A 72,089-nucleotide genomic window follows, 5' to 3' on the forward strand; every position below is an offset into this window, starting at 1 on the left:
AATATATCATTACTGTCTAACTTGATTTAGTCACGATATGGCTGAAATATTGCCGATGTGACTATAAATATTCACTCACTCACTCACTCACTCACTCACTGAGTCGATTGTACGATTCCGACTATATCATGAGCATGTGTTTATGAATCACTATCAAATAGCGATGATGCCAGGTGTTCGCGATAAGGTCAGCGTATCCTGCCCCGCCGGTGGCACCAGTCGCAAACACGTGCAAAAACACACGTGAACATATGCAGCGGAATAAAGTAGCTGGAACGTACCTTATTTGAAGAATTGAACCGCATACCCAATGACGTCATCGTGAGGTTTACGTCATCGGTGAGATCAGGAAGGGCTTGGGTGCGGGGGTGGGGGTGGGATGGGGTTGGGAGGGTTGTAGAGGCTTCACACAAAATACTAAAGCCATTTCCGAGTGCTCTGGGAGCGTTCAGAAGCTTTGTTATCAGACTTTCATAATCTGGGGTTTTTTTTGTGAAAATTAACCCCAAATGTGTTTGATTGCTTTTTGTTAATTCATGTGAAATGCCGTGAAATTATCGTGTGGCCTTATCTTTAAATTATCTTGATTGAATTTCAAAACACGTTTCAAATAAAATACATCCATTGCCTCGTTTTCTTTAATGTAAACCTTTCGCTGTGCAGAGTTGCGTTCCTTTGGCACGCCAGAAACCTATGATTGTGGGTTCGAATCCCGGTTCGTTCTGATTATGTTTCTAGGTTTGTTAGCACCATACCCGTGCTCGTGGGTTTCACTGAAGAGGTAATCGTCTGAGACCTGCATCACTTCGGGCTTTCCTCCCATATTATGCTGACACGCCATAATATAACTAGAATACTGTTAAAAACTCAGTCACTCACTCACTCACTCACTCACTCACTCACTCACTCACTCACTAGTGTATACCTTTGTCAGCAGTAGCTTTGACGGTTATTGTTCTGGTGGTTATCGTCCGGGGGTTGGAATTATCTAGATGGTAATAATGCCAGTGGTTATTGTCCGGGTGGTAATTTTTCGTGTTATCCAGTTGAGGTTTATCGGGTAGTAATTGACCGGTGGTAAATGGATTGTTTCACCACGATAACAATTCGCGTTCAACATAGCAGTAAACATGACATGAAAACATCTTACGCCTTTCAATATGGTTATCATATTACAGTAACTATCCTGCTGTGGTAGAATCCTGCGTCCCTATTACTAATACCATGAGATCGTTTTAGAAACGTGATTTGTACTTGCACATTGTGAAAAAAATAATTTCCGTATAGGATTTATTCGAACAGTTCAAATGTATGGAGAAAAACGTCAATAGAAATCAACGGTCATGCCAGTCAATTATAAAAAATAGCAGATCGACGACGTGGTACCATGAGCAATTTGAAATGTTTCAACAGACCTGGAACCCCACTTCCGCCAGGGCTGAATTCGGCGGAAATCAGGTGTAATGCTGCTCCTGGTGTATTTAACTAAGTGCACAAAATCTGTGTCAGGCACCGTAAAAACTAGGCCGTGGGAAATAATAGTGTTAGAACTGTATGCGTGTCTATTCTTCTCCTAAATATTACAGTAAATTGAAGCCTGTAAAATGGGTTTACGGTTTTTCATATATATCAGAGGTGATCGGACCTAACAGTTGAGGCTGGTGTAAATTACGTACCCAAGGAGGGTAATGATGTGAGATAATACCAATTGTGGCTGTTTGTTTGTTTGTTGTTTAACGACACAGTCAACAATATTCCAGCTATAACACGGCGAGTGGTAGTAGTAGTAGTAGTAGTAGTAGTAGTAGTAGTTGTAGTAGTTTGTTTGTTTGTTGTTTAACGACACAGTCAACAATATTCCAGCTATATGACGGCGAGAGGTAGTAGTAGTAGTAGTAGTAGTAGTAGTAGTAGTAGTAGTAGTAGTAGTAGAAGTAGTAGTAGTAGTAGTAGTAGTTGTAGTAATAGTAGTAGTAGTTGTAGTAATTTGTTTGTTTGTTGTTTAACGACACAGTCAACAATATTCCAGCTATATGACGGCGAGTAGTAGTAGTAGTAGTAGTAGTAGTAGTAGTAGTAGTAGTAGTAGTAGTATGTTTGTTTGTTGTTTAACGCCTCACTCAGAAATAAACCAGCTATATGGCGGCGGTGTGTAAAAAATCAAGTCAAATTGGGAGGTACCAAACCTAAGGCACCGAGAACGATGGGGAGTCGGACAACTTGGTACTTGGGATGCATGGATGACCTTTCGAAGCGAGGTCAGCATATGTGCCATGTTATTCCTAAATCTTGTCAGGCACTTTAGTGTCAAAAGGGACAGAAATATAAATGATTTCATTGGATTTATCAAAAAGGACAAGATCAGGTTTGTTGGCCTGGATAGGTCCGAGGCTAAATACGGGCCTATTCCAAAGAATTTTGTTTTTCATTTTCATTTACATTAATCATTGTCTATCCATCAAGAAAAATGCCTCAAGGGTAAACTTCTCACATAATCTCAATACTGTGACACGAATGGCAGTCAAAATGAAGATTCAAGAATTCTGTGATCAGCGATCTGTGATCTGTGATGGAAGCACGATGTCACTATGTGCAATCCGAGAGATTGTAGCCACTACAGAGGTCCGACGTTCATGTTGGAGTCAATTTTAACCCTAATCTTGTCTTACTAGAAAGTCAACATTTCGTATTCTATTTTTATTTAGAAGCGAAACCTCATCCTTGCATTTCATTAAATATATAAGCGATATTAACCCTTTCCAGATTTACACATCAACCGCCACAGTACGAATGGTGTTATCCGAAACCCCTCTCACGAATGATAACATTGTGGATGGAATAAGGTAATAACTCTTCATATTTCTCAACCTAATCCCTTAATCCCTTAATCCCGACTTGTTGTTCTGGGCGATTGTCATGGAAACTTAAGGATCCGGCTTAACGAGTTCCTTAATGACACTTTAGTTTGATTGACAGCACTATCCCGCGGAAATTCCTCATTTTCCGCCAAGAAACAGTTTTTACACGCAACGTCCTGCTGTTGTTGACGACCCTGTCGCAGTAGACGACCACGTCGTGATGTATTCAACACAGGCACCACCCAGGACCAGCCTGGGGCCAACATAAATCAAGAAGCCGTCACTGCTTCCCCCTCCTCCCTCCCCCACGCGACATTAACACTCAGTCTTGTTCAACAATGGCGAGGAGTAGAGCACTTTCCTCACACACACCTGAACTGAACCTGTTAGGATTTATGTAACACAAGACGGATTTCTCAGCTGAAGAGGTAAGCCTACTATCCCTAATGTGGTGAGGTATTACCTGTTTTACTATATTAAGCTGATAATGTACACCATTCAATCTGTAACTGCACACTAACATTATCACTAACGTAACGGGGCAAGTTATCCAAACTAATTATGATTTCAACTGAATTTAAAGATACACCATCAATGTATATTCACAGATATTGTTTATTCTGTCTATACCAACATACATTTGTTGTATCTTTTGGGCTGTGACATTTTTAAACATATAATGTGTGGATGTTAATATAACATATACAGTATATCTACAATGCCAACGATTACGACCTGAGTGTAATAAATGTTCACATGGGTGTGGATGAGACGTGAGGCTTTTACAAAGGTGGATACTATGCTCGTGGGTTCCTATATAAAAGTAGAGATGTCATTTTTCTCCAGATGAAAGTAATGCCTTTTATACAAATTATTTACTTGACATGTACCATGAGATTGAATTAAAAATTTACGTTACGAATGACACATACGTGTACATTCTCACACAAGAAGCTTATAAATAGATAATTCATACAGAAAAGGATTTATGTGTGGTGTATCATCGACATGTGATAAGCTGCGTGGTTGTCGTCGGTACATACATCTCAATATATCAGACGCAGTCGTTTGAAGATTGAACCATCGTCAGAGTGATTATCATCATTGACATATAGCCTGTCACCCGTAGGCACTGAAAAACTAAATAAAACGTTTAATCATTCTGTTTCTGCTCTAGACCTACTTAGAGAGTGGGGAAATATGATTATAGATTATAAAACACGATCATGCCTAGCAACACGTCATTTTCCAATATCGATAAAATAGGGTAGTGTAGTTCCGGTTACTGGTAAAACTGGAACGGATTCTTCCAAAACGTTTGATCATATCTGCAAACGCATAATACATCTACGGGTTCTGTCTTCAGCAATCCGTGCTTGTCGTTAGAGGCGACTAAAGAGATTGAATGGTATTCTAAGTATCGCTGACTTGGTTGAAGCATTTCATCGTATTCCAATTGTGTGGATCGATGCTCATGATGTCAATCACTGGATTGTCTGGTCCAAACTGGATTATTTACAGACCGCCGTCATATAGCTGATATATTGCTAAACACCAAACAAACAAAAAGGTTTTGTTGAAAGTAAAAGACACAATTGTCAAAAAGCGAAGTAATCCTAACTGTCGTGTAAACAAGTAAAGCGATAAGGTAGTCGTGGATGCACCAAACTGTCAATAAGCTGTCAACTATAGAGTGGGAGATATATCCGTCAAGTTCATCCAGTCAGATGCGAGTAAACAACTTGTCAAGGAATAACCTGTGTGACCTTACTTGTGACATGAGTCGAGCGTTTGTGATTGGAGACAGACAGTCCATGTAAAATGGCCGGCATGATACAATAGAGCCTTAAATTAAATTCTATTCACCTTTCGAAATAAGTCCATGGGATTTCTTACAGTGTTATATATTTACACCTTGGGTCTCAGGTATGGTTGCAGTGTCATCATAAACATACAATATGTGTCAGGTCTTCTTGCAGTGTAATGAACATACAACGTGTCCCAGGTATTCTTGAACTATAATGAACATACAGTCGGTGTCAGGTATTCTTGCAGTGTAGTGAACATACACTGTGTCCCAGGTATTCTTGCAGTGTAGTGAACATACAATGTGTCCCAGGTATTCTTGCAGTGTAGTGAACATACAATGTGTCCCAGGTATTCTTGTAGTGTAGTGAACATACAATGTGTCCCAGGTCTTGTTGTAGCGTAGTGAACATACACTGTGTCCCAGGTATTCTTGCAGTGTAGTGAACATACAATGTGTCCCAGATATTCTTGCAGTGTAGTGAACATACAATGTGTCCCAGGTATTCTTGCAGTGTAGTGAACATACAACGTGTCCCAGGTAATCTTGAGCATGTGTTTATGAATCACTATCAAATAGCGATGATGCCAGGTGTTCGCGAAAAGGTGGGCATATCCTGCCCCGCCGGTGGCACCAGTCGCAAACACGTGCACAAAAACACGGGAACATAAGCAGCGGAATAAAGTAGCTGGAACGTAGGAGAGAGAGAGGCTTCACACAAGATACTGAAGCCATTTCCGAGTGCTCTGGGAGCGTTCAGAAGCTTTGTATTTCATCATCTGGGGTGTTTTTGTGTGTAAAATTAACCCCAGATCTGTTTGATTGCTTTTTATTAATTCATGTAAAATGCAGTGAAATTATCTTGATTGAATTTCAAAACACGTTTCAAATAAAATTGCCATTGCCTCGTTTTCTTTAATGTAAACCTTTCGCTGTCCAGAGTTGCGTCTCTTGGGCACGCCAGAAAGCTATGATTGTGGGTTCGAATCCCGGTTTGTTCTGATTATGTTTCTAGGTTTGTTAGCACCATACCCGTGCTCGTGGGTTTCACTGAAGAGGTAATCGTCTAAGACCTGCATCACTTCGGGCTTTCCTCCCACATTAAGCTGACACGCCATGATATAACTAGAATACTGTTAAAAACTCACTCACTCACCAATGTATACCTTTGTCAGCAGTAGCTTTGACGGTTATTGTTCTGGTTGTTATCGTCCGGGTTGGAATTATCTAGATGGTAATAATGCCAGTGGTTATTGTCCGGGTGGTAATTTTTCGTGTTATCCAGTTGAGATTTATCAGGTAGTAAATGACCGGTGGTAAATGGATTGTTTCACCACGATAACAATTCGCGTTCAACATAGCAGTAAACATGACATGAAAACATCTTACGCCTTTCAATATGGTTATCATATTACAGTAACTATCCTGCTGTGGTAGAATCCTGCGTCCCTATTACTAATACCATGAGATCGTTTTAGAAACGTGATTTGTACTTGCACATTGTGAAAAGAAAATTTTCCGTATAGGATTTATTCGAACAGTTCAAATGTATGGAGAAAAACGTCAATAGAAATCAACGGTCATGCCAGTCAATTATAAAAAATAGCAGATCGACGACGTGGTACCATGAGCAATTTGAAATGTTTGAACAGACCTGGAACCCCACTTCCGCCAGGGCTGAATTCGGCGGAAATCAGGTGTAATGCTGCTCCTGGTGTATTTAACTAAGTGCACAAAATCTGTGTCAGGCACCGTAAAAACTAGGCCGTGGGAAATAATAGTGTTAGAACTGTATGCGTGTCTATTCTTCTCCTAAATATTACAGTAAATTGAAGCCTGTAAAATGGGTTTACGGTTTTTCATATATATCAGAGGTGATCGGACCTAACAGTTGAGGCTGGTGTAAATTACGTACCCAAGGAGGGTAATGATGTGAGATAATACCAATTGTGGCTGTTTGTTTGTTTGTTGTTTAACGACACAGTCAACAATATTCCAGCTATATGACGGCGAGTGGTAGTAGTAGTAGTAGTAGTAGTAGTAGTAGTAGTAGTAGTAGTAGAAGTAGTGGTAGTAGTAGTAGTTGTAGTAGTAGTAGTAGTAGTAGTAGTTGTAGTAGTTTGTTTGTTTGTTGTTTAACTACACAGTCAACAATATTCCAGCTATAACACGGCGAGTGGTAGTAGTAGTAGTAGTTGTAGTAGTAGTAGTAGTAGTAGTAGTAGTAGTAGTAGTAGTTGTAGTAGTTGTAGTAGTAGTTGTAGTAGTAGTAGTAGTAGTAGTAGTTGTAGTAGTATGTTTGTTTGTTGTTTAACGCCTCACTCAGGAATAAACCAGCTATATGGCGGCGGTGTGTAAAATATCGAGTCAAATTGGGAGGTACCAAACCTAAGGCACCGAGAACGATGGGGAGTCGGACAACTTGGTACTTGGGATGCATGGATGACCTTTCGAAGCGAGGTCAGCATATGTGCCATGTTTTTCCTAAATATTGTCAGGCACATTAGTGTCAAAAGGGACAGAAATATAAATGATTTCATTGGATTTATCAAAAAGAACAAGATCAGCTTTGTTGGCCTGGATAGTTCCAAGGCTAAATACGGGCCTATTCCAAAGAATTTTGTTTTTCATTTTCATTTACATTAATCATTGTCTATCCATCAAGATGAATGCCTCATGAGTAAACTTCTCACATAATCTCAATACTGTGACACGAATGGCAGTCAAAATGAAGATTCAAGAATTCTGTGATCAGCGATCTGTGATCTGTGATAGAAGCACGATGTCACTATGTGCAATCCGAGAGATTGTAGCCACTAAGAGGACCGACGTTCATGTTGGAGTTAATTTTAACCCTAATCTTGTCTTACTAGAAAGTCAACATTTCGTATTCTTTTTTTATTTAGAAGCGAATCCTCATCCTTGCATTTCATTAAATATATAAGCGACATTAACCCTTTCCAGATTTACACATCAACCGCCACAGTACGAATGGTGTTATCCGAAACCCCTCTCACGAATGATAACATTGTGGATGGAATAAAATAATAACTCTTCATATTTCTCAACATAATCCCTTAATCCCTTAATCCCGACTTGTTGTTCTGGGCGATCGTCATGGAAAGTTAAGGATCCGGCTTAACGAGTTCCTTAATGACACTTTAGTTTGATTGACAGCACTATCCCGCGGAAATTCCTCATTTTCCGCCAAGAAACAGTTTTTACACGCAACGTCCTGCTGTTGTTGACGACCCTGTCGCAGTAGACGACCACGTCGCGATGTATTCAACACAGACACCACCCAGGACCAGCCTGGGGCCAACATAAATCAAGAAGCCGTCACTGCTTCCCCCTCCTCCCTCCCCCACGCGACATTAACACTCAGTCTTGTTCAACAATGGCGAGGAGTAGAGCACTTTCCTCACATACACCTGAACTGAACCTAATAGGACTTATGTAACACAAGACGGATTTCTCAGCTGAAGAGGTAAGCCTACTATCCCTAATGTGGTGAGGTATTACCTGTTTTACTATATTAAGCTGATAATGTACACCATTCAATCTGTAACTGCACACTAACATTATCACTAACGTAACGGGGCAAGTTATCCAAACTAATTATGATTTCAACTGAATTTAAAGATACACCATCAATGTATATTCACAGATATTGTTTATTCTGTCTATAACAACATACGTTTGTTGTATCTTTTGGGCTGTGACATTTTTAAACATATAATGTGTGGATGTTAATATAACATATACAGTATATCTACAATGCCAACGATTACGACCTGAGTGTAATACATGTTCACATGGGTGTGGATGAGACGTGAGGCTTTTACAAAGGTGGATACTATGCTCGTGGGTTCCTATATAAAAGTAGAGATGTCATTTTTCTCCAGATGAAAGTAATGCCTTTTATACAAATTACTAATTTGACATGTACCATGAGATTGAATTTACAATTTACGTTACGAATGACACATACGTGTACATTCTCACACAAGAAGCTTATAAATAGATAATTCATACAGAAAAGGATTTATGTGTGGTGTATCATCGACATGTGATAAGCTGCGTGGTTGTCGTCGGTACATACATCTCAATATATCAGACGCAGTCGTTTGAAGATTGAACCATCGTCAGAGTGATTATCATCGTTGACATATAGCCTGTCACCCGTAGGCACTGAAAAACTAAATAAAACGTTTAATCACTCTGTTTCTGCTCTAGACTTACTTAGAGAGTGGGGAAATATGATTATAGATTATAAAACACGATCATGCCTGGCAACACTGGAACACTAAAACTGGAACATGTTATAAAAGCATTGACTTTCACGGATTCTTCCAAAACGTTTGATCATATCTGCAAACGCATAATACATCTACAGGTTCTGTCTTCAGCAATCCGTGCTTGTCGTTAGAGGCGACTAAAGAGATTGAATGGTAAGTTTCGCTGACTTGGTTGAAGCATTTCATCGTATTCCAATTGCGTGGATCGATGCTCATGATGTCAATCACTGGATTGTCTGGTCCAAACTGGATTATTTACAGACCGCCGTCATATAGCTGGCATATTGCTAAACACCAAACAAACAAAAAGGTTCTGTTGAAAGTAAAAGACACAATTGTCAAAAAGCGAACTGTCGTGTAAACAAGTAAAGCGATAAGGTAGTCGTGGATGCACCAAACTGTCAATAAGCTGTCAACTATAGAGTGGGAGATATATCAGTCAAGTTCATCCAGTCAGATGCGAGTAAACAACTTGTCAAGGAATAACCTGTGTGACCTTACTTGTGACGTGAGTCGAGCGTTTGTGATTGGAGACAGACAGTCCATGTAAAATGGCCGGCATGATACAATACCGCCATGAATAAAATTCTAATCACCTTTCGAAATAAGTGCATGGGATTTCTTACAGTGTTATATAATTACACGTTGGGTCTCAGGTATGGTTGCAGTGTCATCATAAACATACAATATGTGTCAGGTCTTCTTGCAGTGTAATGAACATACAACGTGTCCCAGGTATTCTTGAACTATAATGAACATACAGTCGGTGTCAGGTATTCTTGCAGTGTAGTGAACATACACTGTGTCCCAGGTATTCTTGCAGTGTAGTGAACATACAATGTGTCCCAGGTATTCTTGCAGTGTAGTGAACATACAATGTGTCCCAGGTATTCTTGTAGTGTAGTGAACATACAATGTGTCCCAGGTCTTGTTGTAGCGTAGTGAACATACACTGTGTCCCAGGTATTCTTGCAGTGTAGTGAACATACAATGTGTCCCAGATATTCTTGCAGTGTAGTGAACATACAATGTGTCCCAGGTATTCTTGCAGTGTAGTGAACATACAACGTGTCCCAGGTAATCTTGAGCATGTGTTTATGAATCACTATCAAATAGCGATGATGCCAGGTGTTCGCGAAAAGGTGGGCGTATCCTGCCCCGCCGGTGGCACCAGTCGCAAACACGTGCACAAAAACACGGGAACATAAGCAGCGGAACAAAGTAGCTGGAACGTAGGAGAGAGAGAGGCTTCACACAAGATACTGAAGCCATTTCCGAGTGCTCTGGGAGCGTTCAGAAGCTTTGTATTTCATCATCTGGGGTGTTTTTGTGTGTAAAATTAACCCCAGATCTGTTTGATTGCTTTTTATTAATTCATGTAAAATGCAGTGAAATTATCTTGATTGAATTTCAAAACACGTTTCAAATAAAATTGCCATTGCCTCGTTTTCTTTAATGTAAACCTTTCGCTGTCCAGAGTTGCGTCTCTTGGGCACGCCAGAAAGCTATGATTGTGGGTTCGAATCCCGGTTTGTTCTGATTATGTTTCTAGGTTTGTTAGCACCATACCCGTGCTCGTGGGTTTCACTGAAGAGGTAATCGTCTAAGACCTGCATCACTTCGGGCTTTCCTCCCACATTAAGCTGACACGCCATGATATAACTAGAATACTGTTAAAAACTCACTCACTCACTAATGTATACCTTTGTCAGCAGTAGCTTTGACGGTTATTGTTCTGGTTGTTATCGTCCGGGTTGGAATTATCTAGATGGTAATAATGCCTGTGGTTATTGTCCGGGTGGTAATTTTTCGTGTTATCCAGTTGAGATTTATCAGGTAGTAAATGACCGGTGGTAAATGGATTGTTTCACCACGATAACAATTCGCGTTCAACATAGCAGTAAACATGACATGAAAACATCTTACGCCTTTCAATATGGTTATCATATTACAGTAACTATCCTGCTGTGGTAGAATCCTGCGTCCCTATTACTAATACCATGAGATCGTTTTAGAAACGTGATTTGTACTTGCACATTGTGAAAAGAAAATTTTCCGTATAGGATTTATTCGAACAGTTCAAATGTATGGAGAAAAACGTCAATAGAAATCAACGGTCATGCCAGTCAATTATAAAAAATAGCAGATCGACGACGTGGTACCATGAGCAATTTGAAATGTTTGAACAGACCTGGAACCCCACTTCCGCCAGGGCTGAATTCGGCGGAAATCAGGTGTAATGCTGCTCCTGGTGTATTTAACTAAGTGCACAAAATCTGTGTCAGGCACCGTAAAAACTAGGCCGTGGGAAATAATAGTGTTAGAACTGTATGCGTGTCTATTCTTCTCCTAAATATTACAGTAAATTGAAGCCTGTAAAATGGGTTTACGGTTTTTCATATATATCAGAGGTGATCGGACCTAACAGTTGAGGCTGGTGTAAATTACGTACCCAAGGAGGGTAATGATGTGAGATAATACCAATTGTGGCTGTTTGTTTGTTTGTTGTTTAACGACACAGTCAACAATATTCCAGCTATATGACGGCGAGTGGTAGTAGTAGTGGTAGTAGTAGTAGTAGTAGTAGTAGTAGTTTGTTTGTTGTTTAACGACACAGTCAACAATATTCCAGCTATATGACGGCGAGTGGTAGTAGTAGTAGTAGTAGTAGTAGTAGCAGTAGTAGTAGTAGTAGTAGTAGTAGTAGTAGTAGTAGTAGTAGTAGTAGTAGAAGTAGTAGTAGTAGTAGTAGTTGTAGTAGTAGTAGTAGTAGTAGTAGTAGTTGTAGTAATTTTTTTTTTGTATTTTAACTACACAGTCAACAATATTCCAGCTATAACACGGCGAGTGGTAGTAGTAGTAGTAGTAGTAGTAGTAGTAGTAGTAGTAGTAGTAGTTGTAGTAGTTTGTTTGTTTGTTGTTTAACGACACAGTCAACGCTATTCCAGCTATATGACGGCGAGTGGTAGTAGTAGTAGAAGTAGTAGTAGTAGTAGTTGTAGTAGTAGTAGTAGTAGTAGTAGTAGTAGTAGTAGTAGTAGTAGTTGTAGTAGTATGTTTGTTTGTTGTTTAACATCTCACTCAGGAATAAACCAGCTATATGGCGGCGGTGTGTAAAAAATCGAGTCAAATTGGGAGGTACCAAACCTAAGGCACCGAGAACGATGGGGAGTCGGACAACTTGGTACTTGGGATGCATGGATGACCTTTCGAAGCGAGGTCAGCATATGTGCCATGTTTTTCCTAAATCTTGTCAGGCACATTAGTGTCAAAAGGGACAGAAATATAAATGATTTCATTGGATTTATCAAAAAGGACATGATCAGGTTTGTTGGCCTGGTTAGGTCCGAGGCTAAATACGGGCCTATTCCAAAGAATTTTGTTTATCATTTTCATTTACATTAATCATTGTCTATCCATCAAGAAAAATGCCTCAAGTGTAAACTTCTCACATAATCTCAAAACTGTGACACGAATGGCAGTCAAAATGAAGATTCAAGAATTCTGTGATCAGCGATCTGTGATCTGTGATGGAAGCACGATGTCACTATGTGCAATCCGAGAGATTGTAGCCACTACAGAGGTCCGACGTTCATGTTGGAGTTAATTTTAACCCTAATCTTGTCTTACTAGCAAGTCAACATTTCGTATTCTATTTTTATTTAGAAGCGACACCTCATCCTTGCATTTCATTAAATATATAAGCGATATTAACCCTTTCCAGATTTACACATCAACCGCCACAGTACGAATGGTGTTATCCGAAACCCCTCTCACGAATGATAACATTGTGGATGGAATAAGGTAATAACTCTTCATATTTCTCAACCTAATCCCTTAATCCCTTAATCCCGACTTGTTGTTCTGGGCGATCGTCATGGAAACATAAGGATCCGGCTTAACGAGTTCCTTAATGACACTTTAGTTTGATTGACAGCACTATCCCGCGGAAATTCCTCATTTTCCGCCAAGAAACAGTTTTTACAAGCAACGTCCTGCTGTTGTTGACGACCCTGTCGCAGTAGACGACCACGTCGTGATGTATTCAACACAGACACCACCCAGGACCAGCCTGAGGCCAACATAAATCAAGAAGCCGTCACTGCTTCCCCCTCCTCCCTCCCCCACGCGACATTAACACTCAGTCTTGTTCAACAATGGCGAGGAGTAGAGCACTTTCCTCACACACACCTGAACTGAACCTAATAGGACTTATGTAACACAAGACGGATTTCTCAGCTGAAGAGGTAAGCCTACTATCCCTAATGTGGTGAGGTATTACCTATTTTACTATATTAAGCTGATAATGTACACCATTCAATCTGTAACTGCACACTAACATTATCACTAACGTAACGGGGCAAGTTATCCAAACTAATTATGATTTCAACTGAATTTAAAGATACACCATCAATGTATATTCACAGATATTGTTTATTCTGTCTTTAACAACAAACATTTGTTGTATCTTTTGGGCTGTGACATTTTTAAACATATAATGTGTGGATGTTAATATAACATATACAGTATATCTACAATGCCAACGATTACGACCTGAGTGTAATAAATGTTCGCATGGGTGTGGATGAGACGTGAGGCTTTTACAAAGGTGGATACTATGCTCGTGGGTTCCTATATAAAAGTAGAGATGTCATTTTTCTCCAGATGAAAGTAATGCCTTTTATACAAATTACTAACTTGACATGTACCATGAGATTGAATTAACAATTTACGTTACGAATGACACATACGTGTACATTCTCACACAAGAAGCTTATAAATGTAATTCATACAGAAAAGGATTTATGTGTGGTGTATCATCGACATGTGATAAGCTGCGTGGTTGTCGTCGGTACATACATCTCAATATAGCAGACGCAGTCGTTTGAAGATTGAACCATCGTCAGAGTGATTATCATCGTTGACATATAGCCTGTCACCCGTAGGCACTGAAAAACTAAATAAAACGTTTAATCACTCTGTTTCTGCTCTAGACTTACTTAGAGAGTGGGGAAATATGATTATAGATTATAAAACACGATCATGCCTGGCAACACTGGAACACTAAAACTGGAACATGTTATAAAAGCATTGACTTTCACGGATTCTACCAAAACGTTTGATCATATCTGCAAACGCATAATACATCTACAGGTTCTGTCTTCAGCAATCCGTGCTTGTCGTTAGAGGCGGCTAAAGAGATTGAATGGTAAGTTTCGCTGACTTGGTTGAAGTATTTCATCGTATTCCAATTGCGTGGATCGATGCTCATGATGTCAATCACTGGATTGTCTGGTCCAAACTAGATTATTTACAGACCGCCGTCATATAGCTGGAATATTGCTAAACACCAAACAAACAAAAATGTTCTGTTGAAAGTAAAAGACACAATTGTCAAAAAGCGAAGTAATCCTAACTGTCGTGTAAACAAGTAAAGCGATAAGGTAGTCGTGGATGCACCAAACTGTCAATAAGCTGTCAACTATAGAGTGGGAGATATATCCGTCAAGTTCATCCAGTCAGATGCGAGTAAACAACTTGTCAAGGAATAACCTGTGTGATCTTACTTGTGACGTGAGTCGAGCGTTTGTGATTGGAGACAGACAGTCCATGTAAAATGGCCGGCATGATACAATACCGCCATGAATAAAATTCTAATCACCTTTCGAAATAAGTGCATGGGATTTCTTACAGTGTTATATATTTACACGTTGGGTCTCAGGTATAGTTGCAGTGTCATCATAAACATACAATATGTGTCAGGTCTTCTTGAAGTGTAATGAACATACACTGTGTCCCAGGTATTCTTGAAGTATCATGAACATACACTGTGTCCCAGGTATTCTTGCAGTGTAGTGAACATACAACGTGTCCCAGGTATTCTTGAAGTATAATGAACATACAGTATGTGTCAGGTATTCTTGTAGTCTAGTGAACATACACTGTGTCCCGGGTATTCTTGTAGTGTAGTGAACATACAACGTGTCCCAGGTATTCTTGAAGTATAATGAACATACAGTATGTGTCAGGTATTCTTGTAGTGTAGTGAACATACACTGTGTCCCGGGTATTCTTGTAGTGTAGTGAACATACACTGTGTCCCAGGTATCCTTGCAGTGTAGTGAACATACAATGTGTCCCAGGTATTCTTGCAGTGTAGTGAACACACAACGTGTCCCAGATATTCTTGCAGTGTAGTGAACATACAGTGTGTCCCAGGTATTCTTGTAGTGTAGTGAACATACAACATGTCCCAGGTATTCTTGCAGTGTAGTGAACATACAACATGTCCCAGGTATTCTTGCAGTGTAGTGAACATACAACATGTCCCAGGTATTCTTGCAGTGTAGTGAACATACAACATGTCCCAGGTATTCTTGCAGTGTAGTGAACATACAACATGTCCCAGGTATTCTTGTAGTGCAGTGAACATACAACATGTCCTAGGTATTCTTGTAGTGTAGTGAACATACAACATGTCCCAGGTATTCTTGCAGTGTAGTGAACATACAACATGTCCCAGGTATTCTTGTAGTGCAGTGAACATACAACATGTCCCAGGTATTCTTGCAGTGTAGTGAACATACAACATGTCCCAGGTATTCTTGTAGTGCAGTGAACATACACTGTGTCCCGGGTAATCTTGCAGTGTAGTGAACATACAACATGTCCTAGGTATTCTTGTAATGTAGTGAACATACAACATGTCCCAGGTATTCTTGTAGTGTAGTGAACATACACTGTGTCCCGGGTAATCTTGCAGTGTAGTGAACATACAACATGTCCTAGGTATTCTTGTAGTGCAGTGAACATACAACATGTCCCAGGTATTCTTGTAGTGTAGTGAACATACAACATGCCCCAGGTATTCTTGTAGTGTAGTGAACATACAATGTGTCCCAGGTAATCTTGTAGTGCAGTGAACATACAACATGTCCCAGGTATTCTTGTAGTGTAGTGAACATACAACGTGTCCCAGGTATTCTTGCAGTGCAGTGAACATACAACATGTCCCAGGTATTCTTGTAGTGTAGTGAACATACACTGTGTCCCGGGTATTCTTGTAGTGCAGTGAACATACAACATGTCCCAGGTATTCTTGTAGTGTAGTGAACATACAACATGCCCCAGGTATTCTTGTAGTGTAGTGAACATACAATGTGTCCCAGGTAATCTTGTAGTGCAGTGAACATACAACATGTCCCAGGTATTCTTGTAGTGTAGTGAACATACAACGTGTCCCAGGTATTCTTGCAGTGTAGTGAACATACAACATGTCCCAGGTATTCTTGTAGTGTAGTGAACATACAACATGTCCCAGGTATTCTTGTAGTGTAGTGAACATACAACGTGTCCCAGGTATTCCTGCAGTGTAGTGAACATACAACATGTCCCAGGTATTCTTGTAATGTAGTGAACATACTCTGTGTCCCAGGTATTCTTGTAGTGTAGTGAACATACACTGTGTCCCAGGTATTATTGCAGTGTAACGAACATACAATGTGTGTCTCAGGTAATCTTGCAGTGCAGTCACAGGTATTCACGCAGAACACATTAACCTGTATAATTTCAGAAATGCCATATGCCTCAGGGAAACAGCCATGAATTACATCATACATAATGTTTCCCAGGTTTCCATGTAGTGTATTGTGCATGCCTTGTATTAACCCACGTATTCAAACAGTGTAATTGACACACATTGCTATGTCCAAGGTATATGTGTGCACACTCTTCTGCCCTACCCACCAACACAGACGTATTAGAGAGTTGTCTCTGTAATACATTGCTATTCCCTTGTGTGATCCCATTGTGCTTTTGTTGTCAACCTCATCAATGTGAAATCTATACCTCGAAGCTCTGATGCCACCTCCATAGAAGGTCGTGTCAGAAACCTGGGCGGATGCTAACATTCCGATTAAAGAAGCATGTGGTTTCTTGAGCCAGTCATATGTCAGCTTTCTTAAACGCTTCATTTCCTTCCCACCTCGATTCGTAAATTTTGATTTTTGCAAAAGAACATGCATATTTATCCTGCATATATAAAATACGCACACCAATAATACGGCGCGGTTTTATCTTTTGCAATCGGAACTTATCGATTGTGTTCGTTTTCGAGATACAAAAAATTAATGTGCTTATCTGTATGCTTCGTTAACGTGTACCAAGAATTTAGAAGCAACGATGGGCTGAGTAGAAGTCACCTACAAAGATGTCCTCAGGTATTCATACAGAGAGGTATCGAATTGCAGTAAATGGTCTGATTTTAATTAGATTGCTTTTGTTGTTAACCTAGAAATGATGAATCGAAAGAGAGACAGACAATGTTGGTGTAACGTTTAAGCAGGAACGTGTCATGTTGTCACAATTAAGATGGACTTGGTTTATACAACATGGAGAAGGAACGCGTAAAGAACCTTGAGATGTTGAAAGTTAGATTTGGACGGCAAGACAAGAAGTTAAAGATCGTCAGAGACACGGTTGAAAGATTAACGCGTCAATCGTGTTATTAACACAAATATTGCTCTCAGAAATAGACAATGAGGAATGTAATTACAACTTGACATTTGTCTCTGTGGAACGTTACAAAACATAGCTATAGTCGAGCGATTAAACGTGTCATTGTACATATATTCATATCAATACGCATGTAATTATATTACCGTGCTAGAACAGATTGTTCTGCCTAGCCTAACTACATTCTGAACGTTGTGATCTATTCTGCTCAAAACCAAACTTAATAGAATCACGTTGACATGATTCGATTTAAACCAGGTATAGTCGATGTTGGAAATGGTATTGGTAGTAGGTTGTCATTATACTGACATGCGGATTCAAGCATTTTGAGATATATTGATTAGTCTGTTAAAACGTCCGTGTTGACCTTTAAAGGTCCTCATTTATGCAAATACAGTTTCCTGTAGATGATTTGACAGTGAAACAGAAACACTCCTGTGGAATATATTATTATGAAAACTTGATAATATCCCGGTTCAGTGGCTCATAACGGGGTTCCGGGGGACTAATGTCTAGTGTACGTGTAGAAATATCTCCATCAATACCGACTGTTTCAGGAGACTTATGTCTAGTGTCCGTGTAGAAATAGCCTCCTTCAATACAGACTATTTCAGATTATTTATGTCTCGTGTACGTGTAGGGGAACGGGTGGCCCAGTCGTCTAAGGCGCCGCAATTCCTCCCTTGGGCACGCCAGAAACCTACGATTAAGATTTTAAATCTCAGATTCGTCCTCAGGATGTTTCTGGGTTTGTCAGCACCATACCCGTGCTCGTGGATTTCACCGAAGTGGTAAACATCTGCGATCTGCATCACTTCGGGCTTTCCTCCCACATTAAGCTGACACGCCGCGATATAACTGGTATACTGTTCAAAGTGGCGTTAAATCCAACCCACTCACTCTAAATTGTACGTTTTGGAATATCCTGCTTCAATACCGACTATTCCGAGTGACTTAATTCTAGTTTTAGTGTATGAATCCCATGCTTCAATACCAACTGTTCCGGGTGACTTAATTCTAGTTTTATTGTATGAATCCCATGCTTCAAATCCGACCATTCAAGGTGACTTAATTCTAGTTTTAGTGTAAACATACTATGCTTCAATACCGACTATTCCAGCTGACTTAATTCTAGTTTTAGTGTAAAAATACTATGCTTCAATACCGACTATTCCAGCTGACTTAATTCTAGTTTTAGTGTATAAATACTATGCTTCAATGCCGACTATTCCAGCTGACTTAATTCTAGTTTTAGTGTAAAAATACCATGCTTCAATACCGACTATTCCAAGTGACATTATTCTAGTTTCAGCGTGTGAATACCATGCTTCAATACCGACTATTCCAGATGACCTAGTTCTAGTTTTAGTGTATGAATACCATGCTTCAATACCGACTATTCATAGTGACTTAGTTTTAGTTTTAGTGTATAAATTCCATGCTTCAATACCGACTATTCATGGTGACTTAATTCTAGTTTTAGTGTATGAATACCATGCTTATATACCGACTATTCCAGGTGGCCTAATTCTAGTTTTAGTGTCTGAATACCATGCTTCAATACTGACTATTCCAGGTGACTTAATTCTAGTTTTAGTGTATGAATACCATGCTTCAATACCAACTATTCCAGGTGGCTTAATTCTAGTTTTAGTGTATGAATACCATGCTTCAATACCGACTATTCCGGGCGACTTAATTTTAGTTTTAGTGTATGAATACCATGCTTCGATATCGACTATTCATGGTGACCTAATTCTAGTTTCAGTATATGAATACCATGCTTCGATATCGACTATTCATGGTGACCTAATTCTAGGTTCAGTATATGAATACCATGCTTCAATACCGACTATTCCGGGCGACTTAATTTTAGTTTTAGTGTATGAATACCATGCTTCGATATCGACTATTCATGGTGACCTAATTCTAGTTTCAGTATATGAATAACATGCTTCAATACCGACTATTCCATGCGGCTTATGCCTAATGCCCAGGTAACAAGTGACTCGTGCCCCTGAAGATATGCTTCTTCCCAACGTCAGAACGTTCCTAAGTAACCTAGCTCTACATTGAAAACACAGTATGTTTACCTCCTTTCTACCATGACTAATTAAAACGAGAACTCTATTGAGTGAAGCGGCATGGGTTGAGTCCAGTGTTTTGAGTGGGTTGTGATGTGAATTACGTTTTCACCGACAACACCCTTAAAACAAAATATGGCGCTGTATATGCTCAAACAGTTTGTTTACACCGTAATACTTCACTCGAACATATGACAGGCATTGCAAGCATATAAGCATGGATTGGACCGCAACTTTGCATTTTGTGACCTATAATTGTAGATATAATTATATAAATATGCCTACCGACAAGACTGAAAAAAGTACTATTTTGTGAATATTAGCTTCCGCGGTGATGCGGCCGTCCAACAATCTATTTCAATCATAGTGGGTTTATTGTGATTTAATAGCCACTGATTGACCAATCAGAATCGAGTTATTTCCCAACTCATAAAAGAATACCGATTAAACCCACGGTGCCAATCATGCCGTAGATAGTAGAAGCACCATGGACTGTTAATAAACATTAAATTCAATCCTCAGTGTCTCTATGTCGGTATTAGGAAACAATTCACATGTTCTGTCTCTTTCTAGGTAAACAATTAACTTGCCTTTACATGTGTTTGTGACGGTTTCACTGGTGGGGCAAGATACGCACACCTTTTCGCGAATTCCTGGTATCATTACTATTTGATAGTGATTCATAAACTCATGTTCGTGATCGTACAATCGTACAATCGATTCTGCTTTTTGCAGAGGTTTCTATTGAATATGGAAAGGGTTTTGTGGCTTTATTTATTTCATTAGGCATTTGTGTAAAATGCGACAGGAATGTTCAAACTTTCTAGCGTTTAAGCGAGAATAAAAACATACTCTGGTTGAAGTACCGGGGAACCAATAATAGTATTTCACGCGCTTGGAACTTGGGTCATTATTTGTGTTGTTTTTTTTTTCCCATGTGTGATTGTTGGGATCGACAGTGCTAATCTAAATCTAAAGCTTTCAAGTTCCTCATTTTTACGATCGGAGGATCTGTAAACCGAGTGACACAATTTATGCTGCTGTGTGAACTTTTACGGAAGACCCCAGTGAACGAATGGCGCGTGTGTTCGTCATAAATGAGTGATAGGCTAGGATGGTAACATAATACCGCAGGGTGGTAAAGAGTGCATGGGGTTACAAATTAAAATGGTTTGGGGAAGTACGTTTTAGATTTTCATTACCTTCTCTGTAGTAATGTCTGACATACACATATGATCACACACACGCTCTTTGTAAAGAAAGAGTGTGAAAATTAGGATAATATATACAAAAGTCTTTAAATTGATAGTGCTAATTTTGCCACAAATAAAACCTTGCCTATAATTTCATTTTGTTCTTGACAGATGACGCGCCTATCCCTAGTGCACCTGCTGACCTTTGCGTTGATTCACGTGACCTCACCGAGGACTGTCCCATCATCCTTCACGGTAGACGAGGACGACCTACTTGGGAAACTTACACCAAGACGAGCGCCCGTTATCTACCCACCCCTTCCGTTTAACCCCAGACATATTCAGCCTGATGAAATGACGATTCAACCGACAGTTATCTCCCCTTCTCCGTCTTCACTCTTCATGTATACCTCTCAGCAGAGTCAGATATATTTCCCCAATACGGTGAGAACTATATTTATATATACATCATCGTCATCATCTATGATGTCTTCGTTACAACCATCATCATCAGCCACAGATGTAGGTCCCCTAGAAACACCATCAGTGTCGACATCAGTTTCAGCCACATCATCCAGCATCAATCACAACGTGATAAGATGTCCTACACCCATTGTGGCACAGCTGGAAACGTGGTCTAGCACCGCCACAACCTCTGAGACACGGTTAACAATAACTCCTACAAAGACAATACACCGCACAGTCAGGACAGCATCCCAGGTAGAACCTGAACCCCATCCTCACCCAACGTCAGCCACATCATCAGCTAGTCTTCCAGGACAATCGACCACCTCGTCCATCTCACAGTCCGCAACCACAATGATGGCTGACAGTCTCCCCCGAACACCACAACCGTCAAGGAGTGTCACAGAAACGTCCACAGGGTCACCACAGCCTGGTATACAAGGTTCCAAGACGATTCTTGCTTCAGCACCAATGCTATCACATCTTTCACAAAGCACCAGAATGAACACGAACGTTGTGTCCATATTTCCAACAGCAACACATACGATACAAGCGGGGACAACCAGTGAGGATTCAGAGTGTGGGTCGACCTATCTCCCAGGGGACACTCGTCGCACTTTTGAACCCTACTTCAGGCCATCGGTTTCTCTTTTTCCGAGTAACCTGCACACAGAGAGCTTTGACCTGGATGGGGAATACCTCTCTGTCAAGACTCTTAATTTTCAATCTGACTCACTTACAGCACCAACCGTCTTCAGTTCGACGTCCGGCACTCTGGATCAAAGCTCATTGCTCCCTACCCCTGACTACATAGTTGTGAGTAGGTCTTATGGACACCGGTTTGATTCAAGCAGAGCACCAGAAATGACACAAAGCTTTGATGTTGCAGCGGATCGGAACCATGGTTTGCACATCAGCAGGAAGACAGATGTAAGTCGCCTTCCTCAAGTTCCTGAACCACTGCTGGGCTTAAACGCCGCCTTGAATGAACTTTCAGGCGTCAGTCATAAAGCAGACGCAACGAGCTCAAGTAATAAGTCACTCTTGTCGATTCTTTCCAAAGCGCTGAGCTCCATGACAACCGAACCGTCACACCACACCAACAGCATACCCTTCCGAGCCAGTGACATGTTCGGTAGCTACCTAGCTCAGGGTGCTGGTGGAATTCATCCTCGTTCTCTGCCTGGTGATCTGAGTCAGACCCAGTTCACGGATATTACTAGCAACTCATTACCCCAATCTTCCAAACAGAATTTTCAACGGGATGAATTTTCTACTACAACGTCCAAACGAACGACCGAAGAAGGTCCTCTGAGACAACTGCTCGGTGGCATGGAAGCATTAGCCTCAGGGAGGACTGTAGCCACTGTGACATCAACAGAGACAACCCCATCGACAACAACAACCACTACAACTACGTCTACCACTACAACGACGACTACTACAAGCGCTAAGCCATTAATTCCTGATATCTGCCAGACGCTGTGTCGATTGTAAGTATGCCTCGACAGGTAACTCGATAACACATAGTAATAAAATGACAAGATTAGTTTTCAAACACACTTTCCAGAACATAACGTTCACACATTTGCTTGAGGGTTTGATTTTGTAGAAAAATATTTGTTCGAGTTCCTAACTAGCAGTGTTAACTTACGTGTATGTTTGAGGGGAGGTCGGGTAGCCTAGTGGTTAAAACGTTCGCTCGTCACGCCGAAGACCGGGTTCGATTCCAGACATGGGTACAATGTGTCAAGCCCATTCCTGGTGTTCCTCCCCGTGATATTGCTGGACTAGTGCTAAAAGCGGAGTAAAACCAAACTCACTCACACCTATGCTTGGAGTATGCGATCTCGGCAAGTTATGTTTGCCTTGAGAGACAACTAAACGATGTAGACGTTTATCGCTGTGAAGTTGTCGGACACGGATCATACTGAGTGAGTGAGTTGGGTTTAACGCCGCTTTCAACAGTATTCCAGTTATACCACGGCGTGTCAGCTTAATGTGGGAGGAAAGCCCCAAGTGATGCAGGTTTGGACGTTTACCACTTCGGTGAAACCCACGAGCACGGGTGTGGTGCTGAAAAACCTAGAAGCATAATCGGGGCGAACCGGGATTCGAACCCACAATCATAGGTTTCTGGCATGCCCAAGGGACGCAACTCTGCACAGCGAATCGCGGCGCCTTAGATGACTTGGCCATCCGTGCCCCTGACACGGATCATAAGCTGCGTGAATCGTGACTTTTCGGGGACACACCTCTGTGAAACGAGATGTTGCCAAAGGTGGAACTGAATTACATTAAGACCAGGTACCCCAATCGACATAATTATCCCACCCCAAGTGTAGTCCCGGGTGGATTACGGTCCCCAGCAACCCATGTGTATTATGAGAGCCAATTTAAAGGCGGGATCGTTGGTCAAACCTGTGATTTAGCTAATATGTGTGCCATCGTTCCCCCATGACGTTGCTCTTTGCTCATGCTTTTAATCATCGGTTTCTATCAAGTCGATACTCTAATATTTAAATATTGTGTCATTTAGTAAGACTGTGGCGTGAAACCATTCACTCAATCACCGAGTGTAGATTGTGGGTTAAACTCTTCATACAAAACGGGTAGTAAGGTGTCAGTGTAGCAGGGCGTGGAGTCATTCCACAGATGACATCCTTACCTTGTCAGCTTGCTGACGGGGTTTATCTCTTTGGTCATGTGGACAAGGCGTCCGACCTCGGATCAGAAGGTCCGTGGTTCGAATCCCATCACGGGACTCGGAAATGTTATGGCCGCTACATAAGTACCGCTTCAGTAATACAGGTAGTAAAGCACGACCACAATGCGTTGCATTAAAGTGCAGCTTGGGAGGCATGGGTGGCTCAGTCGTCTAAGACGCCCGTATTCGCTGTGCAGAGTTGCGTCCCCTGGGCACGCCAGAAACCTATGATTGTGGGGCCGAAGCCCGGTTCGCCCCATTATGTGTCTAAGTCTGTCTGCGCCATACCCGTGCTCGTGGGTTTCACCGAAGTGGTAAAAGTCTGAGACCTACATCTCTTCGGGCTTTCCTCCCAGATTAAGCTGACACGCCGTGATATAACAGGTTAACTGTTCAAAGCGGCGTTACAACTTCAGTCACCGACTACTCGTGAAGATCCCAGTAGGTCTTCAGCAACACATACTTGCCGTAAAAGGCGACGAACGGGATCGGAAGGTCAGGCTCGATGACTTGGTTGATGCATGTCATCGTATCCCAATTGCGTGGATCGTTGCTCATGACATCAATCACTGAATTGTCTTATCCGGACTCGATAATTTACAGACCGCGGTCATATAGCTGGAATATTGCTGAGTGCGTTGTTAAACAACAAACAAACACTGACAAAGTCACTTCTTCAGTCATACACTGTGAATAAAAACTACAACAGGTGTATATAAGTGCCGCTTCGGTAAGTACGCACGTTGCATACACAACCACAGCAGAGGTTACATAATAATTATGAATATTCAAAGCAAAACATCACTTCAAGACACTCCGTAACAAACCAGTTAGTTTTACTTTGTGGATATACATATTTTGCTCTCTCATAACCCCGTAGTCTCAGAAGATATTTTGTTTATATATACTATTCACACGATTCATTTGTAACGTGAAGTTCATGAAGCGTTCATAAAATAACTCGGACTTGGCCTCGTCAATCTGTCCATATTGATTCACACACACTGATGACCAGCTCAACTCTTTATCTCTGAAACTCTATAATTTTGATGGAAACAAACAACTACATTAAAATTGGAAAAGAGCCCCAGTGAGATGGGAAATTCAGAACCTAGGAAAAATCTAGACTTGCTTCATTTAGAGCTACATCATCACAGGATTGACGAAAGTGAAAATAATACGGTTAAGGGACTGAGAATCGGTGCAATGCATTCTTGCGGTGGTATAATACCATGACTAAATTAGAATAGAATGACTTGCTTTCCAAACATGAGTGAGTGAGTGAGTGAGTGAGTGAGTGAGTGAGTGAGTGAGTGAGTGAGTGAGTGAGCGAGTGAGTCAGTCAGTCAGTCAGTGAGTCAGTGAGTCAGTGAGTCAGTGAGTCAGTGAGTCAGTGAGTGAGCGAGCTTTACCGACAAGGCTACCCCACTGCCCCCGTATTGTAAGACGGGGTATACAATGTGTGCTGTGTGTGTGTGTGTGTGACTTTAGTATTGTACTTCTATAGGGTGTACAGTGCGTCCATTGTGTGTATGTGACTGTAATCTTGTAAGACTATGAGGTGTACAATCTGTGCACTGTGTGTGTGACAGTAGTGTTGTATGTCTTTAGGGTAAACAATGTGTGCACTGTGTATATGTGGCTATCATCTTGTAAGACTATGGGGTATACAATGTGTGCACTGTGTGTGTGACTGTAGTATTGTATGTCTTTAGGGTAAACAATGTGTGCACTGTGTATATGTAACTGCAGTATTGTCAGACTATGGGGTATACAATGTCTGCACTGTGTGTGTGTGTGACTATAATAACTGTGAGACTGTGGGGTATACAATGTGTGTACAGTGTGTCACTGTACTATTGTAAGACTATGGGCAATACAATGTGTGTACTGTGTGTATGTGACTGTAGTATTGTAAGACTATGAGGTGTACAATGTGTGGACTGTGTGTATGTGACTCTAGTGTTGTAAGACTATGGGGTATACAATGTGTGGACTGTGTGTATGTGACTGTAGTATTGTAAGAATATCGGGTATACAATGTGTGTACTGTGTGTATATGACTGTAGTATTGTAAAACTATGAGGTTTACAATGTGTGTACTGTGTATATGTGACTGTAGTATTGTAAGACTGTGGGGTATACAATCTGTGCACTGTGTGTATGTGATTGTAGTATTGTAACCCTGTGGGGTATTCAATCTGTCCACTGTGTGTATGTGATTGTAGTATTGTAAGACTATGAGATATACAATTTGTGTGTGTGTGTGTGTGTGTGTGTGTGTGTGTGTGTGTGTGTGTGTGTGTGTGTGTGTGTGTGTGTGTGTGTGTGTGTGTGTGTGTGTGTGTGTGTGTGTGTGTGTGTGTGTGTGTGTGTGTGTGTGTGTGTGTGTGTGTGTGTGTGTGTGTGTGACTGTAGTATTGTAAGACTGTGGGGTATACAATGTGTGCACTGTGTGTATGTGACTGTAGTATTCTACGACTATGGGGTATACAATGTGTGCACTGTGTGTATGTGACTGTGGCATTGTAAGACTATGGGGTAAACAATGTGTGCACTGTGTGTGTGTGACTGTAGTATTGTCAGACTATGGGGTATTCAGTGTGTGTACTGTGTGTGTGTGACTGTAGTATTGTAAGACCTTGGGGTATACAATGTGTGCACTGTGTGTATGTGACTGTAGTATTATAACACTATGAGGCCTACAATGTGTGTACAGTGTGTAACTGTACTATTGTAAGACTATGGGCAATACAATGTGTGTACTGTGTGTATATGACTGTAGTATTTTAAGAATATCGGGTATACAATGTGTGTACTGTGTGTATATGACTGTAGTATTTTAAGACTATGAGGTGTACAATGTGTGGACTGTGTGTATGTGACTGTAGTATTTTAAGAATATCGGGTATACAATGTGTGTACTGTGTGTATGTGACTGTAGTATTGTAAGACTATGAGGTGTACAATGTGTGGACTGTGTGTATGTGACTGTAGTGTTGTAAGACTATGGGGTATACAATGTGTGGACTGTGTGTATGTGACTGTAGTATTGTAAGACTATGGGATATACAATGTGTGTACTGTGTGTATGAGACTGTAGTATTGTAAGACTATGAGGTGTACAATGTGTGGACTGTGTGTATGTGACTGTAGTATTGTAAGACTATGGGGTATACAATGTGTGTACTGTGTGTATGAGACTGTAGTATTGTAAGAGTATGGGGTATACAATGTGTGCACTGTGTGTATGTGACTGTAGTATTGTAAGACTATGAGGTTTACAATGTGTGGACTGTGTGTATGTGACTGTAGTATTGTAAGACTATGGGGTATACAATGTGTGTGTGTGTGTGTGTGTGTGTGTGTGTGTGTGTGTGTGTGTGTGTGTGTGTGTGTGTGTGTGTGTGTGTGTGTGTGTACATGTGTGTGTGTGACTGTAGTATTGTACAACTATGGGGTATAGAATGTGTGCACTGTGTGTATGTAACTGTAGTGTTGTACGACTATGGGGTATACATTGTGTGCACTGTGTGTATGTGACTGTAGTATTGTAAGACTGTGGGGTATACATTTTGTGCACCGCATGTATGTGACTGTAGTATTGTAAGACTGTGGGATATCCATTGTGTGCACTGTGTGTATGTGACTGTAGTATTGTAAGACTGTGGGGTATACAATGTGTGCACTGTGTGTACGTGACTGTAGTATTGTAAGACTGGGGGGTATACAATGTGTGCACTGTGTGTATGTGACTGTAGTATTGTAAGACTGTGGGGTATACAATGTGTGCACTGTGTGTATGTGACTGTAGTATTGTAAGACTGGGGGGTATACAATGTGTGCACTGTGTGTATGTGACTGTAATAACTGTAAGACTGTGGGGTATACAATGTGCGTACAGTGTGTGACTGTAGTATTGTAAGACTATGGGGTATAAAATATGTGCACTGTTTGTATGTGACTGTAGTATTGTAAGACTATGAGGTATACAATTTGTGCACTGTGTGTATGTGACTGTAGTATTGTAAGACTATGAGATATACAATGTGTGCACTGTTTGTGTGTGACTGTAGTGTTGTAAGACTATGGGCAATACAATGTGTGTACTGTGTGTATGTGACTGAAGTTTTGTAAGACTATGAGGTGTACAATGTGTGGACTGTGTGTATGTGACTGTAGTATTGTAAGAATATCGGGTATACAATGTGTGTACTGTGTGTATGTAACTGTAGTATTGTAGGACTATGAGATATACAATGTGTGCACTGTGTATATGTGACTGTAGTATTGTCAGACTATGATGCCTACAACGCGTGCCCTGTATCTATGTGACTGTAATAACTGTAAGACTATGGGGTATACAATGTGTGCACTGTGTGTATGTGACTAGTATTATAAGACTATGAGGCCTACAATGTGTGTACTGTATATATGTGACTGTCGCATTGTAAGACTATGGGGTATACAACGTGTGTACTGTGTGTATGTGAAACAGGTTTACAATGGATGAGGGTTTTTGTCATAAAGTTGGGTTGATGTTTACAGAGCTCATATAGCGCTGAGAACACTTTGTGGATCTGGCCTAACCTAACCTAAACACTAGCTAGATGTCTCCAGGGCGAACTGAAAGTAAACAGCTATGACAAATTGAAATACAACAGTAACATTAATATGTGTTTCATTTCTAGACAAGAATGTACGTTGTTCGTTCACTCGTATCTTAGCCATCAGGACCTACGTGTATTGATCCAGTTGATTATAAAACAGAAAAAAAATCAGATTACATATATATAGAAAATTCTTGACATTGCCTTCTTTCATAAATTGTAACAAGTCACTTAACTCAAATTAATAGCCTCCCTGCTTTGTTTGTTATGTTCGTTTATGTATATCGTTGATTGATTTAGTTCTTTTATTTGTCACCCTTCCATGATAACAATACATCGTTAGGCAGTATAATCTGAACTAACAATCCAACGGTGGGAGACGCGTAGCATCGGTTTCATTAATCTAGCTGTCTTGTGAAGGTGGTTGTGTAACGCTGCATTGGGGATCAGGAGAAATTATCTTCGTTACACGTTCTGAGGATTCCAGTAATCCCATAGACAAAAGACATAGTTAGGCCTCGACATGGCGTCATTTACTGGGGTAATTGGATACAGTGTTACGTGCGTGTTTCATTTTGTTGTTAGCATTAATGTCACGTGAAAACATGATGTACATCAAACTGTCATCTTTAAATCAGTTTCCGTCTTTATCTTAAATTCCTTTTTGGATGCGATTGATAATCTGTGAAATCTGTTTTGGAAAATAGTAGGTTTAAGCCTAACTAGCGCAGCATGTACAGCCATCTGGTATATCGGGACAATTATAGTCTGGAAGTTAATTTAAGGTACCGACGTTTACTACAATATCTGAAAAACTATTGGACCTACACCGTATTCGTGCGTGCGTGATTCCCGTGCAACCTTTCGAGTTGAGTTGATTGGTTCAACCGTGTCATATGGCCCTGTGACGCAGGGGTAGCATTATGCAGATGGCTGTTACAATGAATGCTCGTTCCACCCGTGACGAACAGGTCTGGTTGTTGATGGAATATAGTGATAGCTAAATAGACAGATTTTTTATTCATGCACCGATTGTCTTTAAATGTAATATCCAGTTATGTATGACTGTTTAATAATCCCATACCAACTTTGACTGTAGTCCAATAATTTTTCAGATATTGTAGTAAATGTCGGTACCTTAAATTAACTTCCAGACTATATATACAAGTATATTAATACTTTTTCCTGTTGCTATGTTGTGCAGCTTTAGCTGATGCAAAGAATACACTTAACGAGAGAGTGAGTGAGTGAGTATGGGTTTACGCCGCTTTTAGCAATATTCCAGCAATATCACAGCAGGGGACATCAGAAATGGGTACACATTTGTTACCATGTGGGGAATCAAACCCTGGTCTTCGGCGTGACGAGACCCTTTATGAGCATATATTTGACACTAGAATCTAGAACAATACATGCAGATTGAAGACTACAAATGACCACATGAAAATCGTGCTAGGTAACACCAGGTGTTCGCGAAAAGGGTAATCATGCCCTGCTCTGCCGGGATCATCCGCCACAATTTGCATAAATCATCAGCATTTGTTGACATGCGACGGTGATATGTAAACAAACCAGACAAACATGATTCCAGACCATTCGCTGTTATTTTGACAGGATCTTTCTCTTCGATGTTATTTATCACGTACTTGTATTGATATTATTAATTTACAGATTAAAATAAATAAATGCAGCAAAGAGGGTTTGGGTGATCCTGGCACAGTCAGGCTGGTTAGGCTCATCATCAGCTCAGGGCCCTTGCCCCCTCTACACGCAGCCCAGACAGCGAATGGGATTACTCCCAGTAAGTGCTGCCTAGTCAAACCCGTCCAGAACTTTTCGGAGAATGTCAAGACTCCCCAACACTGCGGCCTTCTGCATTACCCAGATTGTCAGAAGGGCTGCATTCCTGGAAGCAAACCCGGGTACTCTCCCAATGCCAGTCAACAGATTGGGAGGTACCAAACCTAAGGCACCGAGAACAACGGGGAGTCAGACGTACTTGGGATGCAAGCGTGACATTTCGAAAGAGAGGTCTTGTCAATCGCATTAGTGTCAAAGGGTACAGAAAAATCGAGTTGAAAGGATGAATTTTCTTCATTTCGTTCTGTAACCCAGTGATAGCCAGCTTCGGGGGTTAGCCCTAACTGGGTGATATACGTTTGGTACAGGGGATTAAATCCTCCCTATCTAGGCCCACCATCATCAGGCCCTTGTTATTACACGACAACACGCCACACCACCACACCACCACACGGCACGACACACCACGCCACGCCACGCCACGCCACGCCACGCCACGCCACGCCACGCCACACCACACCACACCACACCACACCACACCACACCACACCACACCACCACACCACACCACAACATGCTACACCACCACACCACCACACGACACGCCACACCACGCCACGCCAGGCCACGCCACGCCACACACACCACATCACGCCACACACACACCACACCACACCACACCACACCACACCACAACACACCACAACACACCACATGTGTAAGTTAAAACATCTTGAACGCGACCACACCTTATACTACGCCATTGGGCCATTCGTGCACCTTAGAACTAAGAGCTACATTCGTCGACCACATTTGATTGTTGGGATGAGAAATAAGACCACCCACCACATATTGATTTGAGAGAATAAATTGCAACTGTCGTGTACAAAATGTTGACAAAGTAGTTTCAAACAACCATCTGTCAGGTGTTATTTGGCACAAAGGAAACAGCCACTCTTATGTCAGCCTAAGTACTGGAGACATGCAATTACACATCTCACACACAATCTTGCTGTTTGCAGGGGCCAGTGCCCGCCGTCGTGTGTCGGAAGGGTGTCAGGATGGAGTCGATGATGTTGCTGTCGCCGGTGGACGGTCCGACGTCGGTTGATGGGTCCCTGTCGCGTTACAACACAGGACAACAGTTGACCCACGAAGCAAGAAGAAAGGCAACACCAGCACATCAAACCCGTGGGCACTTGGCGTCATTGTCCTGCATGTCTTTAAATAGTGCCTTGATCAAAAGGTTCATAGTTGTTCGACTAGAGGCACGCAACGTTCAGCTAATCAGCAAATGCGTCAAGCACCTGTAGACTTATTGGATGCGTGAAACTCCGTGGCAAGTCCTGTCGAGAACTGTTCAACAGCCAACAGAGGGCCAACACTGGGTCATCACAGTGTGTCTGACGCGTTGCCATCACATTCCGTAGTCACAATCAATCAAATAACGTCATATGAAATTTTAATTCAATTACAACACTCCAACTTTGCCCATCCTCGTGGACCGGCAGTTATTTCATGATTGTTTAAACAGGAGTGGGTAATAAATTTACATTCATAACGCTCTAATTTCCATGCACGATGACCTGCTCGAAGCGCACACTGGAGGGTTTCGAGAGAAATAGACAGGACAGGTTTTGATTTGGTTGCCGCACTCAGCAATATTCTAGCTAAATGACGGCGGTCTGTTAATAATCGAGACTGGACCAGACATTCCAGTGATTGACATCATGAGCATCGATCTACGCAATTGGGATACGATGACATGCATCAACCAAGTCAGCGAGCCTGACCATCCGATCCGGTTAGTCACCTCTTACGACAAGCATAGTCGCCTCTAACGACAAGCATAGTCACCTTCTACGGCAAGCATAGGTTGCTGAAGACGTATTCTTCCAGGTTTTGAGTACAACAATATTCAGGAACTGTATGTTCAGCTGTGAGGAAACTGCGAGTCATCAACGCATGATGCACGTGAAATGTGTTCCTTTAGCACATGCAACTCGTTCTTTGTTAACTCGGGGTGTGAAATGCATCTCCCGGGGGATGTTTGTCAATCACCTACATATTACTTAAACATATCCATGGGACTATTATGAGCAAACGCAGCCTTGATCAAGAAAAGGGTATCTCTGTTTCTATCTGTTCTTTATATTACATAAATGTAACCCAATTACATGTATGGTCTTTATATTGTATAACATACCGAATAAAACACAAATATCACCATTCTTCATCTTCCCGAGGCAAGCGTGGCTTTCTTTTTCACCAGTATCCTGAATGAGCGTTTAACGAAATAATTCGATGCCATGCCACTCCAGCGCAGGTGGGAAACAATTCCAAACTACGAATAATAAATTCGTTATCCAGTCATTAATGCACATTTCGAACCTTTAAACAAAGATTTGCTTTATTGTGCGTGCATAGATTTTACAAAGGCATTTGACACTGTATGAATAGTAGGCCTGTGGTCGAAAATGCAAAACACTGGAATTGAGGGCCGATTAAACATTAGTTAAAATATGTACAGTTATACAAGCTCAATGGTGCAATCAAATAATGCAGAATAGGAATATTTCCCTTTTCAAACAGGGGTCAGACAGGGCGAAAAAATATCATTAATACTGTTTTCAATATTTTTAAATGATCTTGAACCTTATTTAGCAAATAAAGGATGTGAACACGGTTATAACGAACTAACGGATTATAACGAACTTACTTTTTTGGTCCCGACTATTTGCTGTACTTATGCTGTATATATGCTTATAACGAACTACGGTTATAACGAACTCAAATTAGTAGTCCCGTTGAGTTCGTTATAACCATACTTTACTGTATTTTAATTTGGGGGAAAGGTTATATATAATTATACATACCTAGGTATTGATCTTCACAGAAATAGAAAGTTTGTGTTTTGTATTAAATCAGAAACAGCAAACGCGACAATAGCAATGTACTGTTTAACAAAAAGAGCAAGAAACGTTAACCTACCATTAGATTGTCTATTGAAAGCTGTTGATGTGATAGTAATACCAATCCTTCGCTACTGTTCCGAAACAGTATCTACACTGTAGATATCGCTGCAATGAAATTGCATCACAATGCTTTGCAGACCATTGTGACGTCATTGGTTACATGACGTCACAATCAAATGACATCACTAATGGCTCTGCTACTGAAGCTGTTAGCAGTACTTTTTACACTAAAGACACTGCTTATTACTGTCTACAAACTGAAAAGGTTGGAAGAATGTTGCTGGATGATAAATAAGCCTCGGAGTTTTCCCACTTTTATCAACTCGTGTTGATATATTTGATATCAAAAGACACGAGGGCCAGATTCTCTATATAAAATTTTATATTTGTGAATGATACTAATTTATGGTGTAAATGAAACATCGTGTAAATGGAGAGAAACAGTCAAACACTTTCTAAATGATATCAAATTGTCAGAAATATGCATCAACCCATCTATTTGCTCAACGTTATGGCTGGTCTCAAAAGTTGAAAGAATTCTCAAAGATCGATTCATTCAAAAGGTTTTTATTACCAACACTTGAAAGAATTACCAAAAGTTGAAAAATTCTTATTACTTCCAAAACATATATATATTTATTTGATGTCAATCAATGGATTGTCTGGTCCATACGCGATTATTTACAGACGGACGTCATATAGCTGGTATATTGCCGAGTGCGGCGTTAATCAATAAACAAATAAACAGCGACGAGATCAATGCGGTTGTCGTCATTAATAGGCGTCACTTCCTGAATCCATTTGGGAAGATCGGAAAGTTTGCTTGCGTCGCTGTGGATTATTTATGTCACGTTTACAGTAGTCTTTTAATCGGTCCATATGTGGGAAGAACAATCGTTAATTATGAGCATTTTTGTTTATATTAATATCATTCATTGTTAATAATATGTTTCTGTACTTTTATTTTCTGTACATTGTTGCAACGTTTACATAAGTCTCGTTGGCTTGTTGCTCGAACCAGTCCGTTCTCGAGGAAACAAATATGTTTAAATCACATCTTCCTGTGGAGAAGAAGGGAGAGCGTTTCATTCCAAATGCAGTGTGTGAACGTCCACAGATGTTATAATAAAGCATTGTGACGTCATTGCAATAGGGTGATCCGTTTTTTTGTCCAGCTTTCTTCAAACCTCCCAATCAAATTCTTCAAAGGACGTTAATTGATGCGGTTATCACCCATATTCTCCCTTTCTTTCCCACATGTGAATAACCATATTTTAATGAGCTAGCTGAAGGTCGTTTTGCCTGTAACGCTCAATGGCCTTTTATTAATTTCTATCACAAGAAAAAACTCTCGAACGAGTAATCTGTCATGTGTCGATGTAAAAAGTCATATTCTGAAATTAGAGACTTCATCTGATATTGTTATTAGTTGGGAAATGATGAAAAATGGTGTCTCTTCATTATGCATTTGCTTTATTCTGCCCTGACAGCTTCAATGTGTGGGCTTTGTGGACCTCGCCTTGGGTCATATTTGCCATGAAGATTCAAATTAACGAGCTGTGAGCATGGTGGAATCGATTTGTATAGCCTAACATAAACCGATAACATTTTAGTTCTCCACTATATAAGGAGGAAGGTGATTTTATGTGTTACATATTACATATATTTGATCAAAACAGTAAATGTAATTAATATTGCATTTGACCCGTGAAGATCCGGGGTAGAATAGGTCTTCAGCAACCCATGCTTGCCGTAAAAGGTGACTATGCTTGTCGTAAGAGACGACTAACGGGATCGGATGGTCGGGCTCGCTGACTTGGTTAATGCATGTCATCGTATCCCAATTGCGTGGAACGATGCTCATAATGTCAATCACTGGATTGTCTTGTCCAGACTCGTTTATTTACAGACCGCCGTCATACAGCTGAAATATTGATGAGTGCGGCTTTAAACAACAAACAAACAAACAAACAAATATTGCATTCTTAATGTATATATTATTTAGATTGTTTTCTTCTTGAAATACGTGCCTTCCAGAGCATAATAGTAAATTTCAAATTCCTTTTGTTGAATTGTAATAACAGATATTGTAACACATGGCAATTGCCATATTTGGTCAGTGGTCTATAATAAAAACTCGTCACGATATGGCTGCAATATTGCCTCTGTGACGTTAAATATTAACTCACTCACTCACTATAATAAAAAACGATACCATTTCCATAATCATAAGAAAGCTCTGCTTAAAGCATGTGTTTATGAATCAAATAGTGATGACACCAGGTGTTCGCAAAAAGGTACCACAAGCGATGGGATACAAGTCTCACCCAGACCCTTATCATCCCCCGCCCCAACGAAGTTGGCGGGGGATGTTAAAATGGGTTCCGTCCGTCCGTCCGTCCGTCCGTGTATGAATGCATCCCGAAATCGTTTCCGGAGCATAACTCAGAAACCGTTCAATATTTCTCTACGAAACTTTGCATGTCTACCAGGCACATACTTAACTGGTGCCTTTTGCTTTTTAGGAATTTTTATTTTTCTTATTTTTACGTTTCCATGGCAACAAGTTGGACTTAGGTTCTATAAGGGTGGTGTTCATTTCCGGAGCGTAACTCAAAGCCAATTCAATACTTTCTAACAAAACTTTGCATGTTTACCAGACACATACTGAACTGGTGCCTTTTGCTATTTAGGAATTTTAGAATTTTTATTTTTAACGTTTCCATTGCAACCAGTTGGACTTAGGTTCTATAAGGGTGGTGTTCATTTCCGGAGCGTAACTCTTTAATACTTTTTTAACTTAGTGATAAGTGTCTTCAAGGGGTACAAGTTTTGTTTTTTTTAAACTACTGATGTTACATGGATGAAACTTTGCAAGCTTATCTAAGAGAATATTTAATAAGGCAAAATACGTTTGTAAGAATATCCTCAGTGTGGATATCGCTGACGTGGTACATAGAAATTTTCATCTGAATCATATTAACATAAGACCGATCCGCTAATACATAACCTTTATATCTAAGGATTGATAATAAACGCCTACAGACATATTACTAGAAGTGTTAACCTCCAATAATTAAATACTAGTAAGAATTAATACAGGGCGAGTTATGTCGATGCACACATATGGTATTTATATATGATTATTACCAGCACTCTACACGTAATAATGCGCGTTTTAACAGTACCATGACAAACTGGACACAATTTATGGATAACAACTTCAAAGGCGACGTTCGGTAAAGATCCTTATGCCGTTGAATAATGAACATGGTAGTGAGTGAGTTGGGTTTAACGCCGCTTTTAACAGTATTCAAGTTATATCGCGGCGTGTCAGCTTAATGTGGGAGGAAAGCCCGAAGTGATACAGGTCGCAGACGTTTACCACTTCGGCGAAACCCACGAGCACGGGTATGGTGCTGACAAACCTAGAAACATAATCGGGGCGAACCGGGATTCAAACCAACAACCATAGGTTTCTGAGGAGCCCGAGGGCGTGTTTTGTGTTTGTTGTTTAACGCCGCACTCAGCAATAGTCCAGCTATATGACGGCGGTCTGTAAAATAATCGAGTCTCGACCAAACAATCCAGTGATTGATATCACGAGCATCGATCCACGCAATTGGGATCGATAACCTGCATCAACCAAGTCAGCGAGCCTGACCACCCGATCCCGTTAGTCGCCTTTTACGACAAGCATAGTCGCCTTTTATGGCAAGCATGGGTTGCTGAAGACCTATTCTGCCCCGGATCTTCACGGGTCTCGAGCCCAAGGGACGCAACTCTGCACAGCGAATCGCGGCGCCTCCCGTGCCCCCTTGTGAACATGGTACATTTTAATGAACATGGTATAGTAGGTGAAGAATTAACAGTAACAATTGAATTCAAGAGCGACATTAACATGAGTAAGTTAAGTCTTGACATCAGTAGGACAACACTGTAACATGATGGGCAGAGAACCCATGATGGGAAAGCCAATAAGACCGGAAGCAACTTGAACAGGATTAAGTGTACATTGGTGGGGCGATTATTGCTCAATGAGTTCATAGTAGGCGGATGGGATGAAATAGCCTTGATCGCAGCTGATTGATGGCTTGTGGTGGCGAATGTGTACTGATTCTGTTAGTTTTCGTTTAGTGAAGTCATGGAGGTTGTTGGAGAGGATTTGACCGTTTTCCCAATTGCTGTTGGGATAGGGGCAGTTGCGGATATGGTCCGAGATGGCTGATTTACTGTCTGATTTGATGGTTGAAGTCTTGTGCTCTTTGAAGCTTGTGTTGATGGGACGGGATGTTTCACCTACGTCGGATTGTCAGTCAGTTTTATAAACTACACCTTTAGGTTCTTGGCGTGTGGTAGTGTTTCTGCCATAAGGTCTTCGTATGGTATTGAGTGAGGTTGAACTGGTAGTGAAGTAGGTGTCAATATTTAGCAGAACTGTGTAAACAAATGTACTGCTCAAAAAGCGATATTTAATTAAGAGGTCCGTCGAAACAATGAAACGACTTAAGGATGTTCCAATCTTACCTTCCATCAATAACCGATATATGCATGTATACAAAATATATATTACTTGAAAAAAACGGTGACAACCCTTCTTTTTTTTTTATGTATCCCGAACTTCTATGTCTATTCTGGAAATTCACCCGTATGGCTGCAACTGGACATCACCGAAACCTGTGAAATGTTGAGCAAGGTGAAATAGGGTTTAACGTCTTGTTGGCCTAAATCAGACACATCATACTGACTCCGAGCCGACCAGTCCTTGTCATGTCCCTTTAATGCCGAGCGCCAAGTACAATCTTGCAACATCTCTAGGTATGACGCGGACGGGGATTGAACCACCGACCTTCCTCTCTCCGGGCAGACGCTCTATCCACTGGACCACACAGGTGGTCGTTGGAACAAGAACAATCCATGTCACTCCAGATGACTGCATGTGCATATGATGCAAAGAAGCACAGGGAAAATTCAAAGGGTTTTCAAATCACTATTGACATTGAATAGTTGAAAAATATGTCTTTGGATAATCGATTTCGATGTTCGTATTTCAATATGAGTATTGGGGGCACGGATGGCCCAGTCGTCTAAGGCGCCGCGATTCGCTGTGCAGAGTTGCGTAACTTGGGCTCCTCAGAAACCTATGATTGTTGGTTCGAATCCCGGTTCGCCCCGATTATGTTTCTAGGTTTGTCAGCACCATACCCGTGCTCGTGGGTTTCACCGATGTGGTTAACGTCTGAGACCTGCATCACTTCGGGCTTTCCTGGCACGCCGCGATATAACTGGAATACTGTTAAAAGTGGCGTTAAACCAAACTCACTCACTCAATATGAGTATATTACTACTAAAATGAAAGAGTTTCGTCAGAAACTGTAACGTTACGGTCATGCCATAATAAGGTCCAATAGCGACGCTCCTCTATGGTTTTGATTACTGAGACCACAAACTAAAGAAACATCAGCGCATCCTTCATATTAGCAGCAGCATGTCATTACACCACTTTGAACAGTATTTAAGAATAATGAGATGTGAGGAAGCATCTCAATGTGAAAAAAGTGACGAGGACAATCTTGGATTCGAACCCAAAACCAGCGTATCACGACCAGCTATGTCGCGCATGGGACGGCGAGATGTGATGCTGGATTAACGGTGATATCAACGCTAACTCAATGTTCACTATCAGCAATGCCACAATTGTATTACAGCTGGGTTACTTGAGGTGAGGTGAATTGGGGTTTAACGTCGCGTCCAAGATTATTGCACTTATATAGCGACGTGCATGTACGTGTGTGTGTTTGTGTGGCTGCTTGTACTAGTCCGGACTGATGACGAGCTAATTGAGATACCATGCCACAGTTTAACATAAATACCCTACTCAGATACAGGATACTCCGGACCGAGCAGTCCTTCTTTTAGCCCTTTTAGCCGAGCGCCAGACAGGGTACCATCTTTAAACGTCTTTTGGTATGACGCGGCCGGGGATCGAACCTCAGACCTTCCGCTCTCCGGGCGGACGCTCTACCGCTAGGCCACGGAGGCGGTCCTGCGTTACATGAGATGGCCCGTACATTAGTAGTAATACAGACAAACAATTTGACAAGAACGTATAAGCATCGTCAAATGACGCGAATACAATCCTTGACGAGCTGGATGCGACAAGTGACCATGTGTAAGATACAGTATCAGAACACACTGCCAATAACACGGAGTGGACACATTTACTTCACCAAGCCTCTGTATAAACAGAGGAAATTACCTCCGTCCCCTGTGTTCACGCCACAGCTGTAGACAGTCTCAGAATAACACTCGCAAACACCACTGTCGTCAACCAATGACAGATACTCCCTCGTCAGCTTATACGATGCTACAGGGGAAATCAGCTATCTGTAATCACTCTTCTTGAACACCGGGCCCACGCCTTTTTCGCTGTCGTCTAACATCTGGGTGCAAACATCCCTCACCTGGGTAATAAAGTCATCAATACGATTCATTAAGCATCAGTAAGTCTCGGATAATGGAGTGATACCAAGCTCTGAATGACAGTCTTAACACAAGTTACCCCTCCAGATTGTAAAGAGTCGTACCTTTTTCTGTAAAGCAATCGGTTATACATGACACATCTAAATTTACTCTGTTCTTTGTCTAGGGAACCTATTCCTTACAATGGGGAAACACACGTACAATTAACATGTCACAGTAATGAGGCTGCAGTCCATTTAGCGTTTTCTCAAACAGGTTAAGACGTCGATACGTCCCTGGAAATGTGATCTCCCTGGATTTGATGACGATAAAGTGAAAGAAGATCAGATCCATCAAAATGTTGCCAGGTAAATTTGCCACCAATAACACGTGGCAGTCTTTATGTCATGGATCTTAAAATAAAAGTCCGTAAATAAAATCGAGGACACTTCGCAGATGTGTTGATCATGTTGTAATTAGTCTAATGAGAATGTGTTTTGTGGTGATGCCAAATCCTTGTCTCAAAGATTAACCACAATCCTTAATACAATCACGGCGGGACTTTTCTAAAATAGAGTATTTGAGACGAGTGGAATTAGTACCATGTGGATTCTTAAAGGACTTGTTTGAATTTTTGCAATGCGAGAAAAGAACCAAGTTAAATGATGTCAAAACGTTGGAATTTTCAACTTTGTACACCACATGACAAACCGAAGGGAAAACGTCAATCCTTGACCCAATGGACATGTACAGTAAACTACGCTTATAACGAACACGCTTATAACGAACTTACGGATATAACGAAGTTACTTTTGGGGTCCCGACTATTTGCTGTAGTTATGCTTTATATGTGCTTATAACGAACTACGGTTATAACGCACTAAAATTAGTAGTCCCTTTGAGTTCGTTATAACCGTACTTTAGTGTATTACTTAACGTGGTGACCATAGATATAATATCATCTCTTTCTTTAGAGGTGCTGGTCAATTTGTCCACAATGAAAGCAAATGTCACCTGAAGTTAACTTGTTTGTTTGTTTGTTTGTTTGTGGTTTAACGTCGCAATCAGCAATATTCCAGTTATATGACGGTGGACTGTAAATAATCGAGTCAGGGCAAAACAATCCAGTGATTAATATCGTGAGCAACGATCTACGCAATTGGGACACGATGACATGCATCAACCAAGTCAGCGAGCCTGACCACCCGATCCCGTTTGTCGCTTCTTTCGACAAGCATAGTCACCTTTCACGGCAAGCATGGGTTGCTGAAGACCTATTCTACATGTGTACCCCGGATCTTCACGGGTGCTGGAGTTAACGTAACTGAGAATGTGTAATCCTGGACTTTCTTATCGATAACAGTGATGTGAATTTGTTGGTAAGATATTTAGGCAACAAGTAGGCATCCCATTGGGCGCTAACTGCGCTCCCCTTCTTGCTGGTCTTTTTTATGCATATGAATTGGAATATCTGCTCGGGTTGGCAAGATCAAACAAGGTTGTTTGTTTGTTTGTTTGTTTTACGCCGCACTCAGCAATATTCCAGCTATATGACGGCGGTCTGTAAATAATCGAGTCTGGACCAGACAATCCAGTGATTGATATCATGAGCATCGATCCACGCAATTGGGATCGATGACATGCATCAACCAAGTCAGCGAGCCTGACCACCCGATCCCGTTAGTCGCCTTTTACGTGATCAAACAAGGGGATTTGGCCAAGAAGTTTAACTTAAGCTTCAGCTATATCGATGGTCGGATTTCATTCAATAACCATCAGATAGCCAATTCCCTTCCACCTGAACAAGAACAAATGTACCAGTGAAACCGCTTCATCTGCTTCATATTTTGGATTGTCTGGTCCAGACTCGATTACTGACAGACCGCCGTCATATATCTGGAATATTGCTGTGTGCGGCGTTAAACAACAAATAAACAAACAAACAAATCATATTTAGATCCATGCGTAAGATAGTGAGAAAATAGTCTCCACGGGACTTATGACAGGAGGGATGTCCCACTGAGACACAGGATACTGACTCCGAGCCGACCAGTCCTTCATTTAGCCCCATTAGCCGACCGGCAGACAGGGTACTATCTTTAAACGTCTTTTGGTATAACGCGGCCGGGGATCGAACCTCGGACCTTCCGCTCTGCGGGCGGACGCTCTACCGCTAGGCCACGGAGGCGGTCCTGCGTTACATGAGATGACCCGTACATAAGTAGTAATACAGACAAACAATTTGACAAGAACGTATAAGCATCGTCAAAGACGTGAATACAATCCCTGACGAGCTGGATGCGACAAGTGACCATGTGTAAGATACAATATCAGAACACACTGCCAATAACACGGAGTGGACACATTTACTTCACCAAGCCTCTGTATAAACACAGGAATTACCTCCGTCCCCTGTGTTCACGCCACAGCTGTAGACAGTCTCAGAATAACACTCGCAAACACCACTGTCGTCAACCAATGACAGATACTCCCTCGTCAGCTTATACGATGCTACAGGGGAAATCAGCTATCTGTAATCACTCTTCTTGAACACCGGGCCCACGCCTTTTTCCCTGTCGTCTAACATCTGGGTGCAAACATCCCTCACCTGGGTAATAAAGTCATCAATACGATTCATTAAGCATCAGTAAGTCTCGGATAATGGAGTGATACCAAGCTCTGAATGACAGTCTTAACACAAGTTACCCCTCCAGATTGTAAAGAGTTGTACCTTTTTCTGTAAAGCAATCGGTTATACATGACACATCTTAATTTACTCTGTTCTTTGTCTAGGGAACCTATTCCTCACAATGGGGACACACACGTACAATTAACATGTCACAGTAATGAGGCTGCAGTCCATTTAGCGTTTTCTCAAACAGGTTAAGACGTCGATACGTCCCTGGAAATGTGATCTCCCTGGATTTGATGACGATAAAGTGAAAGAAGATCAGATCCATCAAAATGTTGCCAGGTAAATTTGCCACCAATAACACGTGGCAGTCTTTATGTCATGGATCTTAAAATAAAAGTCCGTAAATAAAATCGAGGACACTTCGCAGATGTGTTGATCATGTTGTAATTAGTCTAATGAGAATGTGTTTTGTGGTGATGCCAAATCCTTGTCTCAAAGATTAACCACAATCCTTAATACAATCACGGCGGGACTTTTCTAAAATAGAGTATTTGAGACGAGTGGAATTAGTACCATGTGGATTCTTAAAGGACTTGTTTGAATTTTTGCAATGCGAGAAAAGAACCAAGTTAAATGATGTCAAAACGTTGGAATTTTCATCTTTGTACACCACATGACAAACCGAAGGGAAAACGTCAATCCATGACCCAATGGACATGTACAGTAAACTACGCTTATAACGAACACGCTTATAACGAACTTACGGATATAACGAAGTTACTTTTGGGGTCCCGACTATTTGCTGTAGTTATGCTGTATATGTGCTTATAACGAACTACGGTTATAACGCACTAAAATTAGTAGTCCCTTTGAGTTCGTTATAACCGTACTTTAGTGTATTACTTAACGTGGTGACCATAGATATAATATCATCTCTTTCTTTAGAGGTGCTGGTCAATTTGTCCACAATGAAAGCAAATGTCACCTGAAGTTAACTTGTTTGTTTGTTTGTTTGTGGTTTAACGTCGCAATCAGCAATATTCCAGTTATATGACGGTGGACTGTAAATAATCGAGTCAGGGCAAAACAATCCAGTGATTAATATCGTGAGCAACGATCTACGCAATTGGGACACGATGACATGCATCAACCAAGTCAGCGATCCTGACCACCCGATCCCGTTAGTCGCTTCTTTCGACAAGCATAGTCACCTTTCACGGCAAGCATGGGTTGCTGAAGACCTATTCTACATGTGTACCCCGGATCTTCACGGGTGCTGGAGTTAACGTAACTGAGAATGTGTAATCCTGGACTTTCTTATCGATAACAGTGATGTGAATTTGTTGGTAAGATATTTAGGCAACAAGTAGGCATCCCATTGGGCGCTAACTGCGCTCCCCTTCTTGCTGGTCTTTTTTATGCATATGAATTGGAATATCTGCTCGGGTTGGCAAGATCAAACAAGGTTGTTTGTTTGTTTGTTTGTTTTACGCCGCACTCAGCAATATTCCAGCTATATGACGGCGGTCTGTAAATAATCGAGTCTGGACCAGACAATCCAGTGATTGATATCATGAGCATCGATCCACGCAATTGGGATCGATGACATGCATCAACCAAGTCAGCGAGCCTGACCACCCGATCCCGTTAGTCGACTTTTACGTGATCAAACAAGGGGATTTGGCCAAGAAGTTTAACTTAAGCTTCAGCTATATCGATGGTCGGATTTCATTCAATAACCATCAGATAGCCAATTCCCTTCCACCTGAACAAGAACAAATGTACCAGTGAAACCGCTTCATCTGCTTCATATTTTGGATTGTCTGGTCCAGACTCGATTACTGACAGACCGCCGTCATATATCTGGAATATTGCTGTGTGCGGCGTTAAACAACAAATAAACAAACAAACAAATCATATTTAGATCCATGCGTAAGATAGTGAGAAAATAGTCTCCACGGGACTTATGACAGGAGGGATGTCCCACTGAGACACAGGATACTGACTCCGAGCCGACCAGTCCTTCTTTTAGCCCCATTAGCCGACCGGCAGACAGGGTACTATCTTTAAACGTCTTTTGGTATGACGCGGCCGGGGATCGAACCTCGGACCTTCCGCTCTGCGGGCGGACGCTCTACCGCTAGGCCACGGAGGCAGTCCTGCGTTACATGAGATGGCCCGTACATAAGTAGTAATACAGACAAACAATTTGACAAGAACGTATAAGCATCGTCAAAGACGTGAATACAATCCTTGACGAGCTGGATGCGACAAGTGACCATGTGTAAGATACAATATCAGAACACACTGCCAATAACACGGAGTGGACACATTTACTTCACCAAGCCTCTGTATAAACACAGGAATTACCTCCGTCCCCTGTGTTCACGCCACAGCTGTAGACAGTCTCAGAATAACACTCGCAAACACCACTGTCGTCAACCAATGACAGATACTCCCTCGTCAGCTTATACGATGCTACAGGGGAAATCAGCTATCTGTAATCACTCTTCTTGAACACCGGGCCCACGCCTTTTTCCCTGTCGTCTAACATCTGGGTGCAAACATCCCTCACCTGGGTAATAAAGTCATCAATACGATTCATTAAGCATCAGTAAGTCTCGGATAATGGAGTGATACCAAGCTCTGAATGACATTCTTAACACAAGTTACCCCTCCAGATTGTAAAGAGTTGTACCTTTTTCTGTAAAGCAATCGGTTATACATGACACATCTTAATTTACTCTGTTCTTTGTCTAGGGAACCTATTCCTCACAATGGGGACACACACGTACAATTAACATGTCACAGTAATGAGGCTGCAGTCCATTTAGCGTTTTCTCAAACAGGTTAAGACGTCGATACGTCCCTGGAAATGTGATCTCCCTGGATTTGATGACGATAAAGTGAAAGAAGATCAGATCCATCAAAATGTTGCCAGGTAAATTTGCCACCAATAACACGTGGCAGTCTTTATGTCATGGATCTTAAAATAAAAGTCCGTAAATAAAATCGAGGACACTTCGCAGATGTGTTGATCATGTTGTAATTAGTCTAATGAGAATGTGTTTTGTGGTGATGCCAAATCCTTGTCTCAAAGATTAACCACAATCCTTAATACAATCACGGCGGGACTTTTCTAAAATAGAGTATTTGAGACGAGTGGAATTAGTACCATGTGGATTCTTAAAGGACTTGTTTGATTTTTTGCAATGCGAGAAAAGAACCAAGTTAAATGATGTCAAAACGTTGGAATTTTCATCTTTGTACACCACCGAACAAACCGAAGGGAAAACGTCAATCCATGACCCAATGGACATGTACAGTAAACTACGCTTATAACGAACACGCTTATAACGAACTTACGGATATAACGAACTTACTTTTTGGGTCCCGACTATTTGCTGTAGTTATGCTGTATATGTGCTTATAACGAACTACGGTTATAACGCACTAAAATTAGTAGTCCCTTTGAGTTCGTTATAACCGTACTTTAGTGTATTACTTAACGTGGGGACCATAGATATAATATCATCTCTTTCTTTAGAGGTGCTGGTCAATTTGTCCACAATGAAAGCAAATGTCACCTGAAGTTAACTTGTTCGTTTGTTTGTGGTTTAACGCCGCAATCAGCAATATTCCAGTTATATGACGGTGGACTGTAAATAATCGAGTCAGGGCAAAACAACCCATGATTAATATCATGAGCAACGATCTACGCAATTGGGACACGATGACATGCATCAACCAAGTCAGCGAGCCTGACCACCCGATCCCGTTTGTCGCTTCTTTCGACAAGCATAGTCACCTTTCACGGCAAGCATGGGTTGCTGAAGACCTATTCTACCCCGGATTTTCACGGGTGCTGGAGTTAACGTAACTGAGAATGTGTAATCCTGGACTTTCTTATCGATAACAGTGATGTGAATTTGTTGGTAAGACATTTAGGCAAGAAGTAGGCATCCCCATGGGCGCCAACTGCGCTCCCCTTTTTGCTGGTCTTTTTTATGCATATGAATTGGAATATCTGCTCGGGTTGGCAAGATCAAACAAGGTTGTTTGTTTAACATGAATACCCCACCCAGACACAGTATACTGACTCCGAGCCGACCAGTCCTTCTTTTAGCCCCTTAACGCGGAGCGCCAGACAGGGTAACAACAAGTACCATCTTTTAGCGTCTTTTGGTATGACGCGGCCGGGGATCGAACCCCGCTCTCCGGGCGGACGCTCTACCACTAGACCACGAAGGCGGTCTCCTCTGCTTTTGAAAGAGATTTCTTGTGATTGTGGAAATGCTTTTTGACGCTTTTAATTTAACTGAACTGAATCTTTAGATACCATTGGGAAGCACAGCCAGACCTGAGGTGTTTGTTCTTCATGCGTTCCCATGCCCACACTGAACGGCATTTATACTGTCCACGTGAGCCCACCCCCACTCACGTAACGTCGGTCAGTTAAAGAAAATCAACGTTTAGAAAAAATAAAATATTGAAGCAATTATGCCTGAAAAGATTTACACAGGCTAAAAACCGTGCAAAATAGGTTCTTGAGTATCTAGAAATTATTAATAATTGCATTATAAACCCGAACAATGTCTCTTCTGGTTTGACAAAATATGTATGTTTTAAAAGAATGATAAAAACATTACTGTGTCAACGAAGAAGCCCCCAGATTTTCCTTCCTTGCGATCTAAAGGTTTGTCCCTCAGGAAATTACAACAGCGCTTCATAACGACCAATACTCCTGACACTTGTGAGGCGTTTGCTCTGCTAAATGCTATAATATTGTGTAATTACTGTCAATATTAACTGCACTAATCTAACGTCATTCTTTATGAGGTTGAAGAGTTGTAATTTGATTTATTGCACTTGCTTGTCATATGCACGATCCATCTCCAGTATTAAAATTGCAGGATCAGATCTGCACATGTTTTTTATGTGTGGCATATTAATTTAATGCTACGTCACATACATACACACAGCGGCATCTCGTTCCATCCGATACGTACATGTATATTGGGTCTATCAATAGGAAACTGCAAATGCGGGGGGTATTCAAAGTTCAGTTGTATACTACAACAGGTGTCGCTTCGTATCTTCTTGACGTTGGACGAAATAACTATATACATCCATGTTTCGAAGATTCAAAAGGTTCTTGATTTCATTTGTCTGTAAGTAGTTGAATGCTAGTTCCATATCAGTTTCAATCTTGCCCTTCAGTTGTCCCTTAACAAATGTTACATATGTATACGACCCGTGTGGATCCGGGGTGGAATACGTCTTCAGCAACCCTTGCTTGCCGTAAAAGGTGACTATGCTTGTCGTAAGAGGCGACTGACGGGATCGGGTGGTCAGACTTGGTTGATGCATGTCATCGTATCACAATTGCGTGGATCGATGCTCATGATGTCAATCACTGGACTGTCTGGTCCAGACTCGATTAGTTAAAAACCGCCGTCATATAGCTGGAGTATTGCAGAGGGCAGCGTTAAACAAAAAACAAACAACATACACTGCACACTGAGTTTCGTGGAATGTTAATGTCTTTTTCACAGTTTCGCCATGTTAACGAAACTCCAACTCCATATGTTATTGTATAAGCGTAAATTAAGAAGTTCAAATATTCTCCATATATTTCACTCAGCCTTCCACACAAAACTTTGAAAATATAACATCTTAATCTAGATTCAAGTTTCTAGGTATACAGTAAACTACGGTTATAACGAACACGCTTATAACGAACTGACGGATATAACGAACTTACTTTTTTGGTCCTGACTATTTGCTGTTGTTATACTGTATATATGCTTATAACGAACTACGGTTATAACGAACTATAATTAGTAGTCCCTTTGAGTTCGTTATAACCGTACTTTACTGTAGTTTATATGAATAAAAAGCAAAGGGGAATATATCAGTTACCTTTGATTCCAATGATTTCAAATGATAAACGTTTAGCTTAAACGTTTTACACGAGCATTGAATGTATAAAGTGATCTGTTTGTTTGTTTGTTTGTTTGTTTTGTTTGTTTGTTTGTTGATGACACAACCAGAAATATCCCCGCCATTTAGGCGGACTGTATATATTCGAGATTCCAATCAGTGGTTGACACTAAAGCAACGTCCCACGCTCTCGGGTTACCACGACCCTCGAGCCTGACCACCGTTTCCAGTATCGATAAGCAATATATATTGCAGGTGATGGGCGCTCCCCGCAGTAGCTACATACGTCATCAAGCTCTGTGGCGAACATCGGAACAGTGTTGACAGCTGGTGTAATTAAAGCTCAACAATGCGGCACCCACACTGAAAGTAGGGTATACGTAATGACTTTAGGGTTCTATGCACTGTTATTCGGGGCGTTCTACCAGGCGTCTTCAAATCGTCACTATTTGATAGCGGTTCATAGTGAGTGAGTGAGTATGGTTTTACGCCGCTTTTAGCAATATTCCAGCAATATCACGACGGGGGGACACCAGAAATGGGCTTAACACATTGTACCCATGTCGGGAATCGAACCCGGTTCTTCGGCGTGACGCGTGAACGCTTTAACCACTAGGCTACCCGACCGCCCTATATAGCGGTTCATAAGCAAATGGCGTTGACGTTTGATGCCTATATGATATAGTCGGATAGTACCAGGGGCGCTGCTTTTAGTTAAGATTTCTCTTCATGGGACCGCCTCCTTGGTCTAATGGTAGAGCGTCCGCCCGGAGAGCGGAAGGGTCGGGGTTCGATCCCAAGGCGCGTCATACCAAAAGACGTTAAAAGATGGTACTTGTTGTTACCCTGTCTGGCGCTCGGTATTAAGGGGCTAAAACAAGGACTGGTCGGCTCGGAGTCAGTATACTGTGTCTGAGTGGGGTATTCATGTCAAACTGCGCAATGGTATCTCAGTGAGCTAGCACTATAAATCGGCATCATAACGGACTAGTACAAGCAGCCACACACACACACATACACGTGCATGCACGTCGCTATATAAGTGCAATAATCTTGGACGCGACGTTAAACCCCAGTTCACCCCACCTCACCTCTTCATGGAAATGTTCTTGTGTCGCTTTTCCTGTAACGAATCGCACTGAAGCATCACATCCCGTGTGTACTTTATCTGACCATTCATACCTGAAGAGCGGCCTTGTGGTTACAGTTGTCGCTTGTCTCGCCACAGACCCGGGTTTTATTCTCCATGTCTCTGCGGTTTGTTCTTGTTGACGCAAGTTGCCAAGTAAGCGAATCACTCACCCATACACAAAAAGGACAGTCTTTAACTGTATTACGATCAGGGTTTAATAAGTTAGACAAACAGGTATTGTCTAACTCTGAGTAGTCATGTTCCTACTTCTTACCGTTATTCCTTTGTTGCGTTAAGGCGCTATAAGATGGCCGAAAATACCGTACAGGTCTAAATTTATCTTAAGGACAATATCGGAATCTTGTATAACGCCATGTCCTTAAGCAGTTCACTTCAAGATAAATCAGTCCACCATCAGCATCTGCTCAGCCACACCTGATTGGTCAGGCTGGACTATAACATGGACGAACAATACCTTAACAGGTCTACATGTACCTAAACTACAATATCGGGATCTTATTTAACGCCACGTCCTTATCAGACAATAGATGCAATTAACAGCATCGCAATAAGCGAGGTAACATATCGCCTTTGGTCGGTGCTACAAAAGACCGGTTTGAGCTCGTGACATTGTGATCAGGACCATGGTTCCAGTAGCCGAGGTGTTGACACACAGAATGACACCTAACGGCCCTGTGGGCGCTCTTCGAATGCCCACACATCAACGTGATCCAATTACACTCAAACTACTCTCTAAATGACATCGAAATCACTTGAGACGGATTTAGCTATTGGTCTTGCAATGTAACCGCGGGCACAACGGCTTTAGTATTCCAAGTAGAATGGAAGAATTGCCATCGCCCCACCTGAATTACCACCCTCTAATTTCCCTTTAATGCTAGAGTCTACATTAGCTGTTGATTCTGAGGGCGACAGCTTGATGTGGGCATCGCAATGCACAACCGCTTACCGGAAACGCTGTCGCAAGTGACCAGCGGATCGCTATGTTTGTAACAGAAATAGTAGATGACAGCTATTCCTGTTTCTGTAACAGGTTGGCTGCGGACATATGATAGACGCAGCACCAAACATCAAACACAAGATAACAGTAAACGCGGGCTACAGGGGGGATGTTTATAACGAACTCACCGACGTCGAACGACAAGTATCCCACAAGCGAAGGTATACCAAGTGACAATGCCAGGTGTTGGGTCTTGTTTTATAGAGAGGAACCGTCAGTTTCGGTGTCCTAGGCCGAAACGACATTGCGCCTTTTTGTTAAAAAAGTATTTGTTCCAGACAGTAAAGGAATAAATAATTGTTAGTCGTAATAATATTATTGGATCCACCTTTCAGAGAGAAAACACACTGATAGAAAATGTATGTATCGGACATATACAGTAAACTACGGTTATAACGAACACGCTTATAACGAACTGACGGATATAACGAACTTACTTTTTTGGTCCCGACTATTTGCTGTAGTTATGCTGTATATATGCTTATAACGAACTACGGTTATAACAAACTAAAATTAGTAGTCCCTTTGAGTTCGTTATAACCGTACTTTACTGTATAACCAATATTTCATCGTTACCTTGTAGCTGAAATATTGCCGATGTGACGTCACTCACTCATCTGTCAAATCAATACATTTTCGTAATGAATCAGAAATAAGAATTAAATCATGATCATTTTTAGTCATTTACAGTTCGTAAACATTCCAAACAATTGATATATCTGTAACATTCTTTTGTTATAAATTTCACGCAAAGCCTACACACGAAAATATCATGCGTCCTGAGAAGATCGACCCTGCTCCAAAATAAATGTCTGATGTGAAATAATATGAGATAAACTTTACCTTCTTCCTTGTAGTTCCTGACAATGTTTTGTGTTCATGAAACAATCTTATAATCTGACATTTCGCATACATTTAAAAATGCAAAAAATACGGTGAGGTGAGGTGAAATGGGGTTTAACGTCGCGTCCAAGATTGTTGCACTTTTATAGCGACGTGCATGAACGTGCGTGTGTTTGTGTAGCTGCTTGTTCTAGTCCGGACTGATGCCGATTTATAGTGCTAGCTCACTGAGATACCATGCCGCAGTTTAACATGAATACCCCACTCAGACACAGTATACTGACTCCGTGCCGACCAGTCCTTGTTTTAGCCCCTTAATGCCGAGCGCCAGACAGGGTAACAACAAGTACCATATTTTAACGTCTTTTGGTATGACGCGGCCGGGGATCGAACCCCGGACCTTCTCTGCGGACGGACGCTCTACCACTAGACCACGGAGGCGGTCGCAAAAAATACGGAATGAAATATAGTCACATGAGCACGATCCGTAAAGTGACTTCGAATTGATTCTAAATCACAGTTGGCGATACAGTATTCCCGTGGAACGCTTTCGCGATGTCATTATGTGGTAAATGGGATGTCCTGGAGGATTTCGATCTCCTTAATAGACTTTTCATCGCCGTGCACGTGGTAATATATAGTTATAGGTAATTGTTAAATCTGAGTGTCTTAGTGGTTCAAGCGTTCCCTCGTCACAGAGAAACGGGTTTGATTTGTCGCATGTATACAGTATGTGAGTGTAATCCTGGCGTGTCCCTGACATCATATTGATGGAACATTGCTCAAAGTGGCGTAAAACCTCACTCGTTCATTTTTGTTGGTTGGTTGGTTGGTTGGTTTGTTGTTTAACGCCGCACTCAGCAATATTCCAGCTGTATGACGGCGGTCTGTAAATAATCGAGTCTGGACCAGACAATCCAGTGATTAATATCATGAGCATCGATCCACGCAAATGGGATCGATGACATGCATCAACCAAGTCAGCGCGCCGGAGCACCAGATCCCGTTAGTCGCCTTTTACGACAAGCATAGTCGCCTTTTACGGCAAGTATGCTGTAATGCTAGATGCCGTATATACTATATATTAAGGCCTGATATTTTACTTCTGCTGCCCCCGTGAAGATACGGATGATAATTGGTGTTCAGCATCCCATGCTTATCGTTGGCTAGGCTCGCTGACATGGTTGATGCATGGCTTCGTGTCGCAATTGCGTAGATTGATGCTCAGGATGTCAATCACTGGCTTGACTGGCCCAGACTCTGTTATTTACAAACCGCCGTCGTGTAGCTGGAATATTATATGTAGCTGTAGTGCGACGTTAAACAACAAACAAACAAATGAAATATATATTTTACTTCTGATACTTTAACGACCACTGTCAAACATACCTCGAAGTAAATATCGGCAGACTCGCTACCTGATCTGTACATGTCTTTCAAGTAATTACCGTGTATGTCTGTCGGAATTATTTTATCAAATTGGCGGAAAGACCGTTGAACGTCATGTGGACGATATCTTAAGCTGAGTTGGTACTTTTCAAGCGGACGTTCGATGTAAAATGTTTAATAATATTTCGTCCTTACTTCCTGTTTATCTCTCATAAGTTATCAATAATACAATGCAGCTTACGGAAACTGGAGAGATAGGCGACATGCGTCTTGCATGTTCCGGGAAATTTTTTTTTTACACACGTTTGATGGTGGATAAAATTAAACAAACAAGAAAGACCGACTCGTTTCTACGTCAGTGAGTGAGTGAGTATGGTTTTACGCCGCTTTTAGCAATATTCCAGCAATATCACGGCGGGGGACACCAGAAATGGGCTTCACGCTTTGTACCCATGTCGGGAATCGAACCCGGGTCTTCGGCGTGACGAGCGAACGCTTTAACAACTGGGCTACCCGACCGCCCTTCTACGTCAGTAAGTTTCAAGATCTTACATTATATTTCGATTTAAGTTTGAATTGTTTCTATTTTCTGTGGGGGTTTTCAAATTCCGATAAAGATACACCTTTCACCATCATATTGTTTATTGTTTAATGCTCACAAAGAATTTTAACTGAACGTCCCCAACCTCTTTCACTGACGCACGCCATCAATCGTGACGTCACCATTTGGTGCGTGCAAGCTCAGCGCAGGGACATCTCGATATCAAACGGAGGACGTGACAAATTTGCCACGCGCTGCAGTGGAACCCGTTTGAACGTATGAATCAGTATCAAATATTGATGATACCAGGTGTTCGCGAAAAGGTGAGCGTACCCTGCCCCACCGATGGTACCCGTCACAAACACATACATAGGCAAGTCAATTGTTCACTTGAAAAAACACGAGAACATATGATACAAGTCAAAATAGGGAATAGCATCGAACATCATTCTAGTCACTGATGCGTCAAATTTTGAAATGTCACATGCCTACCATAAAACTCTTTGAAAGCTTTCTTGAGGCCTTGAGTGTTATAACCTTGATCAAAGTCCATTATGCGATTTCGGCGATTTCATAAGCATGTGTTTATCACTATCAAATAGTGTTGGCGCCAGGTGAGCGGGAAAGGGATAAGCACCACATTTAATAAATGTCCAATGTACAACTTATACCTCATGGGCTGTGGGCTGGTTGGCTGGTTGGTTGGTTTGTTGTTTAACGCCGCACTCAGCAATATCCCAGCTATATGACGGCGGTTTGAAAATAATCGAGTCTGGACCAGACAATCCAGTGATTGACATCATGAGCATCGATCCACGCAATTGGGATACGATGACATGCATCAACCAAGCCAGTGAGCCTGACCACCCGATCCCGTAAGTCGCCTTTTACGACAAGCATAGTCGCCTTTTACAGCAAACAAGGGTTGCTGAAGACGTATTCTACCCCGGATCTTCACGGGTCGGACTGTTGGTAGAAGAACACAACGATTCTCAAGATTGAAGCAAATAGTGAGTCCAACCATGTGATGAAAAGACACAGAGGAAGCAAGCACAAGGGTGGTCAAATTGGTTGATGCATGTCATCGTATACCAAATGCGTGGATCGGTGCTCATGATATCAATCACTGGATTCTCTGGTCCAGGCTCGATTATTTACAGACCGCCGTCATATAGCTTGAATATTGCTAAGTGCGGCGTTAAACAACGAACAAACAATCCTTTGGAAAGATTACTATGAAGCGTCCCTTAATTATATGACCGTTGTATTCTCTGTCCTACCCTAACGGCATATTCTTGCGATAGTACCAGAGGCAGTTCTTTCTGGAACAAGGACCAGTAACACATGTACACGTGTGTGACAAAGACGTTACTGCGTTAGATTCCACAAAGCTTTAAGTTTCCGGAGGCTTCTATTTACTCGCAGACATTGTGATGAAACTAACCCATTTAATAGCAGGAACTTTGGTTAATAGCCCTGGCCTATTCCCAAATGTTTGATGCAATCTCAAGTCAGATCATTCTATCTTCTTGGATCCAAGCAATCCAGGATCTTGTTGGATCCAGGGAAGAGAGGAATTTGTTTGTTATTGAGGCAGTATTTTGACAGCTAATGGACGTGCTCTTACTCTTCCGTTAGCCTTATGCAAGAAGAGGATGTCATCAAAGATGGCAAGTATCCATCTACAGAATAACGGTGAGGTGAAATGGGGTTTAACGTCGCGTCCAAGATTATTGCACTTATATAGCGACGTGCATGTACGTGTGTGTGTTTGTGTGGCTGCTTGTACTAGTCCGGACTGATGCCGATTTATAGTGCTAGCTCACTGAGATACAATGCCGCAGTTTAACATGAATACCCCACTCGGACACAGTATACTGACTCCGAGCCGACCAGTCCTTGTTTTATCCCCTTAATGCCGAGCGCCAGACAGGGTAACAACATGTACCATCTGTTAACGTCTTTTGGTATGACGCGGTCGGGGATCGAACCCCGGACCTTCCGCTCTCCGGGCGGACGCTCTACCTCTAGACCACGGAGGCGGTCTACAGAATAACGCTTGCGCCACCTGGATTAGTTCCAGCAGCTGAATGTAGAGTTATCATCAACACAGGAGTTCTGAAGATAACTGTCAAGTTACTGTTGCGAATATTTGCATGTTGAGTCTCATGTCATTATCAAATTTGACCTTTCTTTATAGTGTCGGTAAAAAAATCGTTCTTTTGATCTTTAATCTGCGAAAGAGCATACTGGAGTCATGAAGTTGCTTCCACGCCTCCTTGGAGAGTATTTCGGTTATATCACGGTGTAGACATACTGGAATTGATAACGACATAGGCAAACTGCGATTGACGCATTATCGAAGATATACGCCTTTTCCTCTTTGTCCAACGTGCTATGCCCTCTGCTGTAGAGACAGTGAAGTAGTCTTCAGCGTTAAACAATGGCGTGGCACCTGCATAACGACTACGGTATATGAAACATAGTATTGTGGCTATCTGAAGTTGAGACCGCCTCCGTGGTCTTGTGGTAGAGCGTCCGCCCGGAGAGCGGAAGGTCCAGGGTTCGATCCCGGGCCGCATCATACAAAAAGACGTTAAAAGATTGTACTTGTTGTTACCCTGTCTGGCGCTCGGCATTAAGGGGCTAAAACAAGGACTGGTCGGCTCGGAGTCAGTATACTGTGTCTGAGTGGGGTATTCATGTTAAACTGCGGCATGGTATCTCAGTGAGCTAGCACTATAAATCGGCATCAGTCCGGACTAGTACAAGCAGCCACACACACACATACACGTGCATGCACGTCGCTATATAAGTGCAATAATCTTGGACGCGACGTTAAACCCAATTTCACCTTACCATCACCTCTCTGAAGTTGAAACAAACATATTAACATGGAACAGCAATGTTAAATCAATACCTCCAGCAATTGCACACAGCAATATTCCTGCTGTATGACGGCGGTCTGTATTCGTATTCATTTATTTCGATACTCAAGAGGCCACAGGTCTGTCGTATTTCTTAAGTGAAATATTGTTTCTATGTAACCTTGCATAATGCCTGTAGTATGTTACAAACATTGTAATATGACATTGATACATGTTCTAAAGACCCGTGAAGATCCGGGGTAGAATAGGTTTTCAGCAAGCCATGCTTGCCGTAAAAGGTGACTATGCTTGTCGTAAGAGGCGACTAACGGGATCGGGTGGTCAGGCTCGCTGACTTGATTGATGCATGTCATCGTGTCCCAATTGCGTAGATCGATGCTCATGTTTTCATTCACTGGAGTGTCTGGTCCAGACTCGATTATTTACAAACCGTCGTCATATAGCTGAGTGCGACGTTAAACAACAAATAAACAAAAACTAAATAAAACATGTTCTAAAGTGTAATATTTTTTCTATGTAACCATGCATAATAAATATACATGGACAGATTCTGAAGGGTGTCATGGTTTGTACGGCTTAGCAAAGATGAAAATTTATTTGTTTGGATGGACATGATAATTTTGTTTGTATCTATTTCGTAACATTGTAAAAGTTGGGCATACAAGGAGGGAGCGGTACTCATTTTCGACTGCATTTAAATTACACAGTTGGAAAATTATCAGTACTCTTTTAATATTTATATTTCTTCCTTTTTCAATTAATAAGTCATGCGATATCGATGAACATCGAAAACGTGCTAAGCTTATCCCACATTTCTTTATATTTACCTCAGCTAAGTTGAGTTCTGTACATATATAACTTTAAAATATTGCAGAGTAATTACATTTACGTGATGCAGATTATTTTTCTGACTTTGTTTTGGTTTGGTTTGTTGTTTTACGCCGCACTCAGCAATATTCCAGCTATATGACGGCGGTCTGTAAATAATCGAGTCTGGACCAGACAATCCAGTGATTGATATCATGAGCATCGTTCCACGCAATTTGGATCGATGACATGCATCAACCAAGTCAGCGAGCCTGACCACCCGATCCCGTTAGTCGCCTTTTACGACAAGCAAAGTCGCCTTTTACGGCAAGTGTAAATATACAGATCTTTTGATTTTTGTGTAAATTCTACATTCTGTTTTTGTCATATATAACCATATCCAACCTTTAACAACAAATCTTTTACGCAACTTCTTTGCCAATTTTTATCGTGCAGTAACATGATATTATAAAATTTCTTAGTTAACCGACAGGATGGCATAGTTATTAACCTGACTAGAATTTAATAACTTTAATATATTGTGAAATATATAAAGCTATCTGCCTAATTCACCATAAATCATCAGGTATTTTTGTTCTCACAGCAAGGAATTTCTTACTTGCAAATAATTGTACTCTTTCTGTTTCTTCAAAATTATTTAATCCCAGATTTCTGCCCCATATAGAATTCTTGAATGTATCTTAACATCAATTATTCTAAAGAAATAGTATGGTTTATATCTCCAAGAATATTGATATGCCTTAGTATTCCTATCAATACCTTTTGTGCTTGAATTGCTGCATATTTTGCATGTAATGCCCAAGATAGGTAATGAGTAACATACACTCCCAAATATCTGTATGAAGTGGTAGTTCTAGTACAGCCTTTGTAGAACCATAGTTCATGTCTTGATAATTTCCCTGAGTACTTATACACAATTACGTTGGGTTTGTCCATATTGACAGTAAAATCTACTGTTTACAATAATTTTCTTTTCCCTTAATTTGTTTCTCTAGTCGGTGGCACGGGTGGCCCACTCGTCTAAGGCGCCGCGATTCGCTGTGCAGAGTTGCGTCCCTTGGGTTCACCAGAAACCTATGATTATGGGTTCGAATCCCGGTTCGCCCCGATTATGTTCCTTGGTTTGTCAGCACCATACCCGTGCTTCTGGGTCTCGCCGAAGTGGTAAACGTCTGAGACCTGCATCACTTCGGACTTTCCTCCCGCATTAAGTTGACACGCCGCGATATAACTGGAATACTGTTAGAATAAAAAAAAAAGATTAAAATAAAAAATGCTGCAAAGAGGGTTTGGGTGATCCTGGCACAGTCAGGCTGGTAAGGCTCATCATCAGCTCATGGACCATGCCCCCTCTACACGCAGGCCAGACCAAACCAAAGGCACCGTGAACAATGGGGAGTCGGACAACTTGGTCCTTGGGATGCAAGCGTGACATTTCGAACGCGAGGTCTGCATATTTGCTATGTTTTTCATGAATCTTGTCAATCACATTGGTGCCAAAAGGGACAGAAAATTCAATAATGTAAATGATTTCATTGGATTTATCAAAAAGGACAAGATCAGGTTTGTTGGGCTGGATACGTCTGAGGCTCTATTCGGGCCTATTCCAAAGAATTTTGTATTTAATATCTTCCATGACGCCCTCTACATATTCCTGGTCGTACCATGGATGGACCTCTGTGTCAAAACCACAAGCATGGCGAAGACGGCAATAAAATGATCCAGCTACACCATCATGTGGTTTAAGATACTGTGTTTGTGCCTAAGCTGGGCATCAACTGACAATCTGTTAGACAGTCTCATTAAATTCATTACATAAACTACATTTCATATTTACATTTTGATGCAAAATCACACATTGACGGTTTCGAGTTGGAAGTGACTGGTTCTGAGCAGCGAACAGAAAGCCTTCATCCAAGCGAAGAACTCTGCAGGATTGCTGATTTTCTCAACACACTGCACATAAACTCGATGCAGTGGTCGTTCAGAAAGCCTCTCCAAACTGAGTCGGGGCCGACTTGATGTGGCACTTCGCTTGGTTGACACTCATTTCTGTATCGTCCAGCAGTACAGAACCATCAACAAAATCAACACCGACATTGAGATTATGTCCCACATCTTTGGCTCGTTTTAGAAAAGTGTGGAATGCCTTGTTTTCGTGTTACCTCAATGAACTAGATATAAGTCAGCAGGTTTCGTTACAAAGACCATATGTCCAGTGAAGAACCGATGTCCTATAGATTATTATTATTATTATTATTATTATTATTATTATTATTATTATTATTATTAATTCAACAAAATATATTCTTGAAAATCTACGCGACGGTTGTTGACAGCGAAAGTATACAACTGCTCAAGTAACAAAACTGGCGCTTTGCAAAACGAACGGTCTCTGTTCACGAATTAAATGAGAAATTTACAGTTTATAAGGAAGCATTCCCACATATATAACAAATGGCAAGAAGTGATATTAACTCATAATTTGACCATGTCAATGTAAAACTAACGTAAATAGAAAAGCAACAGTTTGCGTATGGGCTAGACACTTACGATAAAGGGGAGATAATTTGCGGGGAGGTAACTCTTGTAAGACAAACGTTCCGTCAAGTGTTATGTTCAGTGTAATGAAAATATCTCTTTTCTCAAAAGTCATTATGAAGCATATTATAAAACCCTATCAGTATTCACATTTTGATGGATAATTAGGAGATGAACATACTGTGTTTTCAATGTAGAGCTAGGTTACCTGTAGATTTAACCGCGCTAAACTGAATTTTGAAACGAACGTGAGGTTTCAAATGTTAGATCTACATTAAAAACACTGTATTTTTGTCTCCATTCTAATATGACTAAATGCGAACTCTTTGGTGTTAGCAAATAAATAAGTAAAGCGGCATGGGTTGAGTCTAGTGTTTTGAGTGGGTTGTCGATGTGAATTACGGATTCACCGACAACATCCTTAAAACAAAATATGGCGCTGTATATGCTCAGGCAGTTAGTTAACACCGTAATACTTCACTCGAACATATGACAGGTATTGGAAGCCTATAAGCACGGCATCTTGGAACGCTGACATGAAACCCTAAAGTTAACTGAGCAAGCTTTCCACAGCTTTCGTTCACCATTATGACGTCATATCACTCACCGTGACGCAAAACATATGACGTCAAAGTTGTATATAGAAAAAGGCCAAATTCCAAGCTCTCTGTTGTCCCCAAAACTTAAGATACATTCTTTTTGTAGATTTCTTATGGGTTTTCTGCACGAAATGTATTACCACACATCCTTTGAATATTGTAGTAACCGCAACCTTGCATTTCGTAACCTGTAATTGTAGATTTAATTATATTAATATGACTACCGACAATGACTTAAAAAAGTACTATTCAATGAATGCGGTGATGCGACCGTCAAACCATCTGTTTCAAAAAGAGGGGGTTTATTGTGATTTAATAGCATCATTGAGTCTGATCCAAATTCATGGTAGAATGAGGTTTAATGCCGCTTCGAATAGTATCTCCGTGATGCCATCTTGGTAAGAGAGGAACGCACGAAGTGATTTGGTTTTTACTTTATGTATAAAACGCTGTTTTAACGTCAAGCCATGTCTGTATGCAGTCGTCGACACGGTTTCCGTAAATCAACCAATACAAAAGGGAAATATCTATAGGACATCGGTTCTTCACTGGACATATGGTCTTTGTAACGAAACCTGTTGACTTGGATCTAGTTCATTGAGGTAACATTCGAGCTTCGTCTTGGAGGTCAGATGGAGCGTATAGAACACTGTTGGGATTAATAATGATCTCTATTGTATCGTGGGGTATATTTCTTCTTTGTAATACGACTGAATGGATCGTTAGAGGAAGGTGTGAAATCATTAAACACTAGGTTTAGTTTCACCCCAGGTACACGGGGGAGGACCGGAGTGACTATCGCCAACTGTAGATCGATATGTTACATGCCGCATCCAATCCCATGTCTCTAGCCCCGCCTCTATCGCCATAGACGCACGGTATCGATCCCCTACCCCACCCCTCGCCAAACCCCTCCCGGCGCGTTGCCTTTATTACACGGCGTGGCACCACAGTCGTCCACTTGCAAGGGGACTTACTCCAACACATCAGCGTCCCGGCAGCAGTCACGACCTCGTCTACGGCATCACGAGTAACAGCTCTCACAGGTAGGACTGACATTCATCATTATCACCCGTTCTTTGTATCGGAACAATGTATGTTTCGCTGCTAATCGACAGCATCAATGGAAACTATTATTAAGGAATCTCGGGAACGAAATAATCTTTGGCTTGTCTCTTTAAACAAAATGGTACAAAACCCGTTAAATGATGCACAATTTGATAAAACGTAGCACAGCGGTGGCGGAAGGCTAAGGGTTCTTTCTGGACCATTGAAACGTCAAATATTAAAGTTACAGAACACTTTTAAATACTGGTATGAACATTATCAAACATTTCCAAAATTTCAACTAAGTTGCTGTTTTTTTTAATTTCTAACATCAGTAAAGTCATAGGTATCCTGAAAGTGATAATGACGGATTTCTTCGAATTTAAATCTAAGAAAGAACGAATCCAGGACCTGAAATCATTTTTTTACCATAGGTTTACATTGTTTTCATCTTAGACTACATCTTCTAAGAAAATCAGCTCGGGCCAAAGACTTGCTTAAACCAGGTTATCTGGGCGGCTATTGTCTGGCGTTGACGATATATATTATACATATACTTGATGTGGGTCGGTGTTTTTGCTGGTGGACTGAAATCCCTATGTTTCATCATAAGCTCAGCAACATTTATCTATGCTGAGTCAACTGCAAAAGAAATGTTTGAGCCAAGACATTAAAACTGTCCCCACTGTGTTGCTGTGTTCTTAAACGTTTTTCTTTACTTAAAAGCAGCATAATTTCTGCCCTTTTACACAATTAAAAATTGATATATCTTTGTTACTTCAGTAAATCAGTAAATACGCTGTCGTGTCACTGGATTTTGTGGTCCAATACTTGATTGTCAGGTTTCACGTTTCAAATAAGAAATCACCATCGGTGTTGCATATGTAAAAATAGAATATGCAATATATATATATGTAAAGCAAGATGACCGTGTGTTATTTTAATTTCATATTAATGTGTTTTGAGGAGAGATAAGTTCTTTAATGGTAACGATTTTGTTGTTTAGGCACAATTGTTGGTATTTTGCGACTAACGGGATCGGTTCACCCTTATTAATCTCTAAAACCAATTGATGCGGTTGGGTAGCTTAGTAGTTAAAGTGTTCGCTCGTCACGCCGAAGAGCCGAGTTCGATTCTCCACATGGGGGCAGTGCGTGAAACTCATTTCTGGTGTCCCCGCCGTGATATTGCTGGGATAAATGCGGCGTTAAACCATATTCATTCACATAAGGTGGAACAAGTGCAGATTTCACACTGGTCACGTCTCACGTACTCTCTTCCCATGTCCTAGAATAGACTGACATTGTAAAATATTTAAAGTTTGACACATCGCTCACTGTGTTCTCTGATAACCATTGTATATTACATGCAAGCGTCTATAGTTACTGTACTTTCTAGGAACATTTCTGATGACACATATTCTTACAAACTTGGTGGAGGCTGCCGCTCATAATTCCAATACGACCGTCACGAACCCTGTGTACAACGCTTCAAGATATATGCCATACGTGCGTAAAATGAGTGAGTGAGTTGGGTTTAACGCCGCTTTTAACAGTATTCCAGTTATATCACGGCGTGTCAGCTTAATGTGGGAGGATGCAGGTCTCAGACGTTTACCACTTCGGTGAAACCCACGAGCACGGGTATGGTGCTGACAAACCTAGAAACATAATCGGGGTGAACCGGGATTCGAACCCACAATCATAGGTTTCTGGCGTGCCCAAGGGACGCAACTCTGCACAGCAAATCGCGGCGCTTTAGACGACTGGGCCTACCGTGCCCCCAAGTGCGTAAAAACTTGTGCGACATATATTTTGTGATATCGTGAGTTTACATTTTCGAAATGGATATTGCTATCTTGTGAACATTAAAACATGGACTAGGAATATTTATTACGCATAGCGGTTTGTAAATATTTTCGACGTTACTAGGCTGCAAACGTATGGTTCAAGACACAACTGGTATACCCGTATCAAATATACACCATTGAAAAACAATTTCCTGCTTGTTTCATTTTAGGCCACTATCAAACACGAGTGTATACTCCCTTTTGAAGGACAGTTTATTAATTCTGGAAATGTTCATGTGAGCACTTTTACCCATTGAAGTTGAATAATCTATGTGGTTCATATCGTTATATATTGTAAGATTGAATGTTTTTATAATAATGATGGGTACGGATGTCTAAGACGCCGCAATTCGCTGTGCAGAGTTACGCCCCTTAAACACGCCAGAAACCTATCATTGTGGGTTCGAATCCCGATTATTTTTCTAGGTTTGTCAGCACCAAACCTGTGCTCGTAAAGTGGTAAAAACTTAGACCTACACTTATGGCTTTCCTCCAACATTGCTGTTCACTGTGGCGTTAAACCAAACTCACTCAGACATATCAATAGTGACGTCTTACTCCTTCTAATGCTAAGTATGCCATACTCCCGTGTATTATATCTCCATTCTGTTAGGATAAACAACCTGGATCTATTCACTTCAGTAGCCTCGTTTTAAACCGAGGTCATGACGTTAAACATAGCCGGCCAATCAAATAACACGCATGAGCGAGATTATTTCTGTGTTAAGCAAGAGAGACTGAGACAAAAGAGCCACTTACATTACCATTCTTTGGTGGTGAATTGAACATTGGAATGGTATTCACCATACTAGAATGGAAACAAGGCACCGACCATTTTAATACTCTTGTAGCGGGTTGCGGCTAAGATCTTTGTTTCAGACAAAGAATTTTACCGTTCGGTCAGCCCTCCAAAACAGACATTCTTATCTCTGGAATGAGGATTTTTTGGGGACATTTTGTGTGCAAGACCTGAGGACAATTTTTTAACCAGCGTGTTTAGGAATAAGGTTTATATTTTAAATACCACCCCCCAAGATTAGTATTCCAACAAATACTAAACGCACGCATTAATATTCTGTATATTCGAAAATGTAAACTATTAATATATATATATATATATATATATCCACACTCGATCGTGTGGGTTTATTTCGCAACGATGAATATATATCATCAAATAGCATTATGTCTATAACAAAGTGTGGTCCCTTGGTACTTAACCTAATCAAATCAGGCATTTGAAACCTTGGGGGATAATACAAGCAAATTACATCTTATGGATGAGAACACATTGCAATTTCACTTCAGAAGACATAAATGTACCACGGACTAATTAATATAAGACGACTCGCCCGGACTTAAAATGTTCCCATGATAACAAAAGAGACATTCAATCTTGAAATATCAGCTTTCTAATTTGTTATCAATATTTTTTAGCCGACAGTGATTGATGACGTCGCCAACTGCTTCTTGGCGTTATTACTTGACGGGGTGAGGTTTACAATAAATTAGTTCTATTGCTGCAACATTACATTCAGGGAGTGTGTGAATGTTGTTTTTTTATGCCTCACGATACACTGCATAATTTATTTTGAATATAATTTCATTGTTTTGTTGAAGAACAGAAAATTAAAACACGTTCCGTGTCTCGTAATATAAACGTGCACAGAGTCTTAAACCTATTAATATCTGCAGCATATTCAGAACCATAATCCCGAACATGATTCAGATCTAGATAGCATTACATTTAGATTACATTATTTTTTAGATTCTAAAAACTTAGATATGGAGAGAGATCCGCTGTCATTTCAAATGTCTTGGTCAATTGCGAGACGTTTAACAGAAAGTTCAGGTATATCGATAATCTGATATCGTTCAATAACCATCAAATAACCAATTACCTTCCACTGATTTACCCACCTGAACAAGAAGTAAAAGAGACGAGTGAAAACTCCTCATCTGTTTCATATTTCGATCTATGTATAAAAAATTAGAGTGACAAAACACTCTCCACACGACTGTATGACAAGAGGGATGACTTCTCCGGCAGCTCCAGTCTTTCCTGCCCACATTCCACTTTGGAGGTACAAGTGAGCATGCTTTCTACGAAGATATCAAAGAGTGTCATACGACATATGTTTAAACATTGTTTTATCAGTGTTGTAATATTCAAGGCCTCAGAAAAGCTTTTAAACGTTTCAGTGTAGATATGTGAAGGACATTTCCAAATTTGACAGCAAGGCAGGCTTGTAGGTGGGGCATGCTTGTAGGTGAGGTAGGCTTGTAGGTGGGGCATGCTTGTAGGTGGGGCAGGCTTGTATGTGAGGTAGGCTTGTAGGTGGGGCATGCTTGTAGGTGGGGCATGCTTGTAGGTGGGGCAGGCTTGCAGGTGGGGCATGTTGTAGGTTGGGCATGCTTGTAGGTGGGGCATGCTTGTAGGTGAGGTAGGCTTGTAGGTGGGGCATGCTTGTAGGTGGGGCATGCTTGTAGGTGGGGCATGCTTGTAGGTGGGGCATGCTTGTAGGTGGGGCATGCTTGTAGGTGAGGTAGGCTTGTAGGTGGGGCATGCTTGTAGGTGGGGCATGCTTGTAGGTGGGGCATGCTTGTAGGTGGGGCATGCTTGTAGGTTGGGCATGCTTGTAGGTGGGGCATGCTTGTAGGTGAGGTAGGCTTGTAGGTGGGGCATGCTTGTAGGTGGGGCATGCTTGTAGGTGAGGTAGGCTTGTAGGTGGGGCATGCTTGTAGGTAGGGCAGGCTTGTAGGTGGGGCATGCTTGTAGGGGGGCATGCTTGTAGGTGGGGCATGCTTGTAGGTGAGGTCGGCTTGTAGGTGGGGCATGCTTGTAGGTGGGGCATGCTTGCAGGTGGGGCATAATGCCCAGATCACAAACTGCCACGGCTATGTCATGTTTCGTTCGCCCTTGTGAGAATCATGGGTTACTGGAGATCTATTCTACTCCTTAATCTCCACATGAGATAGGTCAACAGAAAGGTGACTGATGTATGGTTGGTTGGATGGCTTGTTGTTTTACGCCGCACTCAGCAATATTCCAGCTCTATGACTGCGGTCTGTAAATAATCGAGTCCGGACCAGACAATCCAGTGATTAATATCATGAGCATCGATCAACGCAATTGGGATCGATGACATGCATCAACCAAGTCAGCGAGCCTGGCCACCCGATCCCGTTAGTCGCCTTTTACGACAAACATAGTCACCTTTTATGGCAAGCATGGGTTGCTGAAGACCTATTCTACCCCGGAATCTTAACGGGTCGACTGATGTATGGAATCGAAAGCGGGTTCTTCGGAGTGACCAGCCTTTAACTATAACGTTTGCTGTTGATAATACTACTATTGATTTCTGATAATTATTTAGGTTCATTTCCCCCCAATATGTATATTGCGTTTACTTCGTGGTCTTATGAATGTCATCAATCCTGATTTAGGGCATAGAAACCAGGATCCGTATTGATCCGAAATTATTAATGTTGGATAAAGGGTGCCAAGGAAACTCATCTATTCTCTCGCTGATATTAAATCCTATTAATGTATGGACAAGCACGAAAATGTATAAACATTTTATGTGATAATGATGATGCAATCTTGACTTCATAAAGTATTTATTGTTTACTTTGAATCACTGAGTCGGGTGTGTATTGTTTCCGAGTATTGGGCACGACAACTCCACATACATTTCAATGAGATGCTTAGATGCGCTTAAAAAAGTCCAAAGGACATGCTCTTTTTCATACAAATAAAAACATATTGTCATCAAATCGATCTTATTCAAACAGAAAAATATCGATCATCAACTAAAACGTCAATTTGATCTTCATCACATGTTGCCAGGGCAGTAAAAGAATAACGGTATTTGCAAAAACGACCTACACAAATCACTTCAGTGACAGGAGAAATGTCAAACTCCATGAGGATGGGCAATTACCGCCCTGGATTCATCCAAAGTCACTCGGTCATTCGGAACATGCGACATTGCGAAAGGTTCCTTTCAAATGTGATGCTTTTGGTTTATAAACATGTATTCGTGGCAACAGTTTGAAGAATGGGACAATCAGTCTACCAACATGGATTCACAGAAGTCAGGACGGGATAACAACGATATACTGTTTATATTCTAAATTTGTTAGTGAGTGAGTTGGGTTATCTCCCCTTTGAAAAAAGTATTTCAGTTATATCACGGCGTGTCAGCTTGATGTGGGAAGAAAGCGCGATGTGATGCAGGTTCAAGACTTTTACCATTTTGCTGAAACCAAGGTGCAAGTGTGCTGACAAACCTAGAAACATAATCGGGCCGATCCTGGATTCGAGCCCACAATCATAGGTTTCTGGCACGCGAAAGAGACGCAAATCTGCATAGCGAATTGCTATATATATAATAAATATGACAGTGACAATGACAATATTGTATCGTTCTTTGGGTCAACAGCTTCTTGGTGAATGAGTGAGTAAGTTTAGTTTACCAGTATAAGACGGGGTGGCTGACCATGCGTGAGTGGTTGGTGCTTCTGGTAGGACATGATTACCATTTTCGATTTTCAGTGACTCTTACATGTCAATTTCGGGTAAAGTGCGGACAAGTCTTGAAACATTATCAGGGCGATTTTCCCCTGCCCTGCGAATGTTGGAATACTCACCTAAACTCACTCACTCACTCAACCACTCAACCACTCACTTGCTTAACCATTCACTCACTCACTCACTCACCGGTGATGGTTCTGATGTGTATAACGGTATAAAACCACCGTTGTGTATGTAACGGTTTTAAACCACTGCCGTATTCACCATGGCCAGTCGGGCCAACTGTAGGCGTGACACCACAGCCATTAAGTGGGTTACATGGACAAGCAGGACTGATCCTGTTTAGAGTCGCCACCAGCCTCCTAATCCCCACTGGAGGCCGATATATACTCGTTAATAACACCGTGGCGATTATAGGGTTTATATCCGAAATAATGGCCCGTTATTAACACATGCGCGTGATGCCAGCGGCTGTTATAATATACCTAAGCGGATTACCTGAGTAATTAATCTTACATTCAGTTCGCTGTGCAATTAAGTTCTTTGTAAGATGTGCTGGAGAAACCAGGGTTGTATTTACGTAGACTACTGTGTCAAAGATGTACATTGTTTGGGGATGTTTTTTAAAAAACTTCTTCCGCGAAGACGAAATCACTATAACCACTATTACTATAAGAACCATAATTATGAGTTGTAAAAGCAGTTTTTATTGCACTTGTTACCCTGCATGTGACTGGATTGCAAAGGCAGCCTATACTGTGTGGTCAAGTGTAGCTGCGCGCTTCACCACAGACGGATATCTAGGTGCTTGTATGAATGGTCTAAGGCGCCACAATTAGATTACAGACTTACGGCCTCAGCTGTACAAGGTTCTGTCGTTGGTTGTTGTCTCGCTACCTGTGCTGTGGATTATGCGAGTGTGGTAAAGGTCGACGGGAGGGAGGGGGGGGGGGGGGGGGGGGGGGGAGGGCGGGGGATATGTGCTCATCTCGTGGTCTCGTCCTTTGTAATCCATGCTTGTTCGTTGAAATCTTATCCCCTCTGATAATATTTCAAGCTTTGTCAGCACCATATTCATTTCCGTGGCATTTTCACCTTTGGGGTATACGTCTGAAGCATCACTTTCCTCGCTCATTATGTGCTCATCTCGTGGTCTCGTCCTTTGTAATCCATGCTTGTTCGTTGAAATCTTATCCTCACTGATAATATTTCAAGCTTTGTCAGCACCATATTCATATCCGTGGCATTTTCACCTTTGTGGTATACGTCTGAAGCATCACTTTCCTAGCTCATTATGGAAACACGCCTTGATATTTCAAGGCAGCATTAAACCAAACTGACCCTCTCACAATACAACAGTGGCACGCCACTGGTCATCCGCATCCACATCCACATCCACATCCACATTCATTGACGTCCATATACATGTACAATTAGTTAAATGGGGACTTAAAACGGCCCAAATTTCCGAAAGTTTCTTTATTTGTTGCTGACTCAAATATATAGTGAATATGTGAACTTCTTAATTTACGCTTATACGACAATAACATATGGAGTTGGAGTTTCGTTAACATGGCGAAACTGTTAAAAAAGAAATTAACATTACACGAAACTTAGTGCACAAAGTATGTTGTTTGTTTGTTGTTTAACGCCGCAATATTCCAGCTATATGACAGCGGTCTGTAAATAATCGAATGTGGACCAGACAATCCAGTGATTGACATCATGGGTATCTACGCTCTTGGGTACAAAGACATGCATCAACGGAGTCAGTCGATCCCGTTAGTCCCCTCTTACAACAAGCATGGGTTGCCGAAGACCAATTCCAACCGTGGTTAAATCTCGGGAGTATCGAACAAATAAGAATCATGCCATAATACACAAGGTCGTGAACATGACATAACGTAACGTATATGATACAAACACAATCCGATCTAAACTTTGTTCGAACAAATGATAGACAAGTTCATTAATTTCTACAGCCATGTTCGAGGCAAAAATAATTGACTTTACGGGGGAATTTCACACCAAGACGTCCAGCCCCTTGCCTGCTACGCCTGGTGTTACTCGTAGGTCCCAAATCTAATCACTGTGACAAATTATAACCAGCTGGACCGGTCTTTGTTGGTCAGTTAAAAAACAAAGTCAATTTCCAATCGCCAATTTCAAGGATAATAGGTAGCTGAGTTTGTTACACATCTCGAGAATAAAAAGTTAATATCACCGTGTTATTTTCTCTAAAGTCGTTATTGCCAAGTCATGTGTTATGTTTTTATTGCTGAGCTCTGCTTTTATAGGCCAGAAGGCCATCACCGTATGATGACATACACAGTGCTCTCGCCGTGTGCAGGTTTCCGTTTAGAAAGAAAAACATTAATTTCTTGTATTTTCTAGATTTAGGTTTATGAATCTCACCAGTTTCTTTCATTAAAAGAAATCGATCTTTCCTAGGGTTTACAATAAAAATACGTAAGAGAATCTGGTGATCATTCCGGAAAAAGACTTGACTTAAATTCCGGAATGAACATATTCGAGTGATTTTTCCCATTAAACCATGTAGTGAGTGAGTGAGTATGGTTTTACGCCGCTTCAAGCAATATTCCAGCAATATCACGGCGGGGGACACCAGAAATGGGCTTCACACATTGTACCCATGTGGGGAATCGAACCCGGGTAACGAGCTAACGCTTTAACCACTAGGCTACCCGACCGCCCCCATTAAAGCATGTAGGTTGATAAAAAAATCTCTAATTAGGCAAAATGACCGATAGTGGCATCAGTTGTTTACATGTCCAAAATGGTCAGTATATTCCTGGTTCAGAATCTACTGCAACAACAATAGCGTGACGTCATCATAATGGTTTCATTTCAGAGTGAGTGAGAACGGTTTTTCGCCGCTTCCAGCAATATCACGGCGGGGGACACGCGCTCGTCACACCGAAGACCCGGGTTCGATTCCCGACATGGGTACAATGTGTGAAGCCCGTTTCTGGTGTCCCCCGCCGTGATATTGCTGGAATATTGCTAAAAGCGGCGTAAAACCATACTCACTCACTCACTACAATCGGTCCAACTGCCTCCACACATCCACCAGGTGGAAACATCGCCGTCATATATTACTGAGTAGGTTGGACGCATGATATTATATCGTATCCAAATATGGGAAATGACGTTTTTGTGAACTGGAAGTCTGTTGGTAAATACAAAACACCAAGAAAATAACCAGTCCCCGTTATCCGAGGAAACAAACAGGGCGTAAAAGGTAAAATAGCGGTGAATATTAGTGAGAGTGAGTGAGTTGGGTTTAACGCACCTTTTAACAGTATTCCAGTTACATCACGGCGTGTCAGCTTTATGTGGGAAGAAAGCCCGAAGTGATGCAGGTCCCAGACGTTTACCACTTCGGTGAAACCCACGAGCACGGGTATGGTGCTGTCAAACCTAGAAATATAAGCGGGGTGAACCGGGATTCGAACCCACAATCATAGGTTTCTGGTGTGCCCAAGGGACGCAACTCTGCACAGCGAATCGCGGCGCCTTAGACGACTGGGCCACCCGTGCCCCCTGGTGAATATTGTATGTATGGATCACTAAGACTCGTTCAGTGATGACATCAGGTGTTAATGACGTAAAAACCCACATGGAACTCTTGCCTGTACAGAACAAGGATTAATTGTCGCCGGTTCTGTATATTTATGGAAAACTAACATCCAACAATGTTTCTTTTCTAAAACATCATGCGAGACGACGTCTAGTGGATGGTCGGTGGTTCGATGTCGTGATACTAAAAGACGTTAACTGAACAAAAGTTAAATTATGCAAAAACATTTGATATTTTGATTTCGTACATCACTATTCCACACGACGATGTTAAGGAAAGACTTAATTCTTTGATTGGTGGGGTATTTGTGGCTAAACTTGTCAGATATACTTACATCTCCATCTTCCGAGGTTCAAGACACATGGTAAAAAATATATTGAAGCAAATGCCACGTGAAGATTGAGAGAGCAGTATCCTAATTGATAAAATCTTTGTAATATTTCGAGGTAAGACATTTAAGCAAGAAGAAAGCATCCCCATGAGCACCTATTGTGCCCCCCCCCCCCCCCACACACACACACACACCCCCACCCCTTCTTGCCGATTCTGTTTTATCCGTTTTAACTGTATGTGATGGAACTTGGGTTTTTTACTGTTAGCAACCGTGTGTTAGTTTCATGTGCTTTGTTTGTCTGTTTGTCTGTTGGTTATTTTATTTTACGCCGAATTCAGCAATATTCCGTCCCATCGATCCACGCAATTGGTATACGATGACAGGGATAAACGAAGTCAGCGTGCCTGACCACCCGATCCCGTTAGTCGCTTCTTACCACAAGCATGGGTTGCTGAAGACCAATTCTAACCCGGATCTAGTTTCACATACAAATAAACATTACGATTGTTTCCGACAGCATGCTGTCGTATTCCCGTGATTCTACATGAAAGAGATATATCTACGTTGGCGTTCAGATTTTTCAAGAAA

The 72,089-nt window shown here is 41.4% G+C and overlaps 1 protein-coding gene across 5 annotated transcripts; it reads left to right on the forward strand.

Moving 5' to 3' along the window:
• Window positions 1–3,184: 3,184 nt before the first annotated feature.
• Window positions 3,185–32,108, forward strand: LOC124114849 (mucin-5AC-like). Of its 5 annotated transcripts, XM_048382556.1 has the most exons (4): window positions 8,058–8,152; window positions 12,688–12,767; window positions 20,926–22,712; window positions 31,359–32,108. In XM_048382556.1, exons 3-4 carry the CDS (start codon window positions 20,926–20,928, stop codon window positions 31,408–31,410), a joined length of 1,839 nt encoding a protein of 612 aa, XP_048238513.1. In that variant the 5' UTR covers window positions 8,058–8,152; window positions 12,688–12,767; the 3' UTR covers window positions 31,411–32,108. The 5 variants fall into 5 exon arrangements, with proteins under 5 accessions (XP_046331598.2, XP_048238513.1, XP_048238515.1 ...); XM_046475642.2 differs by lacking the exons at window positions 8,058–8,152; window positions 12,688–12,767 and adding an exon at window positions 3,185–3,286; XM_048382558.1 differs by lacking the exon at window positions 12,688–12,767 and having other exon boundaries at window positions 8,065–8,152.
• Window positions 32,109–72,089: the final 39,981 nt, after the last annotated feature.

This window comes from Haliotis rufescens, unplaced genomic scaffold (genome assembly GCF_023055435.1).
Source record: "Haliotis rufescens isolate VD_foot unplaced genomic scaffold, xgHalRufe1.0.p SCAF_4, whole genome shotgun sequence".
In the NCBI taxonomy this organism is placed as follows: domain Eukaryota; kingdom Metazoa; phylum Mollusca; class Gastropoda; order Lepetellida; family Haliotidae; genus Haliotis; species Haliotis rufescens.

Excerpts from the sequence above, each read along its gene's own strand:
- LOC124114849 (XM_046475642.2), top strand. The coding sequence starts at position 20,926 with ATGACGCGCCTATCCCTAGTGCACCTGCTGACCTTTGCGTTGATTCAC. Across the intron at positions 22,713-31,358 it reads TGCCAGACGCTGTGTCGATT|GGGCCAGTGCCCGCCGTCGT; the intron begins GTAAGTATGCCT and ends TGCTGTTTGCAG.